The sequence below is a fragment of the Meles meles genome, chromosome 20 (genome assembly GCF_922984935.1).
Source record: "Meles meles chromosome 20, mMelMel3.1 paternal haplotype, whole genome shotgun sequence".
Classification (NCBI taxonomy): domain Eukaryota; kingdom Metazoa; phylum Chordata; class Mammalia; order Carnivora; family Mustelidae; genus Meles; species Meles meles.
In genome coordinates this window covers 906,837-972,496 of record NC_060085.1, presented here as the reverse complement: position 1 = coordinate 972,496, position 65,660 = coordinate 906,837, and the positions used below count along the sequence as shown (strand labels likewise).

Genomic DNA, 65,660 nt, shown 5'->3' with positions numbered 1-65,660 from the left:
AAGGCACCATCACCAAGGGCACATGGGAGGCATTTAACAAAGGTCACCAATGAATGATGTCCACAGACAACCCGCGCCTCCCCAGTCTTCCTGCCGTTTGACTTTGCTCATGGATCATAAGGCCTTCTCGCACACCTCACTGTTGAAATACTCACTATTTCTGCTCTGGTGCGGGTCTGTTCACAGTTGTCCTCAGGATCCCGTGCACTGGGCCGGCCACGCAATCTGCAGGGCTGGTTGCAAGACGAAAATGCAGGAAAGGAGGTGAGGTTCAAGGTGCTGCGCGTGAAGCTTTCCCTCTCTCCCCGCACCCGTCACGGTTCCTCCCGTCTGCTATTCCACGTCAGTTCAACGACGAGCAGCGAACCATTTGAATGACCAGCAGGAACGCTACCGTTTCTGTCGTGCAACGCCGATTTTAAGTGCAGAGAAACCCCAGAGCACGCCGCTCACCCACACGGCCCCCGAAAGCTCACGACTGCGTCTTGTAGACTATCATGCCCACGTGTTTCCTTCTTCCAGAACAAGTGAAACGCGGCGGGGAGCCAGCCAACCTGTTTTCACGTCGTGGTGGACGTGCGAACGTGCCGCTAACGCCGTGGAAGCCGGCTGGTGCAAACGGGGAAACCAGGAGTTGGGGCGAGCCACGTGGGCCTGTGTCTTCCCCGTGTTCTGCTCCCTTGTCCCATCGGACTCCACTTACGGACATGAGCTCAAGGATCAAACTGGCAGGAGTTTCTAGGCGGTGATGGCAGAGCATCAAGCCGAGCATGGAGCCCCGGGCAGCTGCACAGGTCACGTGCCCACAAAGCCACCCCAGTAGAGAGGTCTGGTATACAGCAGGCACTTGATAAATGCTCGTTCCAGAAGGGAGTGATCAGAAGAAGGTGGAGATCTTCAAATCCTCCCGGGGCTCAAACTGCTCTAGCTCCAAGGCGGGATTGGGGATGAGGAGGGTTAGCGGCAGGGGGTGTCCTCTGTGATGGGCTGAACAATGGTCCCAAAGATATTCCCTCCTCATCCCAGGACCCAGGACATGTTGCCTCATGTGACAGACACCTTGTCAGGGCCCCGAGGTGGAGGTGACCCTGGGTTCCTGAGGGCCCGGCGTCCTCACCTCACCAAGTCCTCCTGAGAGGGAGGCAGAGAGAGGCGGGGGTCCCAGAGACAGACAGACCCCGCGCTGCTGGCGGGGAGGATGGTGCCGGGGCCATGGGCCAGGTAAGGGCAGGAGCCGGGTCTCCCTGGGGCCCCCGGAGGTACTGGCCCTGCAGGTGCCGGGGTTTAGGGCTTCCGAGCCCAGAACTGTCAAGGAATGAATGTGGGTGATTCAAACCCTATGTTGGTGGTGGCCTGTCATGGCAACCACAGAACACCCCTACACCCCAAAACCTGCACCCCGCTTGGAGGGGTGGACCCTCTTTCATCCTGAACCGCTGGTCCCCTGCGGACTGGTCCCTTGAATAAAGCCTCGTGCTGCTGCATGCAGAGACCTGAAAGCCTGGTCCGAGCGGCCCTCGGTCAGCCGGGGACATGGCGGTCAGCACGCCCACCGAGGCCAGCCCCCCGGCTCGCACCCACGCATCCTTGATCCGTATTCTAACCCAGAGGGAGAAGGTGAAATCCAGGAGCCCTCTTGGGGCCGCTGCCTGGAAAACTCCAGGTTCCCACAAATCCCAAATGTAGAGTCCCCGCAACAGCCGGTGAGTCCGCTCCCGGGCATCCACCCCAAAGGTCGGGAAAGGGCCTCAGAGGGAAGCCCGAGGGCGCCTGTGCGCAGCGGCGCGGCCACCAGCCGGGAGGCCGGACAGACCCGGGTCCGCGCGCACCAGCCCGCGCAGGGCCCGCTCCGGGGTCAGGTGGGGGTGTGGGCGCACCGAGCACCGCTGAGTCCTTCGCCTCCCTGGTTAGCCTTATGCTATGTCCGTCCACCTTGCTTTAGAAAACGTTTTAAGATTTAATTTTTTTATTTAGAATGAGCGCGAGCTGGAGGAGGGGCAGAGGGAGAGGAAGAGAAAATCCTGCCGTGGACTCCCTGCTCGCTCGGGGCTGGGTCACCCAGGCACCGGCATCGCCTGCTTTTCAAGACATCCAGGGTGGGGTGCCTGGGGGGCTCCGTGGGTGAAGCCTCTGCCTTCGGCTCAGGTCATGGTCTCAGGGTCCTGGGATCGAGCCCCGCATTGGGCTCTCTGCTCAGCAGGGAGCCTGCTTCTCCCTCTCTCCCTGCCTGCCTCTCTGCCTGCTTGTGATCTCTCTCTCTGTCAAATAAATAAAATAAAATCTTTAAAATAAATAAATAAAAAGGTAAAAAATCCAGGGTTGCAAACTGAGGCCGCAGGCCCCGCCTTCTGGCCCAGGAGCCGCCGCGAGGGTCCGAGACCGCTCCAGCCACCTCCTGCCCATGCGTGCTCTGTCCTGGCTTTGGGCTGTCCACGTCCTACGACGTTCCGTGGTGTGGAATCTGGTATTTATGCAGAAATTGGGGAGCGGCAAGTGCAAAACTAGGACAGCCTGACGTGCGGGGGGTCCCAGATGCGCCCATCCCGAGGGGCAGAGCACTGGAGAGGCGGGTCACCCCGTGGGAGACCCCAGGAGCCGAGCACAGGCCGAGGTGGGGCGACACTCTTTTCCCCCAGTGCGGCCCACCGGGCGCCCAGAGCCGTGCCTCCTGCCATGGCCAGCGGGGTGACAGGGCCGTGCAGCGACAGGCGGGTCAGTAGTCCCTGAACAAGGATGAGCATCTCGCCCCCTCGGGGGCCCCGGTGAGACACCCCCCCCCCCCCGTGCACAAAGAGCAGCCTGGAGCCTGGGGCGCCCTTCCTAGCCCAACATCAAGGCGGCCCCAGAGCTCCAGGGCTGCCCACCAAGACCCCTGGGGGGTCCCCGGGGCTGAGCCCGTTTCCTGGGGAGGCGACCCAGACATGTCCCACTTCGGAGGGGCAGCTTGTGTCCAGCGCCACCCTCGGGCCTGGGGGAGGGGAGCGGTCCATTCCCAGTGCCTACACTGGGTGAGGCAGGGTCAGAGTGGCCCCCAACTTTGTGCTGATGCCCGAGAATGCTGGCTTCGCCTACTTGGCAGCCCGAAGCGGTGAGCGTACCAGCGAGGGACGAGGTGCGCTCAGGGCGACAGGGACACTGCGCTGGGGCCTGAGTGGGTTCTGGGTGTGGACGGCAGGTTGGGGCCTCTTGGAGACAGGCAGGAGGGGGGTGACATTGCCATGGGGGGATTGTACTGCTTACGGGAATGCTGTGGGGGACGCTGTCAAGGGCTGGCGTCAGGCCGGTCCCATCCTCGAGCCCACGGCCGCCCATGTTTCTGCCCAGACGTCTTGCAGAGTCGGTGGGTGGGGGTGGGGGATATTTCTGAGAAGGCAAAGGAGTCCCTCAGGATCTCGGGGTTTCTGAGAACCATTTCCACCTCTTCTCAGAACTGCCTCCTCCGGGTCTGTCCCCAGGCCCCAGCCTGACGCACATCAAACCTCCACCTGAGGGCTCTGGGGAGGGGGTGAGTTCCCTGTCCCTCGGGGCATGCAAGCAGCATGGAGAAGGGGGGCCAGGCTGGGAGAGAAGCTGTGCTCAGAATGGGCGAGGGCATGTTCCCGGCTCAGAGAGGCAGGCCAGGCTGTTGTGGTCATTTCGGGGTTGGGGAAACTGAGGCTCAGGGCGTGAGACCTTCTGCTCGTGGAGGCGCCGGTCCCTGCCGGAGAAGGGGCGGCCCTGGCCACCGATTCCTTGTTTTGTTTTTTTTTTTTTAAGATTTTATTTATTTATTCAACAGACAGAGATCACAAGCAGGCAGAGAGGCCAGCGGGTGGGCAGGGGGAGGGGGAAGCAGGCTCCTTGCTGAGCAGAGAGCCCGATGCGGGGCTCAATCCCAGGACCCTGGGATCATGACCCGAGCCAAAGGCAGAGGCTTAACCCGCTGAGCCACACAGGCGCCCTGGCCACCAATTCTTAGACAAAGATGTCCTTTTTCTCAAACCGCCATCACCTTCCTGCCCGGCCCAGAGATGAAAGGCAGCTGGCCCAGTAACTCAGGCATCTGGGAAGCCCTCTGCAGCCATCCCGCACAGGCACGATTACTCTGATCTTGTCTGCCTGGCACACTTAGCCAGACCCAGGTGGGGACACTGAGGCCCCGAGAGGGAGACTCCCAGGCGATTCCCTGGCAGCGCCCGCACCCCGTCCTCCGCTCCCCTGCCCTGACCCCTAGGGCTGGAGGGCATCACCACCCTAACCGGGGAGCCCCCAGCAGCAACTTCTCCTTGGGGGTGAGGGACGTCTCCATGAAGACCGCTGCACAGAGCAGTAAACTGAGGCCAGCCGGGGTGGGGAGCCAGTCCCGCCGGGGCTGCATGGTGGCTGCTGGGCAAGAACAGCTCGCTCTGAGGCCTGGCTGAGCTCCCCACAGACATCAGACGGGATCAGGGATCCCAGCTTCCAGGCTGGGCCTCACTCCAAACAGCCGCTGCCATGGGGGCTCAGGCGGCTGCGAGGGGCAGGGCTGTGGGGGGACAGACCACCACCCCTGCTTCCCCCGGGCCCAGCAGGGACGTGTCCCCGGTTCTCCCAACCCCCCTTCAAAAGTGGCTCCAGCCATTTTCCCCACCTCTGGCCCCACAGCCCACGGTACCCCTTGTTTTTCTGCCTGGACCCCCATCCTTCCCTCCTGACCCTGACGGCCTCCAGGTGTCAGCAGAAGAGATTTTTCCAAAGGAAAATCAGACTATTGCCCTCCACCCTGCTGGAGCTCCCACGGCCCCCCATTCCCGGTGAAACCCAGGCCCCGCCCCAGCTACCTGCTTTTCCGAGCTGTCCGGTCCCTCAGTCCCTCTTTGTCATGCCTGCCTCAGGGCCTTTGCACATAGTCCCATCACCTAACCAGCTCCTTCTCCTTGAAAGCCCTGTCCGTGGGGAGCTCCCCACCCCCCAAGCAGAGCCTTCCAACACCTCTTTGGGGTCCTCCCCCAGCCCCATTTCCCTCCGTGTGGCCTTCCCGCTGTGGCCCCACAAAACTGCAGGCACTCTGAGTCCAGTGCCGACGGCCACCAGCTCGGCAACGTTGAGGTAGAGGTCCGTCCCATCCCAGTTTGGTGCAAACACTCCCTGGGTAGGGGACTACCTAAGCCCTGGTCCTCTAAGAGGGGACACCCTGCCTGATGCCCACCTTGGCCCATGCCACGCCCCACCTAGACCACGCCGCCCATTCTGTGTGCTGACACCCCTACCCGGAGGCTTCTCCAAGACCACTCTGTGCACTCCCTTCCTCCCAGCTCCGGGACGGAGCCCCTTTATACCTCCCCCACTCTCCATCCCTTCCTGGTGGCATTAATTTGCCCTTGGCCCCCCGCTCCCCTTCAGCCCTTCTCCTCCAGGTCTCAGTCAACCTCCACCTCCAAGAAGCGCTCCTTGAACCCTCGTTTTCTACTTAGATATTCATTTATTTGTCTCTACTGTAGAAAGAGCTCACTCCCATGTAGTCATGTGCTTGTTCCCAGCACCCAGGTCAGGGGTCAGGGTCCAGGACGTATTTTTGGTCCCTCTGTGTAGACACGCCAGAATGCCAGGTCTCAGTCCCACTGAGTGCTCCTGGAGACCCCTGCCTGGCTCCCTTGGGAGGGCAAGTTCGTTAGACGAGGCTCGTCCGAGCGGTGGCCGGTGCCATCCGGCAGAGATCCCACCGGGGATTCCTAGCAGCTGGCCAGTCCCACAACGCACTCGGAGCTCATCAGGTCTTCCTCTCCGGCCCGTGGGCCAGCTCGCCCCATCTCACAGATGTGGAGACCGAGTCTCGGAGAGGGGCTGCGGTGCCCCCAGGCCTCTCCAGCCCTCAGGCCTGGGTGGAGGAGATAAAGTCCTGAGCCGTTACCAGCAGGAGCGACCTGACGGCTGAGCAGAAGGACTCATTGCCGTCCGGCTGCCCATCGATCGGGCGCTCCCGCCCCCGTGGCCGGCCACGCTTAATTTATGTGGGACTGGAGAACACTAATTAAGTCTGTTTAAGGGGAAGTTAACTTGAACACCCTGGCTGCCCGCCTCCCACACCACGGGAGTGGGCCCTCTTGGGCGCCCCCGGGGAGACCCCGCGCCGGCCGAGGCAGAGCTGGCCGTGACCCGCACACGTCCTCGGGCCCCCGACGCCAGAGCCCGGGGCTGGCCATGCTGATGTCCCTTCTGTCAGCGAGGACAGAGGCGGGCACGTGGGGTGCTCAGTCCCGCTTCCTGCTCCCACTTGCACCCAGAGTGGAGTCATAAAGCTGCAGGCCGCATCAGGGACAGGTCCCTCTTCCGCTTGAGCGTTCTGTAACTCCCAGGGCCCTCCCGAAAGAGCACGGAGCCTTAACAAGCCCTGGAGCACAGGCCTCGGCCTGAGGCGCCCCCGCTCTTACCAGCGCGCTCCCCGGGCCGCCCTCCACACCTCCGAGCCCTCGCACCTGCTGGGCCCTCGACCCAGAATTCCCTTCTCGTCTCTTAGCAAATACCCCCTTCCTGCTCTTGGCAGCATCTCCTCCCTGCAGCCATCCCCACCAGGCCGGGCCCTCAGCCCTTCTCTGACTCCCCCAGCCCCCCACCCCAGCCTGGGAATGTCTGTATCCCCCTGTCCAGCCCGCCTGGCGCCGTGGCCGGGGCTCCACGTGGGCCTGGGTCAGAGCGGTGCACGGGGGTGTACAAATGAGCGAGTGAACCGCGGGCAGACATCTCACAACCACCCCACGGGGAGGCATTATTCCTGCTGCCGGGCAAGCCGGCTGACCTCTGAGCCTCAGTTTCCCCATCTGTGAAACGGGTACCACAGGGGAGGCTGCAGCCGGGTGGGCCGAGAGAGCTCTGGCTAGCTCCCTGGGGGACCCTTTGCACGTGCCCGTGGAGGGGGTGAGCTGAAGCTCCAGAGAGGTGAGACACCACCACCCCCCCACCCCCCCCACCCCGCCCCAGGTCCTGGGGCAGGGCCCGAGCTCAGCCTGAGCAGCAGAAGGAGGGGGGTGGGCCCAGCCGGGAGGGAGCATGCGGGCCTTGAAGGCCAGGCCCCAGGCTCTGACTCTGTGGGCAGTGGGAGCCTGAGCAGGTTGGAAAGCAGAAGAGGGCCCTGGTAGGTGGACGTGTTAGAGATGGCCCGGGTGGGGAGACACAAGGACCGTGAATCCCAGCTCAAGGCTGGTGTCTGAATCCCGGCCTGGACTTTCCTGTGCCACGTAACCCCTGGCATCATGACCCGCTTGGGGCCCCGGGGTCCCCTTCTGTACAAAGGGGACAATGACCGTCGATGACCACGTGGGTGACTGGATGACTGCGTAAGAGAGGGAGAGGAAGAGGGACAGGAAGGAGTCAGCCGTTGTCATGACGATGGCCACAGTCCCCCTTTGTCACCGCAGCCCCGGGTCCCACTGGCCAACCGCATGGCCCGGCCCCGGGGAGAGGGGGCGGCGGAGGAAACCCACCTGGACCCGGTGAGAGGCCTGGAGATCCCTCAGGACGGAAGTGCCCTCCCCCGCCAGAGTCTGCGTTTGTCTCTGGGGGAGAATAAAGAGACAAACTCCCAAACGCCCAGAATCCCGGGATCCCGGGCTTCTAGATGCCCGCACCCCCCGTCTGGGGGCATCCCCACACCCCGAGCCGGGCCCCGAGGGGGTGTCGCTTTCCACCTTGCTCCCCAGCCTGTCTCGGTGTCGGCCCTTCGACGCGGATTTCAGGAAGGACCTGCCCGGGTTTGCACGGCGGCCTCCAGAGCAAGGCCGTGCAGTGTCCGGACACACGCCTCCATCCGACGCGGGCGTCTCCCTGCGGGCTCCTGAGAGCCGAGCCCAGGTCCGCTCAGTGCAGTGGGTTATCCTCGAGGGGAGCAGTCGCCACCAAGTGCACAGGACTGGCCATCACCCATCCGGTCTGGAGCGACCCCGGCCCTCGCGTCCGGCAGGTCCAGAAGCGGACTAGGAGAGGCGGTGGGGGGGGGGGGCAGGAACGCGGAGCCGCAGCCCCGACTCGGCCCCCACGGTGTGTGCTGCAGGGGAGGGGTCATGCCGGCCAGCACCACACCCTGGGACGGACAGAGCCCCTTCCCTCAGCAAGGGGAGGCTGCAGGGAAGGCAGACGGCAGAAGCCAACAAATAGACGCCAGCCAAGCGGAGAGAGGGCCGTGGGGGGGCCCTGGGACGGTGCAGCGAGGTCGGCGGAGACGGAGTTTGGATCTCCGCGCGGGCCGCTGTGGAGACGTAAGCAGCTCCTGAGCAGAGGAGGGATGGGGATGCAATGACTTTGGGTCTCAAAAGTCCCCGTGGACCTACCCACCCAGCGGGCGGGGAGACGGAAGGGCCAGGCCGTGCAAGCTTTGAGCATTTCCGGCGGGGGCCAGCTCGCTCGTACTGGCCTCCCAAAAGGGCAGCAGGAAGGGGGGCAGGCAGGCGCTGGGCCCATCCTCACAGAGTGCCCTGGCCTCAGTCTCCCAGTCCGCCATCCCCAGCCCAGTGGGACATTGGCGTAGCCCTGACCTCCCAGGCCATTTCAGCCTTAGCTGGCTCCTGGCGCCCTGGAGACCCCCAGACCCAGGTCTGAGCCCCCGCCGTGCAGCCCTGGCCCGCCACCCACTGGCCTCCCCTCTCGGGCAACATCTTCATTACGGAGCCGAGTTGTTTAAATAAATGAATTAATATTGACGAAACATCAGTGACCTAATAAATGATTAGTTAAGGCGCACATACATCACGCCGCGGGGACGCCGGGAGCCCTTAATTACTGCTTCGGAGGGGCGAGCAGGGCCGCCGTCACTGCCCGGCACCCCTTCCCAGCCCTGGACCCCCTCCTGGCCACTGGGCTCCCTCCCATACCCCCAGGGCTCGGGGCTGGCCCTCTCCCAGTCTCTGCCCCAGCTGGCCTGGCCTCCTCCCTGCCCCCAGCATCCCTTCCCCTGAGCACCCAGAGGGCCTGGTCAAAGCATGACGCCTTCCTCCTCCCTCCCTGACTGTGGCTCCCCAGTACACCCCAGAGAAAGACCCAAGCCCGCACTGCAGCCCGGAAGAGCCCACGGGGCCCAAGCCCAGCAGCAGCTGCCTCCCTCCTCCCACATTCTGCTTCCTGCCTCAGGGTCTTTGCCCTACTGTCCCCCTCCCGCCCCACCCCCGCGGAGAACTCCACCTCAGCCCTGCTCACCTCAGGCTGCAGCCCCTCTGGGGTGAGGGGTGCCCTGGGGGACCTGGACAGAAAGGGAATCTGACCGGGAGGGAACCTGGGGAGATCTCTGGGGTAGGGGTGCTCCAAGCCCAAACCCCCAACCTAAGGCATCTCCACCATCCACAGGGCCTTTGGCCCTCCTCTGGCACCCCTGCCCTGCCTGTGCCTCAGTTTCCCCAGGAGGACGTGATGGGGAGAATGGACTAGGACGATTCGGCAGAAAGGAGATGCAGCAGAGGCATTGCCTGTGTCCTCCCTCCCCAGCAGGGGTGCGTGGCCTTTAGGGGGCCTCCACTTGGGACGCAGACTCTGCAACAGGCATGATGGCCGTGCCCCCCCCCCCCCCCCCCCCGGCTCTCCCTGTTGCTGGGTGGGGGGCACCTGGAGAGGCCACAGCTAATGGCTCCTGAGAGCCTCCAGGGCAAGGCAGGGAGGGGGAGCCACCAAGCCTGAGCTGAGAAGAAAGGCTCTGCAGAGCTGAGGGGCAAAGGAGGGGAGGAGAGAGGAGGGGAGGAGGAAGGAGAGAGAGAGGCAGAGATGGAGAGGGCGCAGAGACAGGGGGAGAGAGCGGGGAGCCCCACCTGGCGGAGTGCAGGGGGCTCTCTGAGAAGGCCTGGCCTCAGCCCTCCTCCCTAGCCCTCCTCGGGCTGCCCCAAGGCCTTGACCAGAGCCAGAGCACGGGCAGGACCTTGCTCACATCTATTAAGCACCTGCTGTATGTAGGGCCCATCCGTCTGTCCATATGGAATCCCCGTGGGGGGCAGGGGCATGCTCCCCTCCTCGGGCCACTCTCTCCTGAGACCTCTCCTCCCTGCCACCCCCCCGCCCCCCGCAGATGGCTGGCCCCTGCAGTAGGAGGTGGTGGTAGGTGGCCTCCCGAAGTGCTCAAGGTTGTACTGTGTGGTTGTGGGCCAAACCCGGCTAACCGCCTCCTTCTGCCTGGAAGTGCCTCAGGCCCTCCCTGAAGCTCTGGGAGACCCTCAGGCCCCTCTGGGACTTTCTGCCTGTTTCCCCTCAGTCAGAGCCTCCAAAACCCATGGTCAAGCTTCCTCCCTCAGAGGCAACCTGACAATCAGACCCGGAAGGGTTGGGCGTAGGGTTTCATCTCCTGGGTTCTGTGAGCAAGTTTGTCCCCTGGTTCTGAGCCTCTGTCCCCCCATCTGAACACCAGGCCAGTCACATTTCCCGCCTGGGGTGAACACCAGGCCAGTCACATTTCCCGCCTGGGGATGGCTGTTAAGGGGATGGAGCGGGTGCTGGGGCACACAGCCTGCGGGGTGTCCAGGAGGTGGCACTGGGAGAGGTGTCATCCAAAGCCGAGTCTACGCAGCTGGGATTTAAATTCCTAGTGTTGGGGCGCCTGGGTGGCTCAGTGGGTTAAGCCTCTGCCTTCGGCTCAGGTCATGGTCTCAGGGTCCTGGGATCGAGCCCCGGGGAGCCTGCTTCCTCCTCTCTCTCTGCCTGTCTCTCTGCCTGCTTGTGATCTCTGTCTGCCGAATAAAAAAAAATTAAAAATAAATTCCTAGTATTACCATCACTGCTAAGTACTATTGTGTAGTCGATCGACAAACGTTCGCAGTGGGAGCCTTTGGAGCTGGCCTCGGAGGTGCACGGGGCGGGAGGCAGCTTGCCACCACAGCAGGTGCCCCAGGAACCACCGTGCCTGGGGGCAGGGAGCGGAGAGCGGTCTCCTGACGCTTCGGAAACTGGGACAGAGCAGCCCCCCCAGGCCCCACCCGAATGGAGGCCCATCAGTTCCTCCCCCGTCTGCCCTCCCCGCTCACCCCCTCCTCAGGCCACAGTGGCCCCCCATCTGCCTTCAGCCCTGCCCACCTCCCCGAGGCAGAGGACAGAGGGGCAGGGACGGTGGGAGGGCTGACCCCCCCAAACCAGTCCTTCACCTTCCCTCTCCAAGCGACCCCAGGAACCAGCCGGGGCAGGCGGGCTCGGCTCAGCCACTCTGGCCCCGGCCTCAGTTTCCCCGTCTGTGTAATGGGATCATAGACTCCCCCACCCCACCCCACGTGTTGCGCAGGGCTTGGCGCGACCGCGGGGCCGGAGCGGTCTAACCGCAGGAACAGACCCGCTTCTGTTCTCCTGGAGTGGGTCTGGGTTTCCCGCGCCCCGCGCCGGCCAGGCACCGGCCAGCAACGCCCCCGCCCGGGAGCGCCGGGCCAGCCTGCGGGGAGCCGCTTCCAAGAAGCCCCGCGCTTCCCCCGCGCGGCCCCCGCCAGCCCGCCCTTCGCTGCGGGATAATCTAATCGCGTTTCCAAGGCTGCGATCGATAACCCCGAGGCGGCGCCAAAACGAGGCTCTTAAAGGGCCAGGAGCCCCGCCCAGCGTCCCCCCAGAGCCCGCCCAGGGAGCCGGGAGCGTCTGGGGAAAGCCAGGCCCGCCCGGTCCCCGCAGCGCCTTGCGGCGGGAGCCAGCAGCCTGACCTCTCAGAGCTGAGCGGGGTGGGGGTTGGGGTCTCTTCCGGAAAGGGGACCCCCAGGAGGCCCACCCACCGCACACCTCCTCCAAGTCGGCATCCGGATGGGGAAACTGAGGCTCAGAAAGGGCAGAGAGCAGATGAGGTGTCTTGTGCAGGCCGGCGCTCCCTCCTCCGCCGGCATCTCCACTCAGCCCCCCAAGGTCCCCCGAGGCCCCCTTGGCCCTGCTACCCTCCCCTCTCAAGCCCAGGCTACCTGTCCCAGGATCTATACAAACGCACTTAGCAATCGATGTCCCTGCAGGGCCCTGCCAATCGACCTGAGGTGGGGCCCCCCGGGGGCCCCCACACAGCCCAGCTGCCCTGCTGAGCTGTCCCCACAGCGGCTGAGAACCGGCTCCTGCTGCGTCTGGGGGACCTTCCCCTGCCAGCCCTGTCTGCCTTGGTCCTGAAAGGGAAAACCCCGAAGGCCCCTGACCGCTTCCCACCAGACCAGGAGCTAGAAGGAGCAGCTGCTCAGAACCAGAACGGTCGGTCGGTGGACTCTTCCAGAGGCCAAGATGGAGGAAAATTCCAGAACCTGTGAGGATGGGCTGAGCTGGAAGCGGGAGCAGGGAACGGCTCAGCAGCTGTAATGGCGGAGTCTTTCAGGCCAGTGATGGCCTCCGGCTCTGGAGGGACAGTGCAGGCTAGCTGCCTGGCCTGGTGTGCTATGGCCGTAGGGCTGGTTTCCAGCGACAGACCTGTCCAGTGCCTGTCCAGCTGGCCTTGTTATCAGCTGAAAATTGGGACGAGGACAGGCTGGGGACCCCGCCTTGCACAAACCGAGGGCTCTGAAGAACTGGCCTGGGCCAGACCTAGAGTCTGGAAGTCAGAGGGGCCATGGCCTGGGGACACAGAGGCCCTGAGAGGGTCATGCCTTCAGTGTGCCTAGGGCTCACTTGACCTCTGACCCTCCTGCTCTACCCCAAGGGACCCTCTTGCCTTCTCCAAGTCTCGCCACCCCCACTCTGCCTGAGTGACCCCTGTCCTAACTCCACAGCATCCCCTACCCCCCCAAGCCTGACCCCACTTCCTTGTCACCTTCCGGGTGCAGGGTTGGGGCCGCAGGGGTGAGAGGGGACGGATCGAAGGGCTGACCCTGTGGCCACTGTTGCCAAGGAGATGTCCCATAGGGGCTGGAGGGGTGGCCAGGGCCAGGGGGTGACAGAGGGACAGAGAGAGGGAGGAGAGAGAGGAAGGGGAGGGAGAGAGGGAAGGACAGAGAGACAGAGGGAGGGAGTCCCTGTAAAGGGTCACAGGCTTCACAAATGAGCCTCCTAAGCAGCCAGCCAGCCGGGGACAGCGGACAGCGGCTGGGAACTGGTACTCACCCACCCTTGGAAATGCCCCTTTCGTGAAATGCTGTCTGCAGACATGGCCCAGAAGCCCAGATGCAGTGACGGCCACACAGGGTCACCCAGCAAGCAGGTCTGTGAGCCGGGGAAGCCAGCACCTGCCTGTCCTCTGTTCACACCTGGGGAAGTAGGGCAGGTGTCCTGGAAGAGGGGCCAGTAGCACAGGGCCCTGCAGGATAAATAGGAGTTCGCGGGGTAAGAGCGGGAGTGGTAAGGAGGAGTGGGGAAGTTGGTGGTGGGGTGCCAGGGTGTCCCCTCCCTGCTGGGCAGGCTCAGCCGCCATGGGACTGTGCGGACCGGCTGTCTTTGGCCCGGCTGCTGGAGCCCCGCCTGGATTTACCGCACCTGCGCCTCCGCGCTCCTCATGCGGCGGTCCCAGGCTGAGCGGTTTCCTGGGTGCCCCCCGGGTGCAGACACCGGGGCTCTACCCGCGAGGACGGACTGGGCCGACAAAGCAAAGAAAGGCGGTGGGGGAGAGGACGGACCGACAGCTCTAAGCAGAAGGGACCCACAGACGTGAACGTGCGTAAAGGGCCAGAACAGGCGGACACGCCCCAGACCACGCCTGAGGGCAGGTGGACAAACAAACAGGCCGCACACGTGAGGACACGCAAATGCGCGCGCACGGGCACGGCCGGGTCAGGACGCGCGTGCCCGAGCCCGCCGGGACGCGCGCGCACTCTCGGGGCCTCCCGCGCTGCACAGGCACGCGCGGGCGCCGATCGCAGCCGCGGGCGGCGGGCGCCCCCTGGTGGGCTCGGGCCGCGGTGCGGGCCCCGCTGCGCCTCCGGCCCGGTCCCGCGCGGACGCCTAAGGCTGCGGGTCCCGGCGAGAACCGCCCCGAGGGGGTTCGGACGGGGTTCGGACGGGCTGCCGGTTCCGGCCCCCATTTCCTTCCCCCCGGTCGGACCTCTCCGTCCCTCCTGTGGGCGCCCGCGCGCCGGGGTCCGGGGGAGTCTAGCACGTCCGCTGTCCCCCCACCCAGGGGTCTCCCAGGGGTCCCCCAGGGCAGCGTGGGCTCCGCGCGCGGGGGCTCCAAGGAGGACCCGCGGCCTCGCCCGGGGGCGCCGCCAGGTGGCAGCACGAGCCCGACGGCGCGCCCCGGGCCTGGGCCCCGCCCCGACGGCCCTCCGCCGCCCCGCGCCGCCCTGCGCCGTCCTTCCCGGCCCGTGGGGTCAGTTTCCCCGCTTGGCGATGGGCCGCGGAGGTGACCGGATGGGACGCATGCGGGGTGCAGGTGGCACGAGGGCCTCTCGGAGAGGGGACGTCGCGGGAAAGGGAGCGGCGGCGGGAGCCCCGGGGCCCGGAACTAGGGCGCAGCTCGCGGCGGGGGCTGAGGCCGGCCCTGGGTTTCTGGCCCGAAGCCCGGGTCGGGGCCTCCGGCTGAATCCTGAGGTTTAAGACACAGTCGAATCCTAAACCTTCCGGGCCAGGGAGCTTAGGCGGGAGCCACCTGCAGAAAACTTCGGAATCCTGTTCCCCTGCGGGTGGCAAGGTTGATGCCCCAGTCTCAAGAGCTGGGACTCCTGAGGGGTGGGGTCCTTGGGACGCAAGGATGGAGGCGACCCTGCGGGCCAGGGATCCCGTCCCCGGAGGCCCACACTCCCAGGCCTGGGGAGGAAGGCCTGTCCTCGCTGCCCGCCCCGCTCCAAGCGTCTCTGAGCCTTTAAAATAATGCGGCAAAATTAGCAGCTCTGCCTTCATTAATATGCAAAACTGCAAATCAGGGGAGGATTAAGCGGCAGGCCGCAGGATATTTCTGCTGTGATGGATTCTGCTGTCCCAAGGTTGCGGGGTTTGAGGTTTGCGGGGCTGCTGTGCTGGCAGTGCCCCCCCCCCCCCCCCCCCCCCCCCCCGCCTCCCCCCAGGCGCGCTTGGTGGCTGCAGCTCCCTGCACAGCCCCTCCTGACCACCTTCCCCAGGGCCTGGGCCCCCGAGGCCCCTCATGGGGGAGCAGTTACACGGGGTCGACCTGGTCAGCTGTGTGGCCTGGGGATGGAGAACCAGCAACTTGGCTGAGGGCGGCCCTGGGCCTCAGGGCCTTTGCACTGGCCATGAGCCAACCAAGATCACTCCCAGCCTCCACACCCCCTCCCTGAGATCCTCTCTGGCCACTTAGCTCTGACCCTCAGGACCGCTTCAGGTGCCTCTAATGTGCTTCCTTCGCCACTGTTTCTTCCCCAGGCCAGCTACGAGCCCAGGGGACAAGGACCTCCAGCCTGTGGTCCCACGGAGCGCCAGTGTCCAGCAAGCGCATCCAGTCCCAGGTGCCCACAGACACTCTACAGATGGGACACTGAGGCTCCCAACGGAGACACTTGCTTAGGGTCGCCCAGCCCATGAGAGGTGCCTCCCGTTGGGGGAGGAACAGAGACCATAGTGAGGGTACAGAGGCAGGAACGGTCCTGTCCACTTGTACAGGCAGGTGAAAGTGAAGGGGCTTCTAACGCCACCAAGTGGGCCCAGACTTCCACCCCGACAGTCCCAGGGGGCAAGTGCAGGAAAGGGGAGATAGAGATGGGGAGACGGAGGCAGGCACAGAGATGGAAGGAGACAGAGGAGAGAGACAGACACACGGAGACAAAGAGTGAGAGAGACGGCGAGACAGAGAGACCAACCCAGCACAGGCCCCTCCCAGCAGAGGATGGAGCTGGCCCCAGGCCAAAACCGCCAGCTGCTGCCTCCCCTCCTCCCCTCCCCCTCCCCCTCCCTCCTGCATGCAGGTTGGGGGTTGGGCCCCAGAGGAGCCCCAGCTGCCGCTGCCACACAAGCCAGCCCTCAGGCCGCTGTGGCGGGCCCCACCAGCTGTCCCAGGACCCCCGCAGCCCCCCGGGGCCAGGGGAGGTGCTTTTGCCTGGGCCAGGCGCCACTCTTTATCTGGCCTCAGGACGTCCCTCTGAGCCTCAGTTTCCCCACCTGTGAAATGGGGACCACCGTCCTCTCCAACCTCAACATCCATCTAGTGCCTGGGGTGTGCAGGGGCCCAGGCTGAGTGCGGGGGATGCAGCAGTGGCCAGGCCGGGCCACCAGGCTGTCCTGGTGGAATGGGGGGGGGGGGGTTGGGGGGAGGGGGCAGGGGCCCAAGCAAACCAGGAAGCTATGGATATTGGTAGGTGCGAGAAAAGCTAATCGATTAGCAAACCGGGCTGTAGACTGAGGAGGGGGGAGTTCCTGGCAGGGGCCCAGCTGTGCAAAGGCCCCAAGGGAGGAGCAGGCTTGAGAGGGGCTGAGAGGAGCAGGCCAGAGCTCAGGCTAGGTGCTTGACTCCAGGCCTTGGTCCCGTCCCTGGATTCTCCCCCTTCCTTCCAGGCCTCCCCAGGCCCCAGCACTGCTCACACAGCCAAACCACAGGCAGGGAAGGAATTGGGAGCTGGTGGGTGGATTTCTTGTTCTTCGTGCCCATTTTGCAGACCTCGTCAAAACGAGACACGGAGAGGTCAGGGGCCGGCCTGGGACCCAGAGTTCTGCCCTGCCCTGGGTCCGGCTGGGGGTGGGAGGAAATGCAGAAACTGTGAGGGGACCAGGCCCCTCCCCAGACGGCAGGGGAAGGGCCAGGCCGGAGAACCCTAGAGGCAGGGACCTACAGGGCTTGGATGCAGCCTTGATTCTCCTCCAGCCTCGGTGCAAGTTGGGAAACTGAGACTAGCGACCTTCATGGGAGAGGATCCTTGACACCCTCCCCCCATGACCCAGTTCCTCCTGTGCAGTGCTTGGGGCTCTCCCTGCCCTCAGGAGAGGGACTGTCCCTCCACGCTCCCCCAGCACCGGCCCAGACAGAGACCAGGAGGCTCAATCTCTCCTCTGGTGCTTGGCACGGGCTCTGACCCCTTTAACTGGTGAGAACTCGGGCTTTGAGTTGGGGGGGGTATGATCTCACTGGACCCGGCCGTGCTCCTCAGACTCTGCTCACTCTTGGATGGCCCTGGGAGGGGACCTCCCTGGAACACAAGGGTTTTCCCCCAGAGGATCCCTGGCAGCTGGAGACTTGTTCCCTCCAGGGAATGCGCAGTGAGCGTTGTCACTGGAGGGCCTGGGGTACCCCCCGGTGGACACCCATCTCCGTTCCATGACTCTGCGGCTCACAGAACTTCAGCTGTGACGTGGAAAACTAAACTTTCTTTTAACTTAAGAAGTACAGACACACACACACGGAGAAAATAAAGTCCATCTTCTCAGCTAATTCCACTTCTTAAATACAAATACAAAGTGAGAACTGAAAGTCTCCCCCCTCCTCCCCCCAAGAGTAACCGCTGAACCCTGGGGACGTTTCCTCCTGCATTTTTTCGAAAAGCGCTTTTTTTCCTTTACAAAATCTCTACCTCCAAAATGGTGCCGTGGGTTTCAAACTTGTATTTTATCCGGCGATCCACCCACAACATCTTTCTTGCTCAGAATATGCGTGCAAACCCCCTTCACTGTAAGGGGGGACAGCATTCCTCCTATGGGGGCGGTGCCATCTTCTTGTATGACCCCTTTTGCTGGACGTGGGTTGTTTCAACGTTCCTGCAGATGCTATGATTTTTATTAGATTTATCAATGTTAGGACTGGAACTGGAGGGGAAGTTCAAAGGGATGTCGTAGGTTTTCTTTGTAGGAATACACAGTCTCCAGTGTACCCCTACCCCTCGTTCCATCACACAGGATATGGCCGGTCTTTTTTTTTTTTTTTTTTTTACTTTTTTTAAAAAGATTTTATTTATTTATTTGACAGACAGAGATCACAAGTAGGCAGAGAGGCAGGCAGAGAGAGAGGAAGAAGCAGGCTCCCTGCCGAGCAGAGTCCAATGTGAGACTCAATCCCAGGACCCTGGGATCCTGACCTGAGCCGAAGGCAGAGGCTTTAATCCACTGAGCCACCCAGGCGCCCTAATATGGCCAGTCTTTTAACATTTTGCCAACTGTGAGGTCAGTGAGTGTTTTCTTCTTGGCGTAATTGTATTTCTTTCATCAGGAGTGACTTCAAGTTTTTTTTTCTTGGTCCCTTTAACTGCCATTCGTATTTCTTCTCGTATGAGCTAATGTTCATTTCTTTGCCTGATTTTCTGTATGGTTATTTTTGTCATTGATTTGTAGGAACTCTTTGCATATGGAGGCTATACATTCTTCTGTTACAATGTTGCCAGTACTTTCTGTTGTCTAACCTCCTCTGTGTGTCTGTTTAATTCAGAAGTGTTGTGTTTTTATATAGTCCCATGTGAAGATTTTTCTTTTTATATGTCTTGGCCTTTGTGCCTTTTCCACCCCTGAAGAGGGCAAGGGGATGGAAGGGGTATGCAACGCCTGCTTTTTGGAGACTCCTCCAATTCTAGGGAGCTCAGATGAGTCCAAGCACTTCCCACCCACGATCCTGCCTCACGCACTCCCTGCCAGCCATTTGAAAACTCCTGTCTGCACTCCTGGCTCCTGTAGGGGCCAGGCCTGGACCCAGGTGCCTGGGAACCCAGAAACGGCTGGACGTCACCCCAGAGAGGAAGAATCAGGGGCTGCCTCCTTCCCTGGGCCTCTTGGATGACCTGTGTTTATACCCTTTTCATTTTCTCTGTAAGTATGCAGTCGGGCATTTTTGGGGGCCTCAGTGTTCTCTTCAGCAAAATGGGGCCAGTCATGCCCCCCCCCCACTTTGAGCTGGTGGGAAGATCGCAGGGGATGCTGGGCATAACAAACTATGTCACTGAACCGGGCACAAAGCCAGCTGGTGACCCCACTGACCTGCCCCTCCCCTAGAACAGGAGTAAACAGGGCGCCTGGGAGGCTCACTGGGTTAAGCCTCTGCCTTCCGCTCGGGTCATGATCTCAGCATCCTGGAATTGAGCCTCACGTTGCTCGGGTCATGATCTCAGCATCCTGGAATTGAGCCCCACGTCGGGCTCTCTGCTCAGCGGGGAGCCTGTTTCCCCCTCTCTCTCTGCCTGCCTCTCTGCCTACTTGTGATCTCTCTCTCTGTGTGTCAAATAAATAAATAAAATCTTAAAAAAAAAAAAAAAAGGAACAGGAGTAAACACCACCCAGACGCTCTCCCTCGGCCAGTCCTGGGCTTTGAACCCTTAATGTCGCTTTGGTCAGATCAGTGTATCCCTCTAAGGCTTAGTTTCTCCATCTGCAAAATGGGCCTTATAATGGTCCCCACCTGCCAGGGCCAAAGTGAGATCCAATATGACAGGCGCAGGGAAGATGGCCAGCCCCAGCCCTGATTTTCAGAGGGGACGCTAAGGCCCGAGGGGGCAGCCTCTGCCCGAGGTATATAGTCACAACATGATGGAACCAGGATTGAGCCCAGTTCTGTTGGCAAGGTAGGCCCAGTGGTTCCTGCTCATTTCTTCCCCAAGATCCCATCTCTCAGGCCCCCAAACCTGGCCTTAAGAACCAGGCGCCCTCAGCACCAAGCTGCCTCTGTCTTCGCTGCCACCCGCCCAGCCTCTGGGCACCTGCTGCGTACCATGCCTCATAGAGTAAGAAAAGCCCGCTCCCTGCCCTTGGGGGGCATGAGCTGGTGAACGGTGGGGTAACAGGAAACTGCAGAAAGCAACAGAGGCTCCAAGACTTGGGGAGCATCTGGTGAGCTCTGGGGATCAGGGAGACTTCCTGGAGGAGGCGGCCCCCGAGCTGAGAGCTAACGAAGGATGAGGAAGAGATAGCCAGGGCAAAGGTGTGTGAGGAGCCGTAGGAAGGGGAATGGGGCGGGGTCCCGAGACTCAGTTTCCCCACTGGAGCGGTGGGGGTGATTTGCGCTGGCTCATTTGCGAAGCTTGGGGGCGAGGACCGCCCTTGGTGTGGTGAGGTCGGCCAGAGCACCCCGGCCGCCACAGGCACAGGTCAGTGAGGCCGCCCCGTGGGTGGGTGCGTGGGCAGGCGGCGGGTACCCGGCCGGGCTCCCTGTCCCCCGCCCACACTCCCCACTCCGGGAACTAGGGCAGACAATGCCATGGGGGCCGCTGGGGAGGCACCCCGTGTTTGCACAGGCCACCCCGGAATGTGGCGGGACGGGCCCTGGGGGCCCCTGAGCCCGGAGCTACAGGCACTGGGCCAGGACCGGGAAGGGCGGCCCGGCCCGCGGCAGGGGGCGCTGCTCCAGTGGGTGGCCGGGCACGAGGCAAGTGAGGGGCCCAGGTGGAAAGAGGGTTCGGTCCATAGCTGGGAGCTCGGCCTGGGCGCGGGGTTCAGTCCAGGGTCGGGGCTTGGCCCGGGTCCGGACTCCACCTGCCCACTTGCCGCCCCCTGGTGCACGACTGTCCGGCCAGGGCTGGCTCCGTCCTGCAGGGCGGGGGCGGGAAAGGGCCTTTCTGCGGGCCGCTCGTTCCTGCCCCAGCCCTAAGACGTCCCTGCTGGGAGAAGGGCTGTTCCCACCCTCAGCCCCCAGCCAGCCCCGATGGGTGGCTGTCTCCTCATGCCCCCACCCTTCACAGGCCTCCAGTTCCCCTCAAACTTTCCCTTCCACTTCCCTGGGTTTAGGCCTCGTGCCTCGAAGTCCCCTTAAACACACCAGGTACACTGTGTGCATCCCGCCTCCCGAGCTCTGTCCCGCACTCCCCCCACGGGCTTTTCTCATCCTGTGGTCACACCCAGAGTCACTGCCCCGGGGACCCACCCCACTGAGGTCCGAGTCCTGTGAGAGCACATTCAGAGTCTTTCTGCCTCTTCGTCTGGTGCCCAGCCAAGGGGGGCACAAGGCTGGGGTGCTGGCTGCTCTCAGCCCGTTTCCCAGCTCTCCTGGCCCCCCCGGCTCCCCAGGACACGGCCGGGGTGGAGGGGCAGGGGTCTGTCACCGCAGGGTCCCCTTCCTTGGACTTAGAGCTGCAAGGGCCGGACAAGCCCGGCCTGAAGGGCTGGTGTTGCGGCTGCTGCTTCCGTCCTGCCTTCCGCCCGGCCAGGCAGCAGCCCTTTCCCCTCCGCATCCCATATCCAGCGTGACCCGCCGGGCCCGGGCCTTGGGCCCTCAAGAACCCTCGCTCCCAGAAGCCAAGGAGAATGAATGAAGGAAAGAATAAATGAGCCCCAACCCAGGCCACCCCGGTGAGCGTGCGGGTCTGGGTCAGGCTCCTCCGCAGGGGGCTGCAGGGACCAAGAAGTCCCCAGCTCCAGGGGTGCTACTCTCCCCCGCACGCGGGCGCAGGCTGGGGACAGGGAAATGTCGGAGCCGGGGTCTGGCTCCAGTGAGATGTGCCCCGCCCACTAGGGTTTATGAAACGCAGGGAGGAGCGTGCGTGTTGGGGTGGGGGGGCCCTGCTCACACCCCAAGGGAACATCCCCATTTCGGAGACAAATGGAAACAGATGTCAGGAGACGGCCCCAGCGTCCTAGATTCCGTTACCTCCTCTCTGCACGGACAGCACTGGCCTGCACACCTACTTCATCTTCCGGAAGCTTCTGTCCCCCCCGCCCCTCATCTGTGTTCTGTCCCGCATCTCCCCCCATCGCCACCACCACTAGTGAGAATCTGTTCTTGGCATTCGTCGTTCCAACCAGAAATGGGGTTCTCTCCCGCACATGGGGTCCCCAACCTGGGGCCAGGGCGCAGGTGTGGCTTGTGTGGAAGGAGGAAGCAAGCGGGGGAGTCAGACTTGGGCTCCTGCCTGCCCAGGCCAAGCGGGCAGGCGGCACCCAGAGGAGAACAAAGGCCACAGGCAAGCAGGCAGGCGGGGGTGGGCGGACTGTAGGCTGGCCTCAAGGGGCCCCTGGCACCTGCCACTGGCGGTCTGTCTCCATGCCAGGGCCTTGTGGGGCTCACCCAGGCCTCGGGGCTGGGCAGAGGTGGCAGGCATGCTGGGGCCCCCACGGGCCGTTCCACCCAGTGACTCAGTCCAGGCTGGGCCTCCCCAGGGAGGACAGTGGTGATCTGTGGGTGCCAGGAGGCCCTCCTGGCAGGTGTGAGCCCTGGGGCGCTCTGGACCCAGAGAGGGCCTTTCTAAGCCTCAGTTTCTTCTTCTGTACAATGGGTCTGATCTCTCGACGTGGGGACCTGACAGCCAAACGTATGGATGCAAAGAGTCACCTGTAGAGGGGCGCCTGGGTGGCTCAGTGGATTAAGCCGCTGCCTTCGGCTCAGGTCATGATCTCAGGGTCCTGGAATCGAGCCCCACATCGGGCTCTCTGCTCTGCAGGGAGCCTGCTTCCTTTTCTCTCTCTCTGCCTGCCTCTCTGCCTACTTGTGATCTCTGTCAAATGAATAAATAAAAAATCTTAAAAAAAAAAAAAAAGAGTCACCTGTAGAGCCAAAGGGGGGCCTCTGATGGCCCATCTGGAAGGCAGACATGGGGCGGGTCGCAGATGCCACTGGCCCAGTGTCCTGGACCGAGCGAGGCACACAGCTCGTAGTCAGTGGCCGTGTGGCCGGTGAGTTTGTGGAGGCCTCTCTAGGCACGGCGGCCCTGGGGCTGCCTGGGGTTTACAGGGTCTGCGTGAAGCTGGAGGCCCTGAGAGGCCTGGGCCCCAGGCTGCTCCTGGAGAAACCCCCCAGGCTGGGGGGAGCTGGAGCGGGTGTAGACCTGTCGTGTCAGGGTTGGGCCACAGGGAACAGCTGGGGACTGAAGGGGCCTTTGTGCCGCCAGGGACACGAGTCCATCCGTGGGGAGAGGCTGAGGGAGGAAGGCTCAAGCCATGGGCACCGACTCTGCAGCCATCGCTGTGCCTTCCGTGTTCTTGACGCAGAAACTGAGGCCCGGAGGGTGTCAAGAATCTGCACGAGGCCACAGTGAGGCGGGAAGGAATGAGGAACTCGAACCCAGGCCCCAAGACCCACAGCTCCTCTCCAGGGGTGTAGCACAGGGGAATTCTCTGAGCCAAAAGGGGTCAGGGTGAGGGTCAGCCTACTGTGGGTGCAGCAGGGGAGCTTGTGCCTTCGTTGGGAGCCCTGAGCCCTCTGGCCTCTCCTTAGGGTCTTCTCCCCTCACTCCTCACCCCGGACCACCACTTTGCTTCCTGGGTTGGGGGCAGCGCTGACTAGGGTGATTTGGAGTTTCCGGATGTGAGTGGAAAAGCATTCCAGGCAGAGGGCACAGCAAGGACGACAGCCTGGAGGTGAGAAGGAGCCTGGCAGGTTCTAAAACACCAAGAGGTCCTGGTGGTGACCAGGAAGATGGTGGCCTCTTCCCAGGCCTGGAAGGGAGGGTGGCTTTCTGGGGACTCAGGAAACCACGAAAGATGGTGGTATTTTCCGTCTCTCTTCTCTCTCTCTCTCCCCCGCAGATTTTATTTATTTGAGAGAGAGAGAGAAGGAGCAGAGGCAGAGACAGAGGGAGAAGAGGAGAGTCCCCGCCGAGCAGGGAGCCTGATGCGGGGCTCGATCCCGGGATCCCAGGACCATGACCCGAGCCGAGGGCAGAGGCTTAAGCCACTGAGCCCCCCAGGCGCCCTAAGGTTCTGGTACTTTCGTTTCCTTCATTTAATCCGATCATCCCCTTCCGAGCGGCCTGGGGAGCCCTTGGAAGTGGGAAGAAGGAAACGGACCACCGACCGTCGGAAGGCTGGGTCCTGCCTCAGCCCTGCCCAGGCCCAGGTCCAGACTGGGGGGAGCGAGCCGAGACTCGGTCGGAGAAGGCAACCAGCAAGTCGGAGGCACAGGGCGGGCCGCGCGTGGGCCTCGCCGACCCCGAGGCAGCGCTGGGCTCCGCGCGCTGCCAGCAAAGGTGCACACGCCCGCTCTCGACACCCGGGCCGGGGCCAGCCCCAGGAACTGAGACTCGACCTCGTCCGAGAGGCCGCGCGGGCGGGCACGCACACCTGACAATAAAACCGCAAGGCCCTCCCCCCACCGCGGCTCCGGGACGAGCGCCCCGAGAGTCCCACCTCTGTCTTCGCTAGACCTCGCGGAGGAGGCGGGGCGGGGGCGGGGCCGCATCGCGAATGGCCGCCGGCCACGCCAATCAAACTTTCGCGCCCTTCGATTGGCCACCGCCGTCCAGCCTTCTCTTTCCGTCTCACGGTCCGTGCCTTCTTGCGTCACGAGTGCGTTGCCACCCCGCGTGCGCCTCCGCGCTGGAAGATAGTCCCGGCCCCCTCCCCGCGCCCTTAGCCGGCGCCCCCTGCTCCCAGGCCCCAGTTCCCACGAGTCCCGCGCCGCTTCCCGCGGGCACGCAGGAAGACGAGCCGCGCGGCCCGCGAGCGGGAGGCGGCGGAGGGATCCGCGGCGGCGCCGGGCGGGGCGGCGCGCGGGGCGGGGCCGGGCGGGGGCGGGGCGGGGCGGCGCGCGGGGCGGGGGGCGGAACATGTCTCCCGCCGCAGGAAGATGAGGCAGCGGCGGCGGCCGCGGGCGTAGCGGGCCGGACCGAGCCCAGCGACGCGGGCGGCGGGCAGCGGGAGCTCCGCACACGCCGCCTCCGCCAGCGCCCCGGCCGCGCACGGGCCCCGCGGGGCGGGCCGCGGGGGGAGGGCCGGGCCACGCGCCGCCGCCGCCGCCCACGCGCGACCCTCGGGGGCCCGGCGCGACGCCCCTTTGTCCGGGGGGGCCCGTTCATGCCGCCGCCGCCCGCGCGCTGCGGGCCCGGCCGCGCCGAGCAGGTGAGCACGCCGAGCGCCGGCGCCCGCGGCTTTGTGCGAAGTCGGCCCGCCCCCTCCCCCCGCGGCCGCGGGCCGGGACCTCGGGGCGGGGGCGCCGTCCGGGGTGCGTCCCGCCGCGGCCCGGGCGTCATTGTTCTCCAACTTTCCGCGCCCCCCGCCCGCGGCCCGCACTTGGCGAAACTTTGCGGCGCGCGGGGCGGGGCGCGGGGCGCGGGCGCGGGCGGGGGCCCCTCCGCGGGCGGCGAGTTCGGAGGGGGCGGGAGCGTCCTTTTGTCTGGCGGGGAAGGTGCGGCGGCGCGGCCCGCGGGCGCAGGTTGGGGCCGGCCGGCGGGGGGGCCCGGGCGCGAACATCTGCTCCGCGTTAGCGCGGCCCGGGGCGGCGGCGGCGGCGGCTTCAAAGGCTCCCGGGCCGCCGCCTGCACCGGCCGCGGCGGGCGGGGGGGCGGGCGGGGGGACCCGGGGCGGCCGCTCGCAGCGCCGCCCCCTCCTCGCCGGCGCCCTGCGACAGCCCCGCGTCCCCACGCCTCGGGCCGCCCCGGAGTCGGTCTCAGCCGCCCCGCCAGAAAGTGCGGTTTCGGGCCCGACGGAGTCAGCTTCGCACGCCGGCGGGGGAGGGGCGCTGGGGCGGCCGCGGCCCCCTCCCCCCCGCCCCGGGCTGGCCGAGCGAGCGGGGCTTCTCGGGCCGGACCCTGGCTCCCCCCGCGCCCCGCCGCCGCCGCGGAGCCCGGGACCCAGGCCGGAGGGTGCGCGCTCGGCTGCGCTCCGCCTCCCCGGGGGAGGGGGCGGCGGGCCGGCAGGTGAGCCTCCACCCGCGCTCCGGAACGGAGGCGCCTGCGGCCCGGCCGGGGAAGCCCTGCTTCGGGGACACCCCCAGCCCACCCCGGAGCGGCAGGCGAGGGACGTTCTCAAAGTTGCTCAAAAATAATTCCCGGATACGTGGTGACAGTAGAGCGAGCTGGCGCGGCTTTGCCTCCGCTCCGAGCTGGTGGTGTTCTTTGCGGGGGGAGGGGAGCTTCGTAGGCAGGTCCCTGCGCCGGGCGCCCTCCTCCCTTCCCCTGCGGACTCGGGGAGACCTGAGCCTTTTTACTGAAGCTCGTTTTTAGCTTCGAATTTGGGGGCGACCTGGTTTTCAACAGGCGGTGACCGCTGTTGGGGGCGGGGGTCACGACATTTCCCGTGGCATGGGGCTTGGGCCGCCCTCCCTCCGTGGCGATAGCACAGCTCCGGGGGCTGCTGTTGGGAAGGAGCGATGGGGGAGAAGGGCGGGCTCTGGCGCATTGGGGAAGGGACCACTCCCAGCCCGCATCCCGTTTGAGATTTGCGATCTGACTGCCCGGTGGTCTCGGAGGGCTTTAGAGAATGTGTATTTGCCGACTCCCGCCCCGCGCGCCCCCCCCCCCCCTCCGCCAGTGTTCACACTCCTTGAGGGCTCTGGGGAGAGGTCTCTAGGGGCCCAAAGCAGGGAGTCCTGGCAGCTCTGCCCCCACCCCCAGGGTCAGGAAGGGGCTCCTGGGAAGACCGAAGCCCGCAGGGCCGCTAGAAGAAGGCTCTCCCACTCCCCATCTGTCCGTCTTTGCCACCATCACTCAGACCTTTTCTTTGCTGTCTGTCTCCCCGTGTGTCCGTCCCCTCCTCTGCAGGGCCGTCTCTAGGCCTGAGGTGCCTCCCCTGGGTCCTGGAGGATGAACCAGCCACAGAGGATGGCGCCCGTGGGCACAGACAAGGAGCTCAGTGACCTCCTGGACTTCAGCATGGTAAGCCGGGGCCCTGCCTGGGTGCCGGCCTGCGTTCCCAGGCTTCCTGGGGCAGAAGTATCTGCCAGAAATACCCCAGCAGCCCAGAGCCAGACCTCAGACTTGGCTGGGTAGAAGGGTCCCTGGTGGGCAGGGGCTGGAGGATTTGGGGTGCAGTGGGGCACGTGGGCCGTGGGCCAGCAGTGGCCTCGGCCTCCTGATCTGGAAAATGGATGCGATCAGGATTAGGCGCTGGCGTGGGGGTCAGAAGGAGGAAGGAGGAAAAAGCACCCAGACCCGAGCTCATCGGTAGAGCGCAGAGAGCGTGGCCAGTGAGGGTTCTCTCCTCAGTGACTCAGTCACGTGGCGGCTGGCGCGATGGGTGGTCAGGAGCCAGGGGGCCCAGGCAGGAGGCCGTGGCAGACCTCGGGAGTGTGGGCATCTCCAGGCGGCTGGGAGCTGCCCCCGTTCCTCCCGTGACTCCTGTTGCTCCGGGGGCTCCGCAGTGCACGGCTCCCACCTGGCTGGACCGAGCTCTTGGGAGGCTGCTGGCTCCCGGGCCTCACGCAGCTCAGCCGGGCTCTGGGGTGGGAGCAGCGGCCTTGGGGGTCAGCTGTACCGTGGGTCAGCGGCCGCCAGCACACAGGGGTCCATGTGCCCCCTGGGTGCCTGCCGCGCACACGTCCCCAAGTGCTGCTCCGGCCCCTCCGTCGGGAAGCGCTCTCGGGATCGGAAACGCTTGGGGGGAGGGTGCTTTCAGTCTGAAGTCCCCCCCCACCAGGAGGAGGCTCAGGCCACTGAGGCCTGTCGAAAACAAAAGTCCCCAAACCGAAACGACACCAGCGGTCCTGTGGAAAAACACAGCCCCCGGGGCAGAGGGCTCCGGCTCCGGAAGGGCCATACTGGTATTTCTGAGCCATTTTTAAGCCCCGTTTTATTTTTGCTTCCCCGGCTGAGTAAGCCAGAGCGCGGCTCACTTGTTTTCTTGTTAAACTGACAGGTCACGGGCTACTGGGCTGGAACAGACCGGGGTGAGGGCGGGCGGCGGGTACAGGGTCTGGTTTAATGGCCAAGAGCTTTGAAGCCTCGTTGCACCGTCCCTTCTCTGTGGGGCGTCCGCACGCCTGCTCCGCCCCAGCTCTGAACCCATTTCCCAGATGAGGAAATAGAGGCTGAGCAGGGAGGTGTCCCGTGTCTTCTCTCAGGACACACCTGGAACCGCGTCCCATTCACCGTCCGCGTCACGGGAGAGGCCTGGTGCGGTCCTGGGGCGCCAAAAGCTCGGCCGCGGCTGCTGTCCTTCCTCAGCAGCGGCCTCGCGCCTGCCCCAGAGAAACCCGGCGCGTTGGTTTCCTCATGAGCTCAGCTTTAGGCTGAGCGGGGCTGGGGGAAGGAGACCACGCTCTGTCGGGACAGCGCAAGGGAACAGCTTAGACGCGGCCCTGAGCCCTCCACCCGGGGGAGAGGAGGCTCCTCGGGGCACTGAGGGCACGTGGGCTCTGAGCACTGGGGGGCGCCTGAGGGACTGGCTTTCAGTGTCCCATGTGGTCAGGGCCCTGGGTCCCTCTCGCAGAAGAGGAGGCCGGTGCTGCAGGGCGTGAGCAGGCGTGTGGGGACTGGCGGGGCCCAGCGTCCCTTGTGGGTGGCGCCACGTCAGCACAGCCCTTGGTCCCCGAGGGGACAAAACAAAGACTTGGAATGCGGCCCTCCCACCCCCAGGCCCGGGTCCGGAGGTTCTGGTCGAGGCTTGGCCAGCTCCTCCTTCGGTCGGTGCAGGCCTCCGCTGCCCCGTGGGCCCCCGTGGGCCCGGACCCCATGTGGGAGAACAGGGCCCTGGGGAGGCTGGGCCAGTTGAGCGAGCACAGCCACGCCCCGAGCAGGGGTGCAGACCCAGCGAGAACCTGCCTCCCACCGGGCTCCCCGCCTCCTGTGAGCCCCTGCTGCCCGGCCTGCTGTGGCCAGGTGAGCACGTGGCCTGTGTTTCCCTCCTGTAGGACGAGGCGTGGGGACGTGGCTCTCCTTCCTGGGACTGTCCCAGGGCCGGTGACGCTGCCCCAGGACTGCAGCCCGAAGGGTCCATGTCCTCACTGGGGTGGTGGCGGGGACTGGGGGTGTCAGCTCCCCAGTGAGCCCCCGGCCCCGCATGGGGCCACCCTAGCCGAGATCTAAACCTGGACTCTGGGGGCAGGGCCCAGATGTGTTTTGTTTCGTGTGGCGAAAGGGTTTGTTGGTGTTGGGTTTTCTTGGCTAAGGCCGCTAAGCCGTTTAATCCTGAAGGACTTAGCGCGGTGGGTTTGGGTAAATTGGGGTGGGGGGGGTGGCTGGCCCACACAGCACCCAGGACAACCTCCCAGTCTCCTGTTGGGGAGGTGGGCACCGCCTTTCCCAGATCCCTCCAGCTTCCTGGGGTTCCGGCCTCGGTTTCTCCTGAGGGGCAGGTGTGCTAAGGGCCCCCAGGCGGCCATGGTATACAGAATCTGGCACATGGGGGATGCGTGAACCAGGTCACCCTCCTCCCATCCCAGCGGCTGGGCGGCGCTGGCCTCCCCACATGCCTGCCACGCAGGGTCCGGGGCACACAGGCCAGGGGGATTGTGGCCTGGCGAGGTGCCTGTGCACAGTCCCCCTTGTTGCCTGCGCCCCGCAGCAGTGTTCTAGCTTTTTCAAGCTGGAACTTACGGAAAATCTCGTAGGGCCTCCGAGCTCAGGTGGAAGGTTTCCGGTGCTGACGCCAGTTACTCGGCTGCGAACAGCAGAGTTGTTTTTTCTGTTGAGTTCTGCACCCGGTGTGGGGCTCACACTCACAACCCCAAGATCAAGAGCCCCCCGTTCAGCGACGTTGCCGGCAGCGGGCCGGGCTCCCTTGTGTGCCGTGCAGCCCTCCTCTGCTTTTCCTGCCTGGGGTCTGCCATGAGACAGTCCCCCAGGCAGAGCTGTGTCCTGACCCCACACTCCTCTCTCTCCCCACAGATGTTCCCCCTGCCGGCGGCCCACGGCAAGGGCCGGCCCACCTCCCTGGCCGGCGCCCAGTTTGGAGGCTCAGGTAGGACCCTGTGGCTCAGGGCAGCGGGTGGCTGGTCAGGCCGCAGGGCAGGGGGAGGCGGTCACAAAGCAGAGGTGGTTGGGGACTGTGTACAAGGAGGTGCCGTTTGAGCGGAGACGTGCGAGGGACACGGCCTGTGCAAGGGTCCTGCCGCAGGGCCGGTGCTGGCGTGTTGGAGGAGGAGCGGAGCAAGGGGGGGCAGGGGGGGCAGGGGGGGCAGGGGGAAGCGAGGAAGGTCCTGCAGGGCCTCAGGGGCTTGGCTTTTACCCCGGGGGTGTGGGAGCTCTTCCGTGACCCTGGGATTTGGGGTGGAGGGGTTTGTCTTGGAGTCCTCTTAAGTCCCTCGGGGTATCTAGTGTGTTCTGGCTGGGGGAGGGCGTTTTTCAGGGGTGGGTTGTGCTCAGACACCCCCCACAAGACGAGGGTCATCGTGTCATGTCCGCTCCCCTCCCCATGCTGGCCTTCCCCTGTGCCTGAGGAAGTGGCCGCAGGGCTGGACCGAGTCGTGTCTGAACTGTGGAAATCCCCACAGGCCGTCCTGCTCCCTCCCCCAGAAATACCTCCCAGGAGCTGGGGTGCTACCCTTTGTCCGGCTTGGGCCGAGGGTCAGGCCCTGGGGTCTCCTTGGAGGAGATGGCGCAGGCGTTCCCTGGTCTGCCCCGGGCCTCTGCCCCAGGCGGTCTCTCCCCAGCCTGTGCCCACTCGGGGCCGGCAGGCCTGGGTCAAAGCCGCAGTTCCTGGGGGAGGCGCCGTTTCCGGCCCTGCCCTGACCACTTGGGATGGGGACAGGGCGTGCAGGTTCCAGCCTGGGAGGCCCCTGTCCTGGGTCTGCAGCCGGGGACCCTTACCCGTCCAAGCCGTTAGCACCAGCCTGAGCCTGGCGTGGCTGGGGACGTGGGCCCGGGAACCCCAGGACCGGAGCTGAAGGGCCCCTCCTCGCGGCCACCGCGGGCAGGAGACACTGCGTCGCCCATGTCAGGCGGCAGGCCCGCGAGCCCGTCTCCATGTCTGTGAAAGGGTGTGTGCCTGCGGCCGGCCCGGGGCTTCAGTGACCGGCCCTGAGGGCTTCAGAGGTTGGAGGTGGGTGAGTCCCAGAGGAGCCCTCCTGGCCCCGCCGTGAGGTCGCAGTCTCAGGCCTGGGCTTGGCCTTTTGTGGGTTCTCCCTGCTCTGAGCTTGCTTCGCCCCCTTCTGCCTGGTGGGGCTGGTCCTCGGCAGGGGGGCCCCCCAGGAAGCTCCGCGGGGGGCTCCCGGGCGCTCGTGGGCCCCGCCAGCCTCGTGCCTCCTCCGGGCCGGCTGGCCTCGCGCGTCCTGGTCTCCGTCCCATCCCCGAGTCAGCTCGTCCTCTTCACGCAAGCTCCCCGCGTGTGGGCGGAGTGGGGGGTCTGCCTGGCCCTCCTCTCCAGCGGAGGTGGGGGGGGACCTGGAGCCGTGCGCGCCGGAGGGTTCCCCTTTTGCGTCCGGGTCGGAGAACGCTCCAGAGGAGGAAGCTTTCCCGTGCGCACTCTCCGGAGACCGTGAGGCTCAGAGCCGGGTGACGGCGTGTTGTCTGCCAGTGGACCGCGGGGTCCGAGGCCACCGGACACCAGCAGCCACGCACGACAGGCAGAGGACACGGTCGTCTCTGCAGCCGTCTCGTTACAACTGTGAACGAAGGGCATACTTGGGGCGAAATCCCTCTGCTCGGGACTCCATCAACGACCCGGTGAGCCGGGGCCGGGCAGGGGTCCCGCGGAGGTCAGCTCCGCCAGCGCCCCTCTCCGGCCCAGCGCCTTCTCCGGTGCAGGTCGCTCATCGTGGGCGGTCACCTTTTTGAAAGCTCGTTGGCCGTGAGCTCTTCTCAGATGAGTTTTCGTTTCTGTCTGGAGCAAATGCACCCCCCGTCCCCGGCCCCTCTTCGGAACTGGCCGTCTTTGGCATCGTCCTGGATTGCTAGAAGAGACCTGTAGAAGGAGGTCAAGGGCACCCCTCCCCCAGCCGTGACCCGTGCGCCCATAGCCCGGGAGCCGACCTCGGTAGCGTCCAGACGTGGTTCAGATCTCCTCTGTCCCGTGTGCGCGCCACACACTTGCGTCTGCTTGTGCGTTGGGCGGTCTGCACGCTTGTCTCCCGCCTGGAGCGCCATTAGCCCGTGACCACGGTCCCGGTGCCGACCTGTCCCTGCCCGCCGCCTCGTCACACCCGCCTGCCGCCCTTCACCCCGGCGGCCGCTGACCGACTGTTCTCCAGCTCTGGCGTTTTGTCCAGTTGAGAGCGTCAAGGACGCTGAAACCACGCAAGACCACGGAACCTTCCGAGATTGACTCCTCGCCCTGAGCGGGGCTCCCTGGACGCCCGTCGCGGGTGTCGGCAGTGTCTTCCCGTCGCTGCCCGCGAGCTGCGACAGCAGCGCCGGTCCCACCGCGGTCTGTCTCCGCCCTCGCCGAGCTCCGCGTGCCAGGCACCGAGCCTGGGTGGTGGGAGTCGTGCACCCTCACAGGGCGGGGAGCAAGCGAGAGGACCGCCCGTCGCACTTGGTGACCATCGGGATCAGCCCAGGCCGCTCCGGGCGGCGGGTCCTCCCCTCGGAAGGTGCTCGTCTCTTGTGATCTGTGCTGCGGCGTGTTTCCTAATTTCGCTAATGACTCGCTAACGATGGAGGTTCCTAGTCTTAACGTTTCCTAGATTACACGTTTTTCGCTGTTGGGTCTTTCTGCTTGTGGCATCCTGACCTTGGGGCGGCTCCGGAGAGCCCCCAGGAGTCCCGGGACGCTGCTCGTTCGGCGGCGCAGGTGGGAGGCTGTCGAGGGCGTCTGCTGCCTGTTACCTGAGGAAGGAGCGAGGAGGGCGGAGGGCACAGTGCGCAGAGCAGGGACGTGAGAAACAGGCCGCTCGGCAAGGATCTTGGCCGCGGAGCGATCGCGGTCGTTCCGGCCAAGCGTGTGCGATGCGCTCCCCGGGGGGCTGCCCTGAGGAGCTCTGTCGGCGCACCTGGGAGCGGGCCCGAAACCGGGGCTCGTGGGGGCACCCGTCCTCGCTAGACGCCCGTGCCCGTGAGAGGCCGCACCCGCTGCGGCGGTCGCCGAGGAAACGTCTAACACGGGAGGAGACGATGACTTGAGTGCGAGCTGCCCGGGCCGTAAAACCAGGAAGAAAGGGCCCAAGACTAGACCAAAGTGAGAAGCCTGACCGCTGGGAGATCTCGGGGTTCCCGTGTGCGTGTGGACGCGGCCCGTGGAGCAGACCAAAACGGAGCCAAGGGGTCCGGGCGGAGCTGCGCGTGGGAGGGAGCATCCACGTCACAGCGGGGTCGTGCTCAGATCCGCCTTGGTGGGGAGCGGAGGGCGTCTCCGGGGTGCCGGAGGGCCGTGAAGTTCTGTCCTCCCGGCTTTCCACCTGCTGCTGCCTCGGCCCCCGGGGGTAGCGGCTGTGGGGTATGTCCTGCTACTCCCCCCCCCCCCCCGCTGTCCTTCCACGGGGTCCCCCACCCGTTCAGACGCGCGATTCTGGGCTGTGGTCTGGCGCGCACTCACCATGGCCCCGGCCCGGGGGCAGACCCCGTGGGGATGTGTCCCGGTGTCTGCGGAGCTGACTTTGGGAGGAACTGTCCGTCTCCACCGCGCTGTTTCCTGAGGCCAGAACCCAGTTTTCCCCCCGTTTGTTCGGGTTCTTTGTCTTGACCCCTGTGGTTTTGAGGAGAAACTATGGAAACTGAGGTACGAGGCCCTTGGTTTCTCTATGGTTCCGTTCTGTTCTGTCTGCAGCCTCCAGTGAGGGCATTGTGGTCGGGGCCTTCTCCGTCCTGCTGGCCTCCTGACATCCCTTCCCTGTTCATGTTCTTCCCTTGGCTCGGTTTTCCGGCTGACCTGTCCAGCCGTCCTAGGGCCCCTCACCTCCCACGTCCCGTGCAGACGCCGTGTGCCTTTCCGCTGTGGCCGAGGTTTCTAGAACCACAGGCATGTGCTCCTGGGCTTGTCAGAACTGTCAGCAGGACCGGGCCTGACGCGCGTGGTCGCCCGGGGGTCCCTCCTGCCCTAGGTGCGCGTGTCACACCCGGGGCCCTTCCCTCGGGTCGCACGTGGCGTCCACCACGAGTGTGGTCTCAGCTTTCCTTCGCCACCGCATCCTGGCACTGTCCCCAGGACCGGCCCAGCGCTGTGCCTGTGGTCCTGAGTCGCGTGGGCCAGGGGCTTCTGTGGGCGACCTCTGCATGCTCTGGACCGGCTCTGGGGAATGGTCTCTGGCGTGGGGGACCCGGCCCGCCTCCCTGTTTGCGTCCGAGCCCCTTTCTCCCTGCAGTGATGCCTGTCGCGATTTCGTCCACGCCTCTTTTCAACTCTGGCGTCGTCTGCGGGGAAAATCCTCGGTTGGGACACACAGTGACGTGGCCGGCGTGGGCTTCAGCGGCTTCCGGAGTCCCCTGTCCCTGTTTGTCGGGAGGCAGAGTCCACACCTTGGTTCTGCGTCTGGCGGCTTTCCCTCTCTGTTCTCTGCCCGAGGTTCCGCCGCCTCGATTTCTCTCGCTCGCCGTTGTTCCGGGGAACAGCGGAGCAGGCGTCCGGTCAAACTGGCGTGCGTGCATTGTGGCAGGTGGTTTGTGTTTAACCCTGGGCCGCGGGGCTGGTGTGCTTGTGGACCTCCCGCTCGGGGCCTGGTGTCACGGGGGCCCGTGTTCTTGTCCGGTTGTGTTCTCGGGGGCCGTGGCCCTGGTCCCGTGGCTGTCCGTTATTTTTTAGAGCTGCTTGATGTTTCCTTTTAAAGAATGTCCTCATTGAGTCAGGTTCTTTCGGAGAGTCCTGAATCCTAGGAGGGGGCCAGCGGCTGTCCCGTCTCGTGTCGAGGTCGGGGGTGCAGAGCCACGGCCCCAAGGCACCCCCTGCACACCCCCAGGGTTCGTGTGTGCGGGGTGGGGGGGGTGCTGGGTTACAGGACTCCCGGAGCTCAGGTCAGCGGGGCTGTCTCCATCCGACCTGTCCTCGTGAAGGCCCCCCCCCCCGTCTCCGACCGGGCCCCAGACGTGGACGTCCGACTTCTCACTCGCGTTGTGTGCCGTGTGCGCGTGGCCTCCTGAGGTGCCCGGCCACGGCCGTCTCTACGCTTCCACACTGCCTTGCGTTGGCTGCGTGTTTTCCCGAGCATGTTTGGGGGCTCCGTGCTGGTCCGCAGCCCTGCTGGGGGTTCTCTCGGGGTCTTAAGTAACGCGTGTGAGCCTGCCGACGTGGCCTTCCCAGCCCGCAGGGGAAATCAGACGTCCCTCCCTGCAGGAAAGCGGGGCGATGAGCCGCTTCCCCACCTGACAGATCGCCCCTCGCGGGGAATGTTTCTCGGCGAGAGTCTGGGTGCAGTGGTTCCTTGGGGGCCCGAGCAGGTGACCTGGCCTCTCCGCGTTCCCGCTGCCGCTTCGTCTGCAGAACAGCAGCGCGGCCGCTGCGGCTCGCCGGCCCGAGGGCCCCTGCCCCCGGCTCTGGGTCGTGCTCGCCAAGGCTTTTGGGACGGCTCCAGCCCGGCCGAGCCCTGCACCCCGGCCATCCTTGATGTCAGGACGCGTGTGCGTCTCTCGTCCCCTTCTGTGCGTTCTCGTTCCTTTTTCTCAGGTTGTCCGTGGTCTCAAACACGGGCTGTCAGCTGCGCAGCCTGTGGGGTTAGGCCAGGTCTTGGCTGCGTGTCCGCCGGGAGCCCCGACCGTCCCGCCACGTGGGGGATGCCCTTGCCACGTGGCCGCTCCGCATGCTGCTGCCTCGGTTGCTGCCGGTCCCAGTCTCCTGCACGTTGGTGGGGCTGCGGCTCGGCCTTTGCTGCTTTCTCTCTCTTTCTCAAGTCTCGTCTGCTCCCAGACTCCCTTAAGGGTGCCCGGCGGCTGCCACCTCGGGTGGTCCGTTTGCGGGATACACCCCGAATCCGGGCCCCCCGTCTACATTTGGCGTCCCCGCGTGTCTCTGTCTCTGTCCGTTCTTGCCTGGAAGCCCCGGGTTGGCTTCTGGGCTCACAGTGGGGGCAGGTCCTCCCCCCCCGACGCTCGGCTTCCACAGGGCCCCCTTGGGCCTGAAGCAGGTCGGGCATCTTCCTGAAGTTGGCGGGAGGGGAGAGGGAGGGCGCCCTCCGCAGCGCGGCCCTGCGGCCCCGTTCTGTGAATCACCACGTGTGTGGGACCTTACGTGGGGCTCTGCCACCAGGAAGCCCCAGGTGGGGGGTCCTCCCACTCTTGGGGGGGTGTGGCCTCTACTCACTTCCTCTTCCGTCTCCGATCCACTTGCTCTCGGGTCGCACAGGGGCCCCTGCTTTCCTGCCCCCACACTCGGGCGGATGTGCCCGGGGTCCTGGGCCTGTCCGGCACCTGCCTCTTCGTCCTGCCGGCGATGTTCTCTAACCCGCTTCTTTTTTATTTAAGATCTTATTTATTTATTTGACAGAGAGAGATCACAAGTAGGCAGAGAGGCAGGCAGAGAGAGAGGAGGAAGGAGGCTCCCTGCCGAGCAGAGAGCCCAATGCGGGGCTCGATCCCAGGACCCTGAGATCATGACCTGAGCCGAAGGCAGAGGCTTAACCCACTGAGCCACCCAGGCGCTCCCTCTAACCCGCTTCTGACCCTTTTCACTGTTCTGGTCGCAGCCAGGTCTGGAGAACTTACTAAACTCTGAAGCTGTGCGGACCAGACAGGGAAGCGTTCTTGCACGTGAGCAGAAGGCAAAGGATGACGCAGGGGGGCGGGGATATGGGCTGGGTGGGCCGAGTGAGCCGGGGTTCGGGGCACGGCCTGGTGTGCCCCCGCGGGTTTTGAGGTGGTTCGGGAATGTCAGCGTTGACACACGGGGCGCCTGGGAGGCTCAGCCGGGTGAGCCTCTGACTCTGGTTTTGGTTCAGATCCTGATCTCGGGGTCACGGGCTCGAGCCCCACCTCGGGCTCCAACACTCAGCACGGCATCCGCGTCAGAGTCTCTCAGCCCCGCCCGCCCTCCCTCACATAAATCTTAAAAAAAAATAGTTAATCCTGAAGTCCCAGGAGAGAGCCCCCGCGGAGGAGGGGCTGCCCCCGCGTCCACACCGGCGGCGATCGCGACCCTCCGCCAGGCCTCTCGTGCCGCCCGCAGCGGGGCTCCCTGGTGCACGCCCGCCGTTTGGGGCGGTTAACGGTGAGCGGGACGAGCAGAGAGCCCGCTGGTCTGGTGGCCGCCTGGTGAACCGCCGGGAGGGAAGAGTTCGTGAGCGTCTGCCCAGAACTCTGCGACGTTCTCCAACGCCTGGTTCAGACGCTCGCTTCCGGGCCCACGCTGTCCGGCACAGGCACCACGGGCCGCAGGCGTCCCCTGAGCGTACGTTTATTGAAAGGCACACAGAAGCAGAAGGTCCTTGTAGCCGCCACGCATACTGGCCACGTCGATGACGAGCCCCGCGAGGTGGGGATGGGGCCGGCGGGCAGGGTGGCCCCGCGGAAGCCCTCGTGGAGACGGGTCCGTGGGGCGGGTCCAGCGAGGGAGGGGCCCGACGTTGCCCAGGCTGCTTCTGGGGGGCCAGCCCGGCGTGGGCCATGCCAAGAAGGCCCAGAGGACCCTGGGCTGGGAGGGGACGGGAAGGCAACAGCCCCCAAGGAGGGCGAGCAGTCAGCGGGTTGGGGACTGACGGGCAGAGCTCAGGGCGTGCGCGGGGGTCCGCTCCGGGTCTGGGCTGGTCAGGGATGAGCTGGGGGGTGAAGGGTGGTCGGCGCCACGATCTGCCGCAGGGCGGCGGGGGTGGGGGTTTCCTCAGGTTCCCCGGGTCTGGAGTGTGGGAGGAAACCGCACACGGTGGGGGGCGCTGCTGCAGGGGTGGCGCGGGGTGGGGGGCAGGGAAGGCAGGCTCGGACCGGCCGGCGGGGGCGGGAAGGAGGGCAGACCGCTCTGGGGGTCTAGCCGGGCACCTGGGGGAAGGGGCGCTCACGGAACCGGGTTCATGAGCACCTGGGCTTTGCCTGCCCCACAGTGTAAGCCCAGCCCTGGTCCTTGGCCCCTGGCCCCTGGCCTGTGGTCCGGGCTGCTTCGTACGGCGTTGCCAGCTTCAGGAATCTTCCTTCCTACTGGGGTGGCCGAGCTGCTCCCCGAAGGGCTGGTCGTCTGCTTGTCCTCGGGGAACGAGCGGGCGCGGTGGCATGGCAGTAATCCTCTAGGAAAGCGGGAGGCGCGGGGGCTGTCGGGGCTTTGGGGGGGCTGCCGTGGTATCTGGGCTGCCGTTGCCGACAGAGGACGGGCCACCAGTGTCTGGGGGGGCCCCTCTGAGCCCCCTTGTCTCGGGGTAAGGCCTGCGGGGGAGGGCCCGGGCCCCGTGGAGGTTGGGCTGCTCACGCTGCGGCCTGGCCCTCCATCCCCGGGGCTGCCAGGGGCAGGTGCACGGCTCCTTCCCCCCCCCCCGCCCCGCCGAGCCCTTGGGCTGTGCCCTGTGTGGGCCCTGCAGAGTGCCCTCGGCCCCGGGCCGGCCCCACTTCCACCCCAGGCAGCCTCCCACTGCCAGCCAAGACACGCGCTCTGGAGAAGAAAAGCGTGAAAAGATTGCATTTCGACGGCTGTGTTTGGTGCTTTGAGTACGTTTTAATTAGAACGTGAACGAGGAAGGTTATGAATATTCATAACGGTTATTAAAAGGTACAGTGAACCGGTGGGGGGGGTTAATAACGGTGAGTGGGGCGGTGGGGGAGGGGCCACCCCTAGTTCTGACATCTCGAGCGGAGGGGGCCGGTGAGGGTTTCCCCAGAAAGGGAAGCCGGCGTCTCGTGGGGGCCCCCACACGGGGGTAGGCCGCGGGCGCCCAGTGGGACACGGCCCTCAGACGCGGCCTGCTGTGGTCTCGGCACGCGGCCTGCCTGCTCAGCGTGGCGGGGTCCAGCACCTCCAGGGGCACGTTGTGGGGGGCCGCCCCCGAAGGAGAGGGGAGCAGGCAGGCAGGTGTAGAGGGAAAGGGAGGCTTTTGCTGCTGGTACGTTGCCCAAGGTCACCCCCGCCTCACAGGATACGATTCAGCAAACCTGGTGGCAGGTGCTGGCTGGACTCTGGGACCACAGGAGCCCCCGCCGGGTGCACCCCCCGCCCCTGCTGAGGCAGCCCCCCCCCCTGCAATCATGGTGGAAGTTTTTGATTAGAAAATAAAATCTAAATGTGGCATATGAATATTCATTAGGTTCGGGGATTAATATGCACAATTATGCAAATCTGGCAGCAATTACACACCGGTTCGGGGGTGATGACTGACACAGAAGCGTTGCAACAGCATGAAGTTAGGAAGGAGTTTCTGATTAAGATGAGCGGGTGGGGGTGGGCTGGCCCAAGGGTTCCCGCCGGGGTTCCCGCTGCCCCCCCGGAGTCCAGCTGTGTGGGGTCACGGCATGGTCGAGGGGCTGGGGACAGGCCCCTCTCCCCCGGCCCCGGGCTGCCTTGGGTCTTGCAGAGGGTGGCAGAGTGTGGTGGTTCACCCTCCTGTTCAGAGGAGAGAAACGGGAGGGAGGCGGCGGCTGGGGCCACCGGGAGCCCAGGGCTTACCCCACCCGTGCTTGTCAGGCCACGTGGTCTTGCTGTCTCTTGTGGACCGGGGAGAGCCCGGCCTGGGAAGGCTCTGTGCCTCCTGGCTGGGGGGTCCTGGGCGGTGTCCGGTCCTGTTGGGGGAGATAAGGGCCCCACCCTGCCCCACCCAGAGCTCCAGATCTGGATCCTCTGCCCTGCGGGTTAACCCCCGCTGCGCCATGGGACACTCCTGGGTGGGGCCCCTTGACCCCGAAGGGGCTGCCAGCTTGGGCCTGGAAGGTAGTGGCTGCTGAGCTGTTACTTCGACAAAGGAGGGGCTCTGCCTCCTAAGTTGTCGGGAACGGGAAGGGAGAGACCCCCACTTCCCGAGACTCGAGCTTGTACGGTACCCTCGAGGGACTGAGCCTGGTACAGATGCCCCCAGTCCCTCGTGGTCAACGCTAGGCTGGGGGAGAAACAAGATGCTGCGGGAAGGAGACTCTGAGAGGGCTCGGCCCAGGATGGGCGTCACGGCTGGGGCTTTGATGGATGGGTAGGAGTTTGCCGGCAGAGGTAGCTAGTAGAATTACTTTTTGAACTACAGGTCTGAAGGTATACTGAGTGCCAGGGTATCTGGGGTGCTTCCCACAGATGGCAGCTGTTTGCCTTGTTTTTCAGGATTTTATCGTCAGGGGCACCTGGCTGTTTTTGTTGGTTGAACGTCCGCCTCCGGCTCAGGTCATGATCCCAGGGCCCTAGGATCGAGCACTGCATTAAGAAGCCTGCGTCTCGGGGCGCCTGGGTGGCTCAGTGGGTTAAAGCCTCTGCCTTCAGCTCGGGTCATGATCCCAGGGTCCTGGGATCGAGCCCCACATCGGGCCCCATGCTTGGCTGGGAGCCTGCTTTCCCCTCTCTCTCTGTCTGCCTCTCTGCCTACTCTTCATTAAAAAAAAAAAAGTCTCCCTCTGTATTTTTCTCTTGTGTCTCCTGAACAAATAAATAAAATCTTTAAGGAAAAAAAAATTATTTTTCAGGAACACCTATACCCAACGTAGAACTCGAACTTACAGCCCTGGGATGGAGAGCTGCGTGCTTCCCACTGAGCCCGCCCGGTGCCCCCTGGCAGCTTAGATAGGGGCAGAGTGAGGGCCAGGCAAGGGCAGGCAGGCTCCAGGGCCAGGCTGGGTCAGAAGGGCCCGGGCTTCTCCCTGAACTGCTGGGAGCCACAGCTGGCTTGGGAGCAGGCCAGGGGTGACGGTGCCCTGACTCTCTTCTGTCGCCTGCAGGACTGGAGGACCGGCCCAGCTCGGGCTCCTGGGCCACTGGCGACCAGAACAACTCCTCCTTTGACCCCAGCCGGGTAAGGAACCTCTGTGAGGCCCGAGACCTGGGATTCCCTTCTCCGGGGTGGGGGATACGTGGGAAACAGGCTCCCGGGGGAAGGCAGAGGCTAGCCTGGTCTCCTGGGCCCAGAGATGCGGGTGCAGGCCCGGACTCGGACACTCACGGGCACGCCTGCCTCCTGGAGCCCGTGTCCCCAGCCCCCTCATGGCCTCTGCCTTCACAGACCTACGGGGACGGCACGCACTTCAGCGAGCCCCATGGCAGCCTGTCTTCGTCCACATTCCTGGGCTCCGGGATTGGAGGTGAGTGTCCGTGCGGCCCCGGCCCCCCCCATGCTCCCCCGTGGTCCTCAGGGTGTGGGGCGTGAGCCCCTGCGCTTTGGCGGGCGCCCCCGGAGCACAGGACGTGGATGGCCTTGGCCTGCTGCCCGCGGGAGAGCGGGCTTGGGAGTCCTGGCAGCTCAAGGGGGCAGTCCAAGCCGGGCTGGGCGCTTCTGAGGGGGCTGCGGAGGTCAGGATTCGGGCAGGCTTAAGTCCCTCCCACCAGGACCCAGGTGAGGACTGTCTCTTCTGGAGCCTCAGTGTCCTGGCTGTGAGACCGGGACCCTTGCAGCATTTTCCATGTGGCACGTGGTAAGGCCTTGCCTGGCTCCCGGGGCCCGGCTGCCTCCCGGGGCCCGGCTGCCTCCCCCACCTGCAGACGGGCACGTGAGGCCTGGCACAAAGGGACCTGCCAGGGCTCTGTGGCTTGTCGGGGCGCGTGAGTACATGGTTCTGAGGGTCCCTGGGACTGGGTGCACGGTGGGAGCTGGGCCGTGCGTGGCGCCAGGGACAGCCTGTGTGGTGGGAGTTTGTGCCCATTTCCCAGACCAGCGGGGTGAAGGTCAGTCCCGTGTGTGGCCTGGGGTGGCCCGTGCACCTGCAGGGGGTCTGCTTCCTTCTGCCTGTTCCTTCCTCCCACTTCTTCCTGATGTGGACAGTTTCCCACGGCCGGGCCTGGTCAGCAGGGCCCAGAGCCCAGCTGGGTCCCAGGCCTGCCATGTGGCGCCCAGGCCTGCCCGGCGAGCTGGAGGGGAGGTGGGCTCGGAGCAGACCTCCCCGGGCCGCGCTGTGGGCCCAGCCTGCTCTGGCTCCCTGGGAGGTCCCTGCGCTGTGCCCACCGGGCTCCCGGGCGACACTGGGTTCCCTCACGGAACCTCCATTTCCTCTTTTGGTCAGCTCCGTCCTGCGTCTCAGGAGGCCCCTCTGTGCTGTATATCGGGCCTGAACCCCAATACCCCATTCTTGAGGGGGTGCTGAGAGTCTGGGAGGGGAGGCCACCTTCCTGGGCGTAGCCTGAACCTGTTGTGGGCTGGGCCAGCCTTGCTGCCCATGCTGACCCCAGGAGGAAGGAAGCACGGACTCCAAAACCTCCCCGCCCTCCTCCGCCACCGCGGTTCACTCTGGAGGGCAACCCTCCTCTGGCCTCTAGGCCTTGGGGTCCTTCCATGCGCCCAGCATTGCCTGCCCCAAAGGCTCATGGGAGGTACCTTTTGTGGAGCCTTGCCCCCCCTTCCCCTAACAGCACCTGCTGCAAGAGCTTAGCCAAAATTGTAGCTTCACGATAAAGAAACCGGGAGACTCTCTCCGAGTCTGGCAGTAGTCCTGGTCAGTTGGCCTCACGTCCGAATGCCCCGCTCTCACCGAGGCTGCGGACAGCCCCCTCTGAGGACACCAGCACCTGGCTGGACCCTGATTGAGCCAGGGGCTCTGCTTGGGGGAGGCTAGACGCGGGCATCCGCCTACACTGGCGCTTCCGGGCGGGCTGTGTCCCCACAGGCCCCGTCTCCGCCGGGGTGTCCCATGCTTGCTGAAGAGCCGGTCCCTGGAACCCAGCCCCCTGGGGACAGATGCCTCCCGACTGTGAATGGAGGAAGAGGAGGGCAGTGTCCGTCGCTGCCGTCCCACCTCGCGGGACGTGGGGGACCCTGATGGTTTGCTGAGTCTCCCGAAGGTCCTCCTGGGGCAGGGCCTGCCCCGACTCCTGCTTCTGTCCCGGGCTGACAGGGAGACCAGCATCCCAGGGGCTTCTCCCGTGGGTGCACTGATCGAGCGCCCGCTGTCTGCTGGCGCGGCCCGGTGCCGGGGCAGCCCGTTGGGACACGCTGTCCCTGGGGTCAGCCCCCAGCAAGTCTTTCCTCCTCCAGGCAAGGGCAGCGAGCGGAGCGCGTACACCACCTTCGGGAGAGATGCGGGTGTTGGCTTGAGTCAGGTGAGGCCCGTGTTGGATGCCAGGGCCCTGGGTCTGCTGACCCCAGAGCGGGGGCTGCGGTCATTTGTCTGCCCAACTGCCTTTCCCCTTGGGATTGTCATCCAGTCCGCAGCAGGCTCCCTGGGCCAGGCCGTGCGGCTGGTTGTGGACGGGGTAGGGGGGTTGCTTGGGAGGCCACGGCCCCCGCACCACGGCTCCTAGACCTGGGCCCCAGGCCGGGGGTCACCATGCACAGTGGGTGGGGGGGGCTGAGAGACATGGGCCCACTCCTGAGTGGCAGGCGGGGACATGGAGGCCAGCCTGGTCGCTCTGAGGCCCTGCCCCCTACTGCCCCTGCTGGTCCTAGGTGCCCCCCTGCATGCCCCCCTGGGCAGCCCACCCCGTGGGTGCCCAGCACAGGTGAAAGTCTCACCTGTGGGGGCAGGTGGACAGCAGCCAGCCACCGTGGCCCCCTGCCTGCAACTCCTCGGTGCAGCTAGGCCTCGTGCCAGGGGGTGCCACCAGTCTGCACGCCGTGTCACGTAGGAGCACGGCACTTGCGACCGCTGAGCGCCAGCCAGGCCCAGGGCGCCCCCCTGTGTCCACGGCACCTGGGCCCGTTTTGCAGACGGGAAGGCTGAGGTGTGGGATTGCCCTCGGCTGGGGCCCCAGTTGTTTCTGCCCTTGAGGAAAGGACGCCTGTTTCAAACTAAGATACGCAAAGTTAAACTATTGACTTCAAAGAAAAAAAAAAAAGGCTGAGCACAGAGTGAGCCCAGCGGGTTTCGTGGCGCCTGGACGCGGACTTGCACGCTGAGCCCCTCGAGTGGGGCTGTGGGCTTGGGGCAACAGCCTTGCTTCTCCACCTTCATTCAGAAGAACCGTGTGGCCTGTGGTCGGTCGCGTCTCAGAGGAACGTCCGAGCGGGGCAGGCAGGGAGCTCCCACGGAGGGTCCCCGTCGCCCTCACGAGGGTCCAAGAGGGGCCTGCGCCCTGGCGTGTGTGCAGGCAGGACGGGCCTGGGAGCGGGGCTGGGTGCCCGCCCACCGCCCTGACGACCGCCCCCTCCTGCCTCCCAGGCCGGCTTCCCGTCCAGCGAGCTGGCCCTCGGCAGCCCCGGGCCGCTGTCCCCTTCAGGCTCCAAGTCCGGCGTCCAGTATTACTCCTACCCCGGCCATGCTCGGCGCAGAGCCGCGGAGAGTGGACTGGGTGAGTGGGGCGGGCGGGGCGCAGATGTGGGGGGACGGGCCCCTGCGGAAGTACCAGGTCGGGGTCCCGTGCACTCCGGGCCTGGACCCTGTGTGGCATGTGCCCGGCTCAGCGGGAGCTGTTAGCTCTGGACGTGGGTCTCGCCCGCCGGAGGCTCACGGCCTTCTCACACTTGGGAACCCCCGCCGGCACCTCCAGCCGCACTGGGGGGCGTCTCAGACGGTGGTGCTCCCCACAACACGCAGACGCGTAGAAATGTGCTGAGTGGCCCTTGAGGAGGACTCTGGGTTCCAGAACGAGAGGCGAGGCCTTGCCCGGGCCCCCTCCGCTGGGCCATGCGTGTTGGTGTCTGAGCGGCCACGGAAGCCCAGCGGGTTGAGACTTGGGGTCCCTGAGTTGAGCGAGGAGAGAAACCACCAAGCCCAGGACCCACGCAGGGGAGGCGTGACTGTGGGAGCGCAGGGAGGGGGAGGGGCCCCCCAGCAGACCCCCCACCCGAGCTCCACCCTCAGACCTGTGCAGGTGGGCCTGCGACCTCCTTCCGGTCGCGTGGATACCAGGAAGCTTGGGCACTCTTCTCCCCCACCCCTTCCCTCCACGCCCCTGGCTGGGTGGGTGGGGGAGGATGCCCAGCAGGCCTGGCAGGCTCACTCCTTGCTCCGTACAGACTCGCAGCCCAAGAAGGTCCGGAAGGTGCCGCCGGGTCTCCCATCCTCGGTGAGTTGAGTGGCCCTCAGACCCAGGTCCCAGGCTGGGGCCCTCTCCACAGGGGGTGCGCAGCGTGCCGGTGGGGGGAGGTCCCTGGGCTGTGTTTGACTTCTGCCGAGGCCGTGGCTCTGACCCAGCCAGCAACGAGGGCACCTGGGAAGTTCCTCCTTGGGTCTAGCTCAGATTTCTCTTATAAGAGGGACCGGCGTTCTGTGGCCGAGGCACCTTGGGAACGGTGTGAGGGGTCCCTGGGAGCGGGAGCGGGTTAGAGGCGCCTTGGGGGTCCAGTTCATGGGGTCCCCACCCCGGCTGCCTGGCCCTTGGTGCTGGGCCAGGAGGGGCTCACCACACCGCACTCTGGTGATGGAGTCACTGGGAGAAAAGGCTGTTCGCTGGGGTCCCTGGCCCGGCCGCCCTCTCTGCCTGGCTCCTGTGCCGGCCCCTGTGCGCTGACCCCAGTTCAGGGTCGGGGCAGACACCCTGCAGCCGGGAAGTGCGGGGCAGGCTCTGAGGATCTGCTGCATGACGTCCTCCACCCCCTGCTTCCCAGCCCAGTCCCGGGAGCATCAGAGCTGAGCCCCCCGCCCCCGACCTCCCCACTTCTCCTGGAACTCGTCGGCCACCTTGCGGGCCTGCTGTTCCTCTAGGCCCGGCCTCTGTGCCCCCACGTCTCCTGGGGTCAGGGCTGGGGCCTTGGGGGGTTCTAGAATGGGGAAACGGGGAAGAGGCAGGCTGGGGACGTCAGAGCTGGGCTCGGACGGGTCGGGAGGAGTTGGCTGGTTGCAGGAGGGGGACAGCATCCTCAGTCAGGGGTCCAGTCTGCAGAGGCCTCGGGAGCCACAGGCTGGAACTTGGTGCAGGGGCGGGATGGGAGGTGGAGGGTGGAGCCGGAGCAGGAGGAAGGAGCCCCGGAACGTCCGCTGCTGGCCAGGGAAGGGTTAGAGCGCGCAGAGCGCGGGCCCGGTAGCTGGAGGGCAGGGCTGGGGATGGGCCCCTCCTGCCTGACCGCCCGCCCATCTGCAGGTGTACCCGCCCAGCTCAGGTGAGGACTACGGCAGGGACAGCAGTGCCTACGCACCGGCCAAGGCCCCCAGCAGCGCCTATCCCCCCCCCTTCTACATGGCAGGTGCGTGGGGGCTCCCCCGAGACGGTTGGGCTGCGGGTGCCCTGGCCGCCGCTCACCGTGTGCGCCTCCACAGACGGCAGCCTGCACCCCGCGGCCCAGCTCTGGAGCCCCCCCGGCCCGGCGGGCTTCGGGCCCGTGCTGGGCGGGGCCTCGTCGCCGCTGCCCCTCCCTCCAGGCAGCGGCAGCTCCGTCGGGGGCAGCGCGGGCTTCGGCAGCCTGCAGCAGCACGAGCGCATGGTAGGTCTGCGGGACGCGCGGTGGTGCGTGTGCGGGCGGCACCCTCAGGACCCCCGTGACCCCACTTCCCCCACAGGGCTACCAGCTGCACGGGACGGAGGTGAACGGCGGGCTCCCGGCCGCGTCCGGCTTCTCCTCGGCCCCCGCGGCCGCCTATGGCAGCGTCTCCAGCCACACGCCCCCTGTCAGCGGGGCCGACAGTCTCCTGGGTACCGACCCCTTTACGCTTCTTCTGGGTGGGGCCCCTCCAGGCCTAAAGCCTGGCTGGGTGCGGGGGTCGGGCCCTCGTCACTCCCGTCCTTCCCCTTCTGGGAATGGCCTTTGAAGAACGGGCCCCCATTCTTCGGGGGAGCAGAGGTTCCGGGGGAAGTCGCTCACTCGGGTCCTGCCGCCTGCCCGCCTGTCCCTAGAGCCACCGTGGTGGCAGGTGGCAGGGCTCCAGGCCATTCCTAGCTGGAGTGGGGCTGCCCCGTGCTGGGTGAGGACGTCCACGCTAGGCAGCGGGGGGCACCGGCGTCCAAGCTGGGCCCCCGGGGGCGGGGGAGGCCCCGTCCCTGAGCTCGGCTTCCCCTCTCTTCACCCCCAGGCTCCCGCGGGACCGCTGCTGGCAGCTCTGGGGATGCCCTCGGGAAGGCCTTGGCCTCGGTGAGGCGTGGGACGTGGTGGCCGGGGTGGTGGGCTGGCAAGCGCCCGAGGCCGGCCCCTGACCCCCCCGTTCGGTGGCCCTGTCTCTCTTTCATCCCTGGTGCAGATCTACTCCCCGGATCACTCAAGCAATAACTTCTCCTCCAGCCCCTCGACCCCCGTGGGCTCCCCCCAGGGCCTCGCAGGTCTGTGGAGGGGTGTTGCTGGGGAGCGATGGGGGCTGCATCAGGGGCCTGCAGCCCCGAGTGTGTGGAGAGCTGGGCACACCCCCGGCCTCAGGGCTCCAGTCCCGTGGGCATCCGGAAGGCTCTCTGGAGGGGGGCGCCTCCAGTCCAGTCTACGTTGTACGAACAGTCAGGGACGGGGCGGGGAGCCCGAGAGCTAGAGTAACGGGCCAGACTCCGTCCCGGACTCCCAGTGTCTGATGGACGCCAGTGGCGTGCCCTGGTTTCGGCTTTGCCAAGGGGGCCGGTCATCCTGTCCCCAAGAGGACCTTCCTGGGGGTCAGCTTGTGGTCAGGTTCCTGGAAGGCCGCGTGGTTTTATTAGCCCACAGCGCCTCGTCTCTGCAGTGGGGGTCCTCAGGGACCCTCGCCTTGCTGAGCAGGGCCACAGGGGCGGACGGCCGGCAGGGGAGGCTGGCCCCTGGGACGCCTGCCGTATGTGCCACGGGGCCGCCCTCCCCGTGGGGTGTGGGTGCTGGAGACAGGAAGCCGGCTGCTGGGTGGGTTCCCAGGAACGGCCTGGCTGGCCCGGGCTTGGCAGGGTTTCCATCAGCCCAGCGGGCATGGGGGCCACCATCCCCGCCTGGGCATCGCAGACCCCGCAACCTCTGATTCAGGCCACGTGGACACCCAGACTCCAGGGGTCCCTGCTGACAGGCTGCCTATCCTTCCAGGGACATCGCAGTGGCCCCGGCCAGGAGCCCCCGGTGCCTTATCGCCTAGCTACGATGGGGGTCTCCACAGCCTGGTGAGCTGCTCGGGTTGTGTGGGTGCTGTCCCCCATGGGCGCCTGTGGCCGGGGGAGGGCATGGTACACGTGGACCCTGGACCGCAGGAGGTGGCCCATGAGGGCAGCTCAGCGTGTCTGCTGTGGTCAGCGCACAGAGCTTGGAAGCCATGTCTCCAGAGAGCCGCTCGGGCTCTGTGACCAGTGGGATTTGCAGGACGGGGGTCCCCTTGGCAGGTCACTTGTGCAGCACACGGCCTCGTTAGCCAACGAAGGCTCGGGTTGTGTGCCGGGCCCCAAGACAGCGTCCCAGGGGCCCTCACCCTTGACCGCTGCCCCTCCCCTGCCCGCCACAGAACAAGATGGAGGACCACCTGGACGAGGCCATCCACGTGCTGCGTAGCCACGCGGTGGGCACCTCGGCAGACGTCCACGGGCTGCTGCCCAGCCACGGGGCTCTGGCCTCGGGCTTTGCCAGCCCCGTCATGCCGCTGGGGGGCCGACACACAGGCCTGGTGGGTGCTGTTTGGGGGCAGGCTGGGCGGGGTTTCAGGGTGAGCAGGCCCTGACTGCCAAGCTCACTGCTCTGTCCGCAGGTGGGAGGCGGCCCCTCAGAAGACAGCCTCGCGGGCAGCAGCAGCCTCCTGCACAACCACGTGGCCATTCCCAGCCAGCCCGGCGCCCTCCCCGAGCTGGCTCGGCCACCGGACTCCTACAGCGGTGAGCCTCAGTGCGGGGGCCTGGGAGGGGGTGGCCGGCTCAGGGCACCGGGCTAGGCCAGGGACCTGCTCTCTGCCAGGCACTGGGTTGGGGCCCCTCACCGCACGCAGCGTCTTCTCCGCCTGGCACAGGGAAGCCCTTCGCGAGGGCAGCCGGCCGGTTCCGTCCTGGATGGGGTGAAGCCCGGGCACTTCACGTGGTGGGCGTCAGCCCTGTGCTTGGGGCCTGTGTGGGCCCTGGGCAGTAAACCAGGAGTTAAACCAGAAACCCTATCCCTGGGGGGTGAGCAACAGCGGACTAAATGCAGAAGGAAGGGGTTAGGGGCAGGTGAGGGGAGGGCACAGAGATAGATGCTTGTCGTTTTAAAGATGGTGGCGGGCAAGAGTGTGACGTTTGGGCGGCGCAGGGCAGGAGGAGAAGCGGACCGGCGCTGGGTGTCGCGTGTGGGAAGGCCCCTGGGCAAGACCATGCCTGGTGTGTTGAAGTAGTGACGAGCCCTGTGTTGGGTAAGAGGGAGCTGGTGAGGTCAGGGAAGTGACAGGGCAAGTCATGCAGGGTCCCGTGGACATGGGAGGACTTGGGCTTTGACCCCAAGGGACCTGGGAGCCTTGGAGGGCTCCAGGCAGAGTCTGGAGCTGCCGGACTCGGTGTCCACAGGCGCCCTGTGGCGGCAGCTAAGGATGATGAGTGACCGCTGAAGCCGCGGGTGGAGTGGACGGTGCTGGTCCACGAAGTGGGGTGGGGGGTGCGTTCTGGGGTCTCAGGGCGGAGAGCCCACAGGATGGCAGCTGGGGCGGCCGCTGTGGGATGCAGGTCTGGCGTTCAGGGAGCGTGCTGACCGCTGGGCACCGGGTGGAGCTCAGCCAGGGGCGCCGGGGGGGGGGGGGGGGGGGGGGGGTCCCGGGCAGAGCGAGCCCAGCAGAGCCCCAGCCTGAGCAGGGTGCGGGCCTCCTGGTAACCAGAAGTTCTCAGGCTATAGTCCAATCTGTCAGCGTTTTCTCAAGAACCGCTCATTTAGTATTTTAGGAGGTAGCCCTCCCCTCTGAACCACAGCGGGTTTCCGCGCACGTTATTCTGAAGGTTTTCAGATCTTTCTCTGTTGGAACTGGGACCTGATGCTGTTTGCTGCTTTATTGTTGGGTTGGGTTTTCTAAGATTTTTTTCAATTCGACAGCACGAGCGGGGGAGCAGGCCGAGAGGGCAGCGGGCTGCCTGCTGTTGCAAGGAGCCCGGTGCGGGGCTCGATCCCACGACCCGGGATCATGACCTGAGCGGAAGGCAGAGGCTTAACCCACTGAGCCACCCAGGCGCCCTGGGGCTTTTTTTTTCCTTTTTTTTTTTTTTGCATACGAGGGCCTGGCTTTCCCCAGAGACCTCACGCTGCCTCCCACGAGGGCCGCGGGCACGTGTCGGCGGCCCCCGCGGTGCGCAGACGCTAAGCCCAGGCCCGTTGCAGGACTCGCGCGCGCCGGGGCGGTCTCGGGCGCCGGTGAGATCAAACGGGAGGAGAAGGAGGACGAGGAGAACGCGTCGGCGGCCGACAACTCCGAGGAGGAGAAGAAGGAGCTGAAGCCCCCGCGGCCTCGGACCAGGTGCCCGCCCCCCCGCAGCCCCGGCTGCCCCGCCCGTCAGCACGCACGCAGACACGCACGTGGGCGCAGACACGCACACGGCGCCCCGCCCATCAGGACACGCACACGCACCCGGTGCCCTCCCCCTTCCGGCCCCCCGCAGCCCCCGCCACCCCCCTCCCCAGTCAGGACGCACGCAGACACGCCCACGCCCCCCCAGGACGCAGACACGCACACGCCCCCGCCGTCAGGACGCACGCCCTCGCACGCAGACACGCACACGCTCCCCCCCCCGGTCAGGACGCACGCCCACGCACGCAGACACGCACACACACCCCCCCCCCAGGACGCACGCACGCAGGCAGGCACGCACACGCCCCCCCCTCCCCGTCAGGACGCACGCCCTCGCACGCAGACACGCCCCCCCTCCCCGTCAGGACGCACGCCCTCGCACGCAGACACGCACACGCCCTCCCCGTCAGGACGCACGCCCACGCATGCAGACACGCACACGCCCTCCCCGTCAGGACGCACGCCCTCGCACGCAGACACGCACACACACCCCCAGGACGCACGCACGCACGCAGACACGCACACGCCCCCCGGTCAGGACGCACGCCCACACACGCAGACACGCACACGGCGCCCACCGCGCGAGGCTGTCGGCGGGTCCCCCGCCTGTCCCCCCGCCTCACTGTCTCCCTCTGGCCCCCCGGGCCCCCCCCATAGCCCGGACGAGGACGAGGACGACCTTCTCCCCCCAGAGCAGAAGGCTGAGCGGGAGAAGGAGCGCCGGGTGGCCAATAACGCGCGCGAGCGGCTGCGGGTCCGAGACATCAATGAGGCTTTTAAGGAGCTGGGGCGCATGTGTCAGCTGCACCTCAACAGTGAGAAGCCCCAGACCAAACTGCTCATCCTGCACCAGGCCGTGTCGGTCATCCTGAACCTGGAGCAGCAGGTGCGAGGTCAGTGGGGGCGCCGCTCCCCTCCCCCGCCACTGCTGCCGCGCTCTCCCCCCCACTTCCTGGAGCCAGTCTCCCCTGCTGCGACTGTCCCCCTCCTTGCTGTGATCTCCCCCTGCAGTGGCCGCCTTGCCCGCTGTGACTGTCCCTCGCCCTGCAGTGACTGTCCTGCCCTGCTGTGAGCTCCCCCACCACGGTCGCTGGTCCCTCTCTGACCGCCGGGCCGCCTAGCCTGGCCCCAGTGTCCCCTCTGGAAATGGGAGGATGACACTCTTGGGGGCCGTGGCTCTGCATCTGGGCACTTTGGCTCTGAATTCCATTCCTGGGCCCAGGGAGCCCTGCCTGCCCCAGCCCTCCTTTCTCAGGAAGACTGTCGCCTTCTGGCTGAGGCCCCTGTGCCCAGGGCCAGAGATCACTGTCGCTGAGAACAGACACATCCTTGCGGGGCGCTCCAGCCCATCAGCCCCCATCCCCTGAGGAGCCAGAAAGGCCCCCATGTGTCTTGGCTCCCCAGTTCAGCTGCTTCCTTAACGCCTCCCACCCACGCCTCCGGGCCCGTTAACCCTTTCTCTTCTGCAGCGCTGTCGCTTGGACCGGAGCTGGGGCCCTTGCCCCACCCCCCCGGCCTGCTGTCCCCTCTGCTCTGAGGGTTCCGTGTTTCCGTGGTGGTGTGGGCACCCCGCCGTGTCCCCTGCACCCATCTCTCTGCTCTCTGCCTCTCGAGCTCCCCCATCCCAGCCCACCCGCCCCTCCGCTTCCATGGCAGCCCCTCCTACCTCGCACTTGCTGCCCAAGCCCCGGATGGCAGGGCTGCGACCTTGGGGTCTTTCCTCCCCCACAAAGTCTCCCAGTTGGGACTTGAGGGAAGGAAGGGGACCGAGGGGTGCTCCAGCCTCAGGCCTGTCAGTTTGGTCTGCGCGCTTGTCCTGGGGTCGGGGGCCACCGCCACCTGGCAGGATCTGCTCAGGCGCAGGGCCGGGTGGGCGGGTGGGCAGACGGGGGCGTAGCCCCCTCCCCCTACTGTGGGAGCAGGACAGGGCCTCTCGGGGCTCTTCATGTGCAGGTGTCTGGGCTTCTCCTCTGCCCATGGGGCGCACACCGGGGCCAGGCCTTCACCCACCCCGCTTCCCGTCCCTGAGGCCAGGTGAGGCAGGCGTCCCGCTGAGGATACAGTGAAGTTGCTGGGCAGAGCCATGTGGCTGATGGTTCGCAGGACTTGAACCAGGGTTCAGCCCTGGTGGCCCAGTGTCTGGGCCGTTCAGCCGTCCTGTGTGTGATGGGGGCCGGCCGGTGCAGAGCCAGCTGTCACCGCACCGCTGGGACACACAGGGCATTCACGGCAGTGATGAAAGGCCTGGGGAGCCCATGCTCCCAGCCCAGAGTGGGGGGCCGTTCTGCGTCCAGCTCTTGGGTTGGCTGGGCTGGAGGCTTTGCCCGCTGGGCCAGTGTCTTTGGCCTCTCCCGCCCACACTGGTCCGCCTGGCCTAGCCCTCGCACAGCCCAGCCAGCAAGTGCGCTGAGCCAGGAAGGTGGTACCGGGAGGGGCAGAGGGCGTGGGGTGCCCCCAGCTCCCCACAGATGGCCTGATGCGGGCTCAGGGCCCACCCCCCCATCCCCTGGGAACGCTCCTGCGATGGTTTCCTTGGGGCGTCAGCACACACACAGCCTCGCCTGCGGCCGGGTCCCAGGTGCGCGCGCAGACAGGCTCGGAGCTCCGAGCCCGGGGGAGCACGGGGTCACGGACATGCACACGCACAGACGCACACGCACACACACTGTCCGCGGGCACCCGCCCGCCCGGCCTGGCCCGGCTCCTCGCTAACGGAGGCCCCGGTGCTGTGACCCAGCAGTACGGAGGAGGTGCTGTCCCTGGAGGAGAAAGACCTGAGGGACCGGGAGAGGCGCATGGCCAATAACGCGCGGGAGCGGGTGCGCGTGCGGGACATTAACGAGGCCTTCCGGGAGCTGGGCCGCATGTGCCAGCTGCACCTCAAGTCGGACAAGGCGCAGACCAAGCTGCTCATCCTGCAGCAGGCCGTGCAGGTCATCCTGGGCCTGGAGCAGCAGGTGCGAGGTAGGCTCCCGGCCCGCCGGCCCCGCCCCCGCCCCCCGCCCCCTGGGCTCCCGGCGCGCAGGCAGCGGGGCGCTCGACCCCGACCGGCGCTCTGCTTTCCAGGGCCCCCGCGCCCGCCGGCTTCCGGGGGGACCCTGTCCCACATGGCTCTCCCCTCCCCCCAGAGCGTAACCTGAACCCCAAAGCGGCTTGCTTGAAGCGACGAGAAGAGGAGAAGGTGTCGGGCGTGGTCGGAGACCCCCAGATGGTGCTTTCGGCCGCTCACCCGGGCTTGGGCGAGGCCCACAACCCCGCGGGGCACCTGTGAGGAGGGGGCGCCGCCCGGGGCCAGCGACCCGGCCTGGTCCCTGCCGGCAACACGGAGCCCTTGGCCTCTGGCCCCCAACCTGGGCCTCACCGCCCCGACGCCTGTGGTCGGCCCGGATGGATCCTGCAACTGGGGCCTGGCCCGGAGGGGCGGTTTTGTTTTTTGTTTGTAAACAAAACCGGGAAGCAAGGGAGATGAACACTTTGTCCGAAAAGAGGAAAAAAATGCCTTAAGTAGAAAACGCGGGAGAGTCTGAACCTGCTCTTGCGGGAGGGAGAAGCGGGACGGGCTCGCTCTCCTGCAGCCGAGAATCGTGCCTACGCCTGACCTGTGTCTTAAGGAAAATAACGTTAGTTAGATTTTTTTTAATGTCTTAGGAAATTAGCAGGGAGGTTGCCTTTGGTCTTTTTTTTTTTTTAAGCTTTTTTGCATATGTTTTGTAAGCAACAATTTTGTATTAAAGTTTCGTGTCTCTTGCTGCTGCTGCTGTTTCTAGACCTGAGCGCGGCATTTCACGGTTAACCAGGTCGTTAAAAGTCGTATTGAAAAGACCCACTGTGAGCCTGAGAGCCCCCGCCCCGGAGGAGCGGACACCCTCTGCTCCCTGCTGGTTCAGCGGGCGGGTGGTTTCCTCGCTTCTTGTGGGAGGGGCATTGTGGGCCGGCCTTGCCCTGGTGGGGGTTCCCCTTGGGGAGCCCTTGCTGCGTCCTCGCCCCTCCCTCGGGAAGGGGGTGGGGGGTGTCTGCAGGGCGGCAACTCTGCTCCCCAGGCCCTTCCCCTCAGCCCGCGGACTGCAGTCTGCAGACCTCCCCAGATGGGATTTTGTCCCACCACTGCTTCTGGGCACAGGGACCATACAACAGGAGCTCGATGGAGGGGGGCGTTCCTGGGCACCGCATCCTTCGTTCCTTTGACCTGGGGCCCCAGCCTGTTCTCTGATCTCTGGCAGAGGGCCTGCAGACAACTCTGGGCCAGCACACCAACCCCCACCCCAAGTGACTGACCCCAAACTCCGAAAAGCTCCAGGCTTTGGTCCTGATCACCTGCAAGACCAGAAGGGTGTGGGCCACATCTAGGCCCGACTCCCAGGCCTCCGCACGTCCCCCACCTGCAGGGCAGCCGGCTCCAAGCAGGGCTCCTCCAGGCCTAAACCAAAGGTTCCTGCAGCTGCCGGACAAGCTGTCCCTCCGTGTATCCCCCAGGTGCGGGGTCAGTTGCGGGCTCCAGGCTCCTTCCGGTAACCACCTGGCCCCTGCTGCCACCACAAGCGCATGCATGCGAGTGTGTGCGTGTGCACACACACACACACGCTTTCTGGACCCCAGGTGGCCGCGTCCACTCCCCCCCCAACCCTCCCCAGCCGCGCTCCCAGAACAGCGGGGCTATCTGATGCCCTCACACCCTGTGACTGGCAGTCCCTGAGGCCCGGAGCTGGACACGCCAAGGGAAGCACCAGGCAGGACCTGCGGCTGTCACCCAAGCCCTGAGGTCACCTGGGTCCTCCTTGGACCCACACCTGATGCTGCCCACACCCCCAGACGGTTCTGGGGACGGTGAGGAGGCATTGGCAAGGGGCCCTCCTTGGTGCCTCCCCTGGTCTGTGTGGGTCTGGTGGGTCCTGCCTCGGTGTCCCTTGGTCTACATGGAGCCACTGCCCCCCAACCACTACTGGACTGTTCTGTACCCGCAAGTGGCCCTTGGGAATGGGAAGAGACACAAGTAAGGGAAAACCGTGCTGAGTGCCTCAAGATAACCAGTTTTCAGAGCTTTAAGAAAAATAATTTTATACAAGTGTCAACACGGCTGGCTGGATTCTTTGGGATGTGTTCAGGGCCCCTCTCTTGAGCAGCTCTGGAGACTTGTCCTGTGTAGCACAGCGCCGCAGCAATAAGTGTGATGTCGTGTGGCCCCACGGCTGTCCCCTGGCTCTTCCGGCTGCTGTGTGGTTCCAGCGGGGGGAGGGCAGGCGGAAGCAGGTGCCACGCCAGGTAGGGGGCACGGCGTTCCGCAACGCATGCAGGCAGGCGCTGAGGCTTCTGCCCTGCATGTGATCCCCTGGGGGCAGCTGTCACAGAGCTCCACACGGGGACGGGGCCTGAAACCACCGGGACTGAATCTCCCCTTGTGGGGCCAGGCCCCCCAGATCCTGGCGTGGCGGGGCCGCGCTCCCTCCTCGGGCTCCAGGGGAGGGTCCCTCCTGCCTCTCCCAGGTCAGGGGCTCCAGGCATCCCTGCGCCTGCGGCCACATCACTCAGAGCCTGTCCCGGGGCACGTGGCTACCTCCCCGTGCGTCTGTCTCGAGGACACACCAGTCATTGACTGCCTCACGGCCTCCCCCTTCCTGTGCGACCTCACCTGAAGTGACTACGTGCAAAGATCCTGTATCCAAATAAGGTCCCGTTCCCAGGCCCCGGGGGACAGGACGTGGGCATGAGTCTTTGGGGGACAGGCACCACGAGGGTCTGCCTGGGGCCACGGTGAGCAAGGCCAGCAAAGCCAGAGTGACAGGAGGGGCCCATGGCCATTCCACGTTCTAGAATCAAAGCACCTCGGGTCAGGTAGGGAATCTGTACTTGTCATAAGAGGTTCTGGGATCTGGACGCAGGGCCGGCCACTCTCTGAGAGGCTGCCTGTTAATTTTTAAAAATAATGTAATATGGGGGCACCTGGGTGGCTCAGTGGGTTAAAGCCTCTGCCTTCGGCTCAGGTCATGATCCTAGGGTCCTGGGATCGAGCCCCACATCGGGCTCTCTGCCCCACAGGGAGCCTGCTTCCTCCTCTCTCTCTGCCTGCCTCTCTGCCTACTTGTGATCTCTGTCAAATAAATAAAATATTTTAAAAAATGTAATATGCCAAAGCCCACTGAATTATGCACACTGCATCTGTAAATGGGACGGTGTGTGAACACCATCAGAGAAGTTTGTGGGACCCTGGGTCGCTCAGGCAGTTGAGCTGCTGTCCTCGGCTCAAGTCGTGGTCCCAGCGTCCTGCTCAGCGCGAAGCCTGCTTGTCCCTCTGCCCCTCCCGTTTGTGCAAATAAAGTCTTTACAGGTGTTTGTTTTATTTTTTTTTACGATTTTACTTTTACCTCTTCTCCACAGCCAACACGGAGCTCGAACTCCTAACCCTGAGATCGAGTCACGTGTTCCCACTGTGCTGGCTGCTGCCCCTCAAAACGGCCGTTTAAAGATCGATCACGGGGCGCTTGGGGGCTCCGCGGGTTAATGCCTCTGCCTTCGGCTCGGGTCATGGTCCCGGGGTCCTGGGATCGAGCCCGCATCGGGCTCTCTGCTCGGCAGGGAACCTGCTTCCTCCTCTCTCTCTCTCTGCCTGCTTGTGATCACTGTCAAATAAATAAATAAAATCTTTAAAAAAAATAAAAATAAAAAATATATAGATCACAAAGGTGCTAAAATCCTTCAGTGAGGCATTCCCCCCGCCCGCCCCCGCCCGCCCCCGCCCCCGTCCCAGCAAGGATCTGCTCTGTGGAAATTTCTGGAAGAAGCATCTTGGCCCAGCTCAGGGAGCTGCCTGGAGCAAGGGATGGAGGAAAACTCGGTGCAAGGGACGCACCCATGTCCTGGCAGCAGCAATGGCGTCTTGGGCATGTCTGAAGGGTGCAGGTCACTGTGCGCTTGTCCCAGACCTTCGGCCGGCCCCCGCCAGCCCTCTGAGCCCCCCTGCTCTCGGGAAGACGACACAGCTTGGGCCCGACATGAACCCCAGGTACCCTGCCACCCCGGCCAGCCCCTTGGACGCCACGCTGCGCTGCAGCTTCTGGACACGGACCCCCATGCCCGACCCCAGAACTGGGGATGCTCGGGGAAAGGGCCTTTGCCAGTGGAACTCCAGACCCAGAGATGAGCTCGTCCTGGCGTCGGATGGGCCCCAAGTCAGTGACAAGCACCCTGATGAGAGAGAGAAGCCACATGACGTAGGTGGCAGTCACAGAGGCAGAGGTGGGAGGGACAGCGGGTGTGCGGCCCTGTGACACCCGCAGGAGGGGCTTGTGGCCTCCGAGGCGGGCAGAGCGTGAAACCCTGTGGTTTCCAGCTGCCCAGCGCACAGCTGTCACCATGACCATGGGGAACACCGAGCCTGTGTGTCCTTTCTAAAGTGGTACAACGCCCCAATAAGGTGGGAGCCCCATGTCTCAAGGGCAGAGACATCAACAGGCGCAACTACTCCAGAACGGTTTGGCAGGCGAACACTGGGGCCTGGACACTGACCTGACCGTCCGCTGCAGTTACACCTCAGTGTAAAACAGGACGCTTGGTGGTTTCGTCCACAGCTCAACACAGGGGCCCCGCTGCACGCCAGCCCCCCCCCCCCAGGATCCTCTCCAGGGGGATAAAGACACACATCCACTGAAAGACCTGGACAGACCACTCATGGGCCACAGCTGTGATGGCGAAGCCTGGAGACAGGCAGAACGCTCTCCAGCAGGTGAGCGGTCTGCACACAGGCTCGCCCTCCGCGGGTCTGGACTCGGCAGCAAAAGAAAGGCGCCAGACACCAAGGGGAACACACCGTATGCCCCTTGGGAGAAGAGTCAGGCAAGTGCAGATGAACCGACAGGAGACAGGTGAGTGCTCGCGGGGGCCAGGAGGGGGGCGGCAAGGGTCCAGAGGGGCAGGAGGAAGGCCAGTGGGCGCCTGCGGTCCTGGTGGTGAGCACACACACGTCCGAACACCAATTGTACGTGTTCAGTCCATGTGCTTTTGCGTGTCCAATATTCCTCAGTAAGTTACAGATTAAAAAAAAAAAAAGGACTCCATCAACGGGTGAACGGATAAACACAACACCCCCACGCAGGGGAGCCTCCTGTGGTCGCAAGCAGGAGCGAGGCCCCCACGTGCTGCCCCAGGGTTGGACCCTGAGCCTACCAAGCTCAGGGAGGGAACCAGACACAGAATGCCACAGGGGGTGTGAGTCCACGTGTGTGACGCGCCCAGACCAGGCTCCTCCACGGACAGGAGGGCGGCTCGTGGGGGCCGGGGGCTGGGGAGAGGCTGGGGGAGGGGGAGGAGGAGGGGGACGTATGGGGCTTCTTTTGCAGTCAAATGCTCTACCCCTGAGCTATACCCCCAGGGGCTTCTTTTGGAAGTGATGAAAATTTTCTGCAACTAGACAGGGTGGTTACAACTTTTGTGAATTTCAGAGCATAAAAAATAAAAGGAGCTGAGTCTCCCCTAAAGGCTGGATAGGAGCATCATGGGAAATCCAAGGTCCTGCTTATCCACCACCGCTCTGGGTATCAGGATCCTGACTACTCCCTTTTGGGGATCCTCCCGTCCCCTAGTTTCAGTCCATATCCTCTTATGAGCATAGCGATCTCTGCCCCATTTCCACAGCAGGCCCAGGAGAACCAGCCTGGGGGCATTTTCCAACCCCACAAAGAGGTGCCATCTTCCTTCAAGGGCTGCTGGAATGTTGACCTAGAGTTTCCACACGCCACTGCTCAGAGAGAGCTCAGAAGAGGGCAAGGATAACAGAGGAAAGAAGAGCTGAAAAAATGCAGAGAGAGATTTGTAATAATATTGCTATGCTCCTGGATCTAGCCGTGCCTGAAGCCATCCAACATGCCATAAAACGCCTTTTCTCTGAAACTGGTTTTCGTATTTTATGGCTTCGAAGAAAACATTCTGCCTCATGAGCTGAAGTACATTAAGTAGAAGGAGCAATGAGGCAGGGCATCAGGAACTGCTGGATCCAGGACCTGCCCATCTCTACTTATTTTTTAGAAGACTTTTATTTATTACTTTGAGACACCGGGGTTGGTGCGGGGGCGGGGAGCATGAGCGGAGGGAGGGGCAGAGGGAGAAAGAATTTCAAGCCAGCTCCGCGCGGAGCCACGAGCCCAGCCGGGGGCTCGATCTCAGGACCCTGGGATCAGGACCCGAGCTGCAACCAAGAGCCCTGCGCTTGATTGACGGAGCCAGCCAGGCGCCCCCTCCCACTCCTCAGAGCTTCATTCCGCCTCCCTCCTCTCTCAGCCGCCCCCACGGGCTCCGCAGCCCATTTCAGGCTTCCGCCCAGCGACTCCCTCCGACCGCAGGCTCACGGCCCCGGAGCGCCCGCGAAGGCCGAGACACAACGTCCCGTCGAGCCACAAGCCGCTCCGGGGCTCCGGGCGCGGGCTCTCGCCGTCGGGACCGGCACCCCCGGCAGCTCCCCACCCCCGCCGCGGGGTCAGCCGCCCCGCGGGAGGCGCAGGCGCAGGGGCCCAGACAGCGCGGCGGGAGCGGAGCCCGCGCCGGCCGCCCTTCCCCCGGGCCTGCTCCCGATGCTGCCGCAGAGCCGGTGACCGCGGCCGTCCAGGCCCCGCCCGCGCCGGGGGTCGGTCCGCGGGCCGAGCCGGGCTGCGAGCGACCGCTTCAGGGGAGCCCAGGGAGGCGGGGGCGGGGGGGCGCGGCCGGCCGCCCCGACGCGGCTCCCTCCGTGCGGCTCCGGCCAAGGTGCTGACCCGCCGGGACTCAGTTTCCCTGACGGCACATAAAGCCTCGGCTAGCGGTGAAGACGCAAAACCAGCAGCCAAGCGCGGCGGCTGCACTTAGCTGCCGCAAGCCGCGCCGCAGGGGCCACCCCTACCGCTCCCGCACTGCGCGGGACACTCACCGCCCCAGACCCGCCCCTCGCGGCCGCGTCCATCGACTTCCGACCCTGCCCGGAAATGACTGCAAGGTCTTCCGGGTCTGCGCGCGCAGCAACCTCCTACGCCCGTCGCCCGCGGGCTGCTCGCCGTGGGCGGAGCCTCCCCAGGCGCCTGCGCGCTGCGGCCGCGACGCCTGCGTAGTGCAGCGGGGCGGCAGTCGGGGTCACCCTGAGCTGCGGAAGGTTCGGCAATGCTGACCAGGTTCCTGGGCCCGCGCTACCGCGAGCTGGTCAGATACTGGTGAGCATGTGCCCCGGCCCCCGCTGTCCCCGGTCGGCACCCGTTATGCTGCCGGGTCCCACGTGGGACGGGCGCAGCGCGTCGGGGCGGACGTCCGAGGCCGCTCCTCACCCCCACCTGGACCGACGCCGCCCGCTGTCTGTCCAGCGCCCTCGGCTCGGGCTCCCCGGGGGCCGACCGGGACGGCGGGAAGGCTGCTGGGGCGTTAGCGACCCTCGGAGCTGTGGCGCGGTGGCAGGGGAGGGCCCTCCGGAAGCGTGGCGTCCGCCCGGGCGTCAGGTCGGGGGGCGGCGGCCGCGGCTGCCCCGGGGAGGCAGGTGGGAGGCGTGGTGGTGGTTCGTGCCCTCGGAAGTGGCGCTGGCCCCCCTCCCGCTGCAGCGTGCCAGGCCGCGCTTCGCCGGCCACGGCCCCCGTCGTGGTCAGCCGCGGCTGCGGGACACGCGCCCCGCACGGCTTCAGACCGCAGACACGTATCCCCTCGCGGTTGGGGTGGTCAGGACCGCGGGCACGCCCGAGCTGGGCCCGCCACACCGACTCAGGAGGCCGCAGTCTTCTGGAAAGGCTCTTCCTGGGGTGGGGGGGTCTTAACAAGCGCGAGCCCGCGATTGCTGGCCGACCCCCCGTGGGGCCGCGCAGGGGGCAGCCGGCTTCCCGCAGAGGAGAGGCTAGCCCGGGCGCGTCCTGGAAGCCTGTGCTCCTGAGCTCCCCTCTGCGAGCCTCGCTCATTAGGGACCAGAGGCGGGGTCCGGCTGGCGCTGCGAGGGAGGGGTGCACCGGGCTGGGAGCGGCAGGAGGGGCTGTTGGAGCCGCTGTGAGCGCTGACCAGTCACAGGGCGTAAGTGAGGGGTCGCGGTCCTGGGTGAGAGGGAGACTCAGCCCTGCGCTGCGCCGCAGCCCCGTGTCCTTGGGGAGGTGGCCTGTTCCTCCGTCGTGTGCTCCCTGAGACCCAGACCCTGCCACCTCCCTCAGGCCAGTAACTGTCCCGGGTCAGCTGTGAGCTGCGCAGTTGGTGGTGTGAGTGGGTGATAATGAGCTTGGGTTGTTTAAAAAAATTTTTTTGAGCAAACCCCCCCCAAACCCCCAGAAGATCCCAGTGTGAAAGCAGGTGGAAGTGAAGTCGCCTCAGGGTCTCCGATTTCGTGCCCACCCTGTGGTGTCACCGGGGATGTGTCCACACGCTGGGCAGGGTGTCGGGCGTGCGGTGGAAGCTGGGCATGGGGGCGGAGAGAGACCCAGAGATGTATCTGGAAGGGTGACCCCGAGCGGGATCTGACCGCAGCTGTTCTCTGGCAGGATGCCCACGGCAGGCATGTGGGGCGCCGTGGGCACCGTGGGGCTGGTGTGGGCCACGGACTGGCGGCTGATTCTGGACTGGGTACCCTACATCAACGGCAAGTTTAAGAAGGACGATTAAACTGGCCCCCCTCGGACCCCTCCGGTAAGTTTAGGCTGCTCTTAGCAGGAGAATCCTGTGATTCCCACCTGGCTGAGGACCGGGGCTTCCATGAGGCTAGTTCTTTTCACCCCCAGGGCTGGCAAGGCAGGTCGGGGAGGCTCACCTGGCCTGTTCCCCGGGGAGAACCCTGCCTGTCAACACAGGGTGGCCAGCCAGCATCCCTGGTTTGTGGGCCTGGCGAAGGGGCAGTGCCCCGGGACGCTCCATCCTGTATGCCCCACTCCGTGCCTGTCATCCCAGTCTACCCAGCCCTGGGTGTGGCTGGAGGGGTGCCCCATTTTACAGATGGGGACAGTGGAGGACGGACTACAGCTGCCAGCATCCTGGGGACGCAGCTTGAGCCTCACAGCCCCTTGGATTCTTCCATTCGTCTCCCACGGGGCTGTCCACTGGGCCAACCACGTGATAGGCCGGGGTGCACGTGCCTTCTGCAGCCGAACCCCAGGCCATGCGGCCCCTGAGCGGCCGAGCTAGACTTGATTTTGAAGCCTGGCTGTAGCTGCAGAGGTCCTCACCCGCACCTCCCTTCCCAGGAGAACAGGAGCCAGAAGTGGTGCTCACCTTGCCTTGTTCCCCCTCCAGCCGTCTGCTGCTGCTGTCTCCTTCCCTGGGAGCCCCTGCGGTGCCCGGACCAGCCCACGCCCTCAGCACGGGCCTTGAGGAAAGTGACAGTGTGACTGAGCGCTGTGCTTCTGACGGTAGCCTTCGTGTTTGAATGCGCACAGCATTAAACTTGCTCTGAAACCTAGCCCACCTGGACGTGGTCGTGTGGGGGCTTGGCAGTCCTGACTGCCACCACGGTGGCGTGAGTGACCCGGGGTCCGTGGCTGGGGCAGAATCCAGTCACTTACGGTGTTTAATGTGTGATGGCTGTGCAGTGTATAATCACCACCGCGAGAAGTTACCGCACACCCGGGGGGTGTAAGACGGCAAACACCTCTCGATTTCCGTGGGCAAGAATTAAGGAGTGACTCGGCTTCGCGGTCCTGGCCAGGCTCCCTCAGGAGGACTCGGGCAGGGTGTCAGCTGGGGCTGTCTCGTGGGAAAGCTCGCCCGGGGCTGCGCTGGGTCGGAGGGGCCAGTCATGCTCCTGCCAGGAGCAACCCCCACACTGCAGGGGCCTCTCTGGGGCGCTCCTGGAGCCGCCTTGCATCATGTGTCCTGCGACCTTCCCCAGAAGCCACCGTTAGGAAACACATCCCCACATCTAGCCCACACTCGGGGTGAGAATGCGGCTCTGGTTTGAAGAACCAGATAGTTTGGAGAACTATCAGAACTTGTAGAAAAGTGAAGCCATCCCACGAATGGCACAACAGTGAGCAGGTACACGGGGTCTGTGGCTCCCAGGTCCCCTGTCCGGGGTGTGTGTGTGTGCGCGCGCGTGCGCGCGCGCGTGCAAATTTGTGAAAGCAGCTGTTGTGTTGGTCTGCCATTGGGAGACCCCACGGACTGGGCAGCTCACACAGCAGGACTGGATCTTCTCAGTTGTGCTGGGATCAGGGTTCTCAGGGGGTTTGCTTCTGGTGAGATCCCACATCCTGCCTTCCGGCCCTGTCTTCACCTGGCTGCGGCCCCCCCCCCCCCCCCCCCCCCCCCCGCATGCAGCACAGGGAGGAGGCGGCAGTGTGCACTCAGTGTCCCCTGATCCTATGGGGACGGGACCTCCCCTCCCAGGCTTCGGTCCCGAGGCCTGGGCTCCTGCAGCCACGGTAGGGGTTAGGGCGTCAGCACAGAACTGAGGCACAGGCAGGGGAAGGCACGCTGGGAACAGGTCTCTGTCTTTAACACCAGCGGTGGCTTTCGTGACCCCTTCCTGCGCGTCATTCTCTTACCGAAGGCATCTTTCCTGGGGGCCACACCACCTGGGAATGGCCCTCCGCTTTGACATGGCATAAGAATTCCCATCCTGGGCACCTGGGTGGCTCAGTGGGTTAAGCCGCTGCCTTCAGCTCGGGTCATGATCCTGGAGTCCTGGGATCGAGTCCCGCATCGGGCTCTCTGCTCAGCGGGGAGCCTGCCTCTCCCCTTCTCCCTCTCTCTCTGCCTGCCTCTCTGCCTACTTGTGATCTCTGTCTGTCAAATAAATAAAATCTTTAAAAAAAAAAGAATTCCCATCCTGGTGTAGGGCTGGGCAGTCCCGCAGCCCCCGGGGCCGTGTGGGGCCATGTGGTGCCATGTGGCCCTCCTCCCACAGTTTTACGTGATTTTACAACGTTTAACAGTTTCAGTAAAATACAGCTGAGCCTGCGTCCATAGAAGTCAGAAAAGTGAAATTCTAAGTCAGATGCTGTTAGAAATAGAATACTGAGGCTTAAACGATTGTGAGTTTTAATACAGCTTTTCAGTATTTTAGTACTTTTTCAACTACTTTAAGTTTTGGCGGTGAGGGGGGAGTTAACCATTAAAAACCACATAAAAACATGTAAAAGCATCATGTCTCTTTTTGTCTTAGGGTTCCAAATGGCTCGGCACAACACCAAGAAACCCTTTGTTTAAAAACTTGATACATTAGGGGCGCCTGGGTGGCTCAGTGGGTTAAAGCCTCTGCCTTCGGCTCAGGTCATGATCTCAGGGTCCTGGGATCGAGCCCCGCAGCAGGCTCTCTGCTCAGTGAGGAGCCTGTTTCTCCCTCTCTCTCTGCCTACTTGTGATCTCTCTCTCTCTCTCTCTGTCAAATAAATAAAAAAAAACAAAAACAAAAAAAAAAACTTGATACATTGGAGGCACCTGGCTGACTCTGCCAGGAGAGCATGCGACTGCAGACCTCAGGGTTATGAGTTCAAGTCCCCCGTGGGGTGTAGCAAGATTACAGAAAAAGTAAACTTTAAATAAGGGACCCCTGGGCGACTCATTCTTCATGGGTCATGATCTCGGGGTTTTGGAATAGAGCCCCGCATCAGACTCCCTGCTCAGTACGGAGCCTATTTCTCCCTCTCCCTGCCACTCACCCTGCTCGTGCTCTCTCTGTCAATAAATAGAATCTTAAAAAAATAAATAGAAAAAAATAAAAGCTTGGGAGCACCTGGATAGCTTAATCGGTTAAGCATTTGACTTTTTTAAAAGGATTTTATTTATTTGACAGAGTGACACACGAGAGAGAGGGAGCACAGCAGAGGAGTGGGAGAGGGAGAAGCAGGCTTCCCAGCAGGCAGGGAGCCCAATATGGGGCTCGATCCCAGGACCCTGGGATCATGACCTGAGCCAAAGGCAGATGCTCAATGACTGAGCCTCCCAGGAGCCCTGCATTTGACTCTTGATTTTGGCTGAGGTCATGATCTCAGGGTTGTGGAATCAAGCCCCATGTTGGCTTGGAGTCTCCTCAAGATTCTCTCTCTCCGGAGTGCTGGGGTGGCTCAGTTGGTTACATGCCTGCCTTCGGCTTGGGTGGTGGTCTTGTGGTGCTGCGATCAAGCCCCGTATTGGGCTCTGCTCAGCGTGGAGCCTGCTTCTCCCTCTGCCCATCCCTGCTGCTGTGTTCTCTCTCTCACACACAAATTTTTAAAAATCTAATAGAAAAGGTTCTCTCTCTCCCTTTGCACACCCCCCACCAGCTCACCCTGCCTCTAAATAAAATCTTTTTTTTATTACAAATTTATTTTTTTATTACAAATTTAAAACATTTTTTACTTATTTACTTATTTTACAAGATTTTATTTATTTGACAGAACAAGCAGAGGGAGAAGCAGACTCCCACTGAGTAGGGACCCCGATGCAGGACTTGACCCCAGGACCCTGGGATCACAACCTGAGCCATCCAGGTGCCACCAAAAAGACAAATTTGACATTCTGTCTATCATGGATCTTTTCCATTCATTTTAAATTGTTACACCATCGTATTAAATGCCGTTCACTTTGATGACTGAGGTCTTCGGGGCCCTGTATATTTGTGCCCCGGTGGAGTGCTGTGCTTGCCTCGTATTAACTCAGGGACTGTTGTCTGGGGACATCTGTGGTCCAGACTGGGGGAGTCCTGGGATGGAGTGAGCAGGGTCAGAGTTGATCCTCAATCCCCCGCAGTGCCCAGGATGCCCTCAGACAGTCACCCAGCCACTCACAGTGGCTCCTCTCATCATCTGATTTCGTTTCTATTTCTTAACCTTGTGCAGATGGCAGGAGAGGATGTCTTCTCGGCCCCAAGACAGGCAGTCCAGGAAAGGGAGCTTCTAAGTGTGGGCAAACCAGCGGGGGTGGGGTGGGGGTCGGGGGTGGGCAACGACTGCCGCACCCCCTCCAGGGGCTTCCAGCTTCTTCTCCCTGCTGGCATCCCCATCACGTTCACCTGGACCAGCCCCCAGGGGACCATCCCTGGGGTTACCCCAGGTGGTGCTCAAGGCTGACTGGCTGCGTACTGGAGGCAGCGGGAGCCCAAGAGGGTCAAACGCCCCCAGGAGCAAGTGAAGGCCAGCAGGCTGGATGCCTGAGAATGGTGAGGGGCCCCTAAGGTGCGTTTGTTTGTATGTATGTTTGTTTTTTAAAGATTTTTTTATTTATTTGACAGATCACAAGTAGGCAGAGAGGCAGGCA

The 65,660-nt window shown here is 64.6% G+C and overlaps 5 protein-coding genes across 26 annotated transcripts; 4 read left to right on the top strand and 1 right to left on the bottom strand.

Annotated features, from left to right (window-relative positions):
- Window positions 1–20,002: 20,002 nt before the first annotated feature.
- LOC123932776 (collagen alpha-1(I) chain-like) lies at window positions 20,003–25,764 on the bottom strand. Its single transcript, XM_045991376.1, has 5 exons — window positions 25,574–25,764; window positions 24,195–25,339; window positions 23,578–23,709; window positions 20,991–21,104; window positions 20,003–20,244 (listed from the first exon to the last, which is right to left on the bottom strand). The coding sequence occupies exons 1-5, from the start codon at window positions 25,762–25,764 to the stop codon at window positions 20,003–20,005; spliced, it is 1,824 nt and encodes a 607-aa protein (XP_045847332.1).
- On the top strand, window positions 24,335–53,336 carry TCF3 (transcription factor 3). Of its 19 annotated transcripts, none has more exons than XM_045990750.1 (19): window positions 24,335–24,486; window positions 26,127–26,240; window positions 29,190–29,262; window positions 39,990–40,063; window positions 40,271–40,349; window positions 42,233–42,297; window positions 43,356–43,485; window positions 44,153–44,202; window positions 45,217–45,235; window positions 45,393–45,556; window positions 45,633–45,765; window positions 46,143–46,201; window positions 46,308–46,386; window positions 47,042–47,172; window positions 47,508–47,666; window positions 47,748–47,871; window positions 49,328–49,463; window positions 50,172–50,407; window positions 52,643–53,336. In XM_045990750.1, the coding sequence occupies exons 2-19, from the start codon at window positions 26,169–26,171 to the stop codon at window positions 52,783–52,785; spliced, it is 1,926 nt and encodes a 641-aa protein (XP_045846706.1). In that variant the 5' UTR covers window positions 24,335–24,486; window positions 26,127–26,168; the 3' UTR covers window positions 52,786–53,336. The 19 variants fall into 19 exon arrangements, with proteins under 19 accessions (XP_045846706.1, XP_045846705.1, XP_045846704.1 ...); XM_045990749.1 differs by lacking the exon at window positions 52,643–53,336 and adding an exon at window positions 52,255–52,465 and having other exon boundaries at window positions 45,217–45,319; window positions 50,172–50,400; XM_045990748.1 differs by lacking the exon at window positions 52,643–53,336 and adding an exon at window positions 52,252–52,465 and having other exon boundaries at window positions 45,217–45,319; window positions 50,172–50,400.
- LOC123932505 lies at window positions 29,279–35,689 on the top strand. Of its 2 annotated transcripts, none has more exons than XM_045990762.1 (2): window positions 29,279–31,693; window positions 31,832–35,689. In XM_045990762.1, exon 2 carries the CDS (start codon window positions 32,944–32,946, stop codon window positions 33,973–33,975), a length of 1,032 nt encoding a protein of 343 aa, XP_045846718.1. In that variant the 5' UTR covers window positions 29,279–31,693; window positions 31,832–32,943; the 3' UTR covers window positions 33,976–35,689. Both variants share the same exon structure in this region, with proteins under 2 accessions (XP_045846718.1, XP_045846719.1).
- A 6,191-nt stretch (window positions 53,337–59,527) lies between the features above and the next one.
- LOC123932262 (cytochrome b-c1 complex subunit 10) lies at window positions 59,528–61,883 on the top strand. Of its 2 annotated transcripts, none has more exons than XM_045990023.1 (3): window positions 59,528–59,680; window positions 60,974–61,118; window positions 61,719–61,883. In XM_045990023.1, exons 1-2 carry the CDS (start codon window positions 59,631–59,633, stop codon window positions 61,092–61,094), a joined length of 171 nt encoding a protein of 56 aa, XP_045845979.1. In that variant the 5' UTR covers window positions 59,528–59,630; the 3' UTR covers window positions 61,095–61,118; window positions 61,719–61,883. The 2 variants fall into 2 exon arrangements, with proteins under 2 accessions (XP_045845979.1, XP_045845981.1); XM_045990025.1 differs by having other exon boundaries at window positions 61,670–61,883.
- Window positions 59,694–60,967, top strand: LOC123932261. 2 transcript variants are annotated; one of them, XM_045990021.1, is made up of 2 exons: window positions 59,694–60,078; window positions 60,113–60,967. In XM_045990021.1, the coding sequence occupies exons 1-2, from the start codon at window positions 59,726–59,728 to the stop codon at window positions 60,621–60,623; spliced, it is 864 nt and encodes a 287-aa protein (XP_045845977.1). In that variant the 5' UTR covers window positions 59,694–59,725; the 3' UTR covers window positions 60,624–60,967. The 2 variants fall into 2 exon arrangements, with proteins under 2 accessions (XP_045845977.1, XP_045845978.1); XM_045990022.1 differs by having other exon boundaries at window positions 59,694–60,081; window positions 60,116–60,967.
- Window positions 61,884–65,660: the final 3,777 nt, after the last annotated feature.

Excerpts from the sequence above, each read along its gene's own strand:
- LOC123932261 (XM_045990021.1), top strand. The coding sequence starts at position 59,726 with ATGCTGCCGGGTCCCACGTGGGACGGGCGCAGCGCGTCGGGGCGGACG. Across the intron at positions 60,079-60,112 it reads CGTGCCAGGCCGCGCTTCGC|CGGGACACGCGCCCCGCACG; the intron begins CGGCCACGGCCC and ends CAGCCGCGGCTG.
- TCF3 (XM_045990743.1), top strand. The coding sequence starts at position 26,169 with ATGAACCAGCCACAGAGGATGGCGCCCGTGGGCACAGACAAGGAGCTC. Across the intron at positions 40,350-42,232 it reads CCTGGGCTCCGGGATTGGAG|GCAAGGGCAGCGAGCGGAGC; the intron begins GTGAGTGTCCGT and ends TTCCTCCTCCAG. Across the intron at positions 47,667-47,747 it reads GGGGCCGACACACAGGCCTG|GTGGGAGGCGGCCCCTCAGA; the intron begins GTGGGTGCTGTT and ends CTCTGTCCGCAG.
- LOC123932776 (XM_045991376.1), bottom strand. The coding sequence starts at position 25,764 with ATGCGCCAGAGCCCGCCCTTCTCCCCCATCGCTCCTTCCCAACAGCAG. Across the intron at positions 25,340-25,573 it reads GAAGCTAAAAACGAGCTTCA|GGCTTCCCCGGCCGGGCCGC; the intron begins GTAAAAAGGCTC and ends TCCCCGAAGCAG. Across the intron at positions 23,710-24,194 it reads CTTCCTGCGGCGGGAGACAT|GTGTGCGTGCCCGCCCGCGC; the intron begins GTTCCGCCCCCC and ends TTTTATTGTCAG.
- LOC123932505 (XM_045990762.1), top strand. The coding sequence starts at position 32,944 with ATGGAAACTGAGGTACGAGGCCCTTGGTTTCTCTATGGTTCCGTTCTG.
- LOC123932262 (XM_045990023.1), top strand. The coding sequence starts at position 59,631 with ATGCTGACCAGGTTCCTGGGCCCGCGCTACCGCGAGCTGGTCAGATAC. Across the intron at positions 59,681-60,973 it reads CGCGAGCTGGTCAGATACTG|GATGCCCACGGCAGGCATGT; the intron begins GTGAGCATGTGC and ends GTTCTCTGGCAG.